The 72,089-nt window shown below is 43.7% G+C and overlaps 2 protein-coding genes across 2 annotated transcripts; both read left to right on the top strand.

Moving 5' to 3' along the window:
• Window positions 1-23,435: 23,435 nt before the first annotated feature.
• LOC134582703 (olfactory receptor 2G3-like) lies at window positions 23,436-24,371 on the top strand. Its single transcript, XM_063439347.1, has one exon. The coding sequence runs from the start codon at window positions 23,436-23,438 to the stop codon at window positions 24,369-24,371; it is 936 nt and encodes a 311-aa protein (XP_063295417.1).
• Window positions 24,372-47,377: 23,006 nt separating this feature from the next.
• LOC134582702 (olfactory receptor 5V1-like) lies at window positions 47,378-48,310 on the top strand. The gene has a single exon (XM_063439346.1). The coding sequence runs from the start codon at window positions 47,378-47,380 to the stop codon at window positions 48,308-48,310; it is 933 nt and encodes a 310-aa protein (XP_063295416.1).
• Window positions 48,311-72,089: the final 23,779 nt, after the last annotated feature.

Genomic DNA, 72,089 nt, shown 5'->3' with positions numbered 1-72,089 from the left:
CCCCCCTATTGTTCGTGCTATCGCTGGAGCCCTTGCTGCAGGCACTCCGGAGGCATCCAGATGTCACGGGTGTGGGGGTGGGGGGACGGGAGTTCCTTGTCTCGGCCTACGCGGATGATGTGCTCTTGACTGTGACCGACCCGGTGCGATCCATGAGGGCCCTACAAGGGCTGCTGGGCACTTACGGGGCCATTTCCGGATATAAGGTGAATATGGCAAAATCGGGCGCCCTCCCCATAGGGGTACCGTCAGAAACCACAGCTAGGATACGGGATACTTACCATATAAATATAGAGCAACAGGCACTCAAATATTTGGGCATCCGCCTAACAGCCAAACCAGACCACCTTTATGACCGTAATTATACGCCACTGCTAAAACAGCTGGTGAGGGAGATGGAAGCGTGGGTAGACAGGCCAATTTCATGGATAGGGCGCATACACGCCGTTAAAATGAACATCCTGCCCAGAATCTTATTTCTATTCCAGGCGCTCCCTATACGCGTTACCAGGGCCTCCCTACAGCCCCTGCAGAGGGCGATCGGAGCTTTTATATGGCAGAACAAACGACCTAGAATATCCAGGTTTATATTATATAGGCCGCGCTCGAGGGGGGGTCTGGGCCTCCCTCACATATACTTCTATTACATGGCGGCACAATTATCACAGGTGGCGATGTGGCACTCCCCACCAGGGGAGCGCAAATGGGCGGACATAGAGTCCCTGATGACGGGCGCGGATATCCCACAGCTTCTCATGTGGGTCCCAAAGGAATTTAGACCAGAGATCAGGGCCACATGCCCATCAATCATTAACTCCCTTCAAATATGGGACACCTCCAAGCTTAAATATCAGCTGACATCAGACCCTTCCCCGCTTATGCCATACTTACGCAATAAAGCCTTCGTCCCAGGGATGTCGGCGAGAGACTTTAAAAACCTCGAAGGCATAGGCTTACAACGCATATGTCACTTATACGAGGGAACAGAGGTCGTCCCCTTCGAGGCCCTACGACAGCAGGGCCATCTCACTCCCGCTGATTTTTTTAGATATTTACAAATCAGGGACTTCGCGAACCAGACGCACATAAAGATGGCAGCGCGGAAACAGATGTCGTTTTATGAACGCATTTGCCTCCAAGAGCTTATACCCAGAGGCATGATAGCGCGCATGTACGCTCACCTCTGTTCGGAAGCAAGGGACTGGGGCAAACTAGCCTATACGGATCAATGGGAGAGGGACCTAGGTGACACGCTGGAAGGCATAGAGTGGCAAGAGATCTGGGAGGCGAACCACACCTCGTCAGTATGTGTTTCCCTTCAAGAACAATCTATCAAAACAATGTTGCGCTGGTATACCACGCCAGTTAAACTATACCAAATGCACAAGACCCCCACGGACGTGTGCTGGAGGGGATGTGGCCAGAGAGGGACGTATGTCCACATGTGGTGGGAATGCCCACTGATGGTCATTTTCTGGAAACAAATACAGGCGCTACTGGCGCAGGTTTTCGGCAGACCCCCAGATCTCGACCCATGGCTCTTCCTCTTAAGTAGGACACTAGAGGGCTGGACTAGGCACGAGCAAAAGCTACTCCACAAGATAACTCTAGCGGCCAGGCGGGCGGTAGCCTCCGACTGGCTTAAACCAGGCACACCTCCCATGGTGGGGGTTATTAACAGAGTAAAAGAGGTCCACTTGATGGATGATCTTACAGCTCGATTCAGGGGCACTTCCAGATCCTTTCAAAAAATTTGGGAACCCTGGGAAAACTTCACCCTGGGACACTGACGCATAGTCAGATCCTGATGACGGCCCGGACGCCCCCCCCCCTCTCCCCCCTCTTGATCTTCTCTCTCGCTTTTTCCTTCTTTATAGTTCTTCTGACTTTTGTCACAAAATAAAAAATAAATGACCAACATTCCGCATACATGGGAACAGTCACAAGAGGCACATTTTATCTAGGGATAGACGACAGCAGCCCAAACAGCCGCTCCACAGGGAGCATCCCATGGCCCGGAAAAACTTTAGACAGTAACTCACTCCGACAATGGGAGGGCAGATACGCTTTAGGATCAGGCACACCAGATTACCCACAGAGAGCCGTAACGTATGCGAGAGTGAACGGGGATGCTGGGAGACAGGGGTAACCCAATAACTAGCCAGGCGATTAATGCATTGCAACCCTGTTACACCTTGTTCAAGCTGTAAACCAATACTATGTGACACTGTATTCTCTGTCAATCTGTTTTGCTATGTCATGACAAATAAAGAATTAAAAAAAAAAAAAGAAGCAACACTCTCCAGAATATCTCCAACCACACACACTTAGAAGCAACACTTAGATGAAGCAACCAAGCTATATTAGCCAAGCTAATGACAACAACCCTTATATACTCCTAAAATCACTACCCACTAGGAATGTTTAACACCTGGGTAAGCCTATGCTTATTTGCAAACAATAGCTAATTTAAACAGCAATCAATAGCAAGTAGCTAACTAATCTAATCAAATGCCTTATAATTACCAACAGGAAATCAAACCTTGTGCAATCAGTAACCTTTTCCTACAGATGAATCTTACCTGTTACAGTAAAAAAGAAAACTCTTAGCACAAATCTTAGACAGTTGAAGCTTCTGTAAAACTTTCCAGAATATCTCCAACCACACACACTTAGAAGCAACACTTAGATAAAGCAACCAAGCTGGTTCGTGGTTCGGTGGTTCGTGCATCTAAAATTAGCCGAACGCTGGTTATACTTACGTTTCATTGGTCCTTTGTGCGGTCGAAACCATCTAAAAGTGGCCTATCACCCTCCCAAATAATAAGAACGTCATCAATATATCTTCTCCAGAGCACCAGGTTCGCACTGTATGGGTTGTTATTCCAAATACTTTTGGATTCCCAATCAGCTGCAAAGATATTCGCGTAGCTGGGTGCGAACCTGGTGCCCGTTGCTGTCTAAAAAATTAATGGTTTAAAAAATTACAATATCCTCTTATATCCTTTTATTTTAAAATTTAGAATATACTTTTTAAATATATGTTTAAATATATGTTTTAAATGTCATTCATTAAAACTTTTTTGTAATGTACCTTTTAAAAAAGTAGTCTAGTGGAAGTATTGCCACTGATATTAAATGAAACCACTGAAATTGTATTAAATTGTTAATTTGTTACATTCAAATATATGCTTTTAGGTGCCTGTACACTATTCCGTAAGACCAGGTGGTCTGATACGGAAGTGTGTCCACCGGCGCAAATTATCAATAAAGTTATTTGCGTTTCAGGCTGGATGTGCGCGCATGCACGGTAACGTATATGGGAACGTTTGCCTAATGCGCATGCGCGCACTAATGAAAGCCACGCGAATTTGAGACTTTTCAATAGCCGGAAAAACAATGGACACACAGTTCTTGATAAAGTCCATAGGACGAAACGCGTCGAGCGGACACAAAGCTGCCAGCATCCCCACAGAGATATTTTGGATCGCAAACAGCTCAATTCTGCCAAATTTGCTGTCTTCAAAGTCCATCTGAGATAAGACTATTTATCATCTGGAGCCTTGCAAGACACATCTACCTGTAAATGGAACTTAGACCAGGAGGTGCTGACAAGCTTTTTAGCACAACTAAGATATATGTCTTTTTTGTGCCACTACATTTGTGAGTGTACCTATTTGTATTTATTATTTTTTTAACTGTGTTATTAAATACTTCACTATATGTTTTACTTTTTTATCTCTTTACATGGTTACACCTGCCTACATGTATGGTAACTATATTCACATGTTTGTGATTGTGGCACCCCCATTGGTATATTTTTTTTTAACTATACTATATATCGATTTAAATCATAGATAGAGCCTCTTACCACCACTCGGCATTAGCAGGGCCTCACTTGTCACTAGTTCACAGTTAAGATTTTCGCTTCGGCACTAGCCTTACAGTCGAGTTCACCTAAGGACCCCCCCTCATTCCCCTCCTCTGTTCCCTCCTTCACCCCTACTAAATCTAACTCACCAATTCATTTCTAGAATGTCTCAAGAATCAGCCCCCACCAACGAGTTGTTTGCCGAAGAGATCCCATCCACTCCCATCAGACCAGAGTCTCCAAGCGAATCTCTCACCCCCTCTATTCCTTAAGAGCATGGACTATTCCCAAAATTACGGCCAAACTTTTATATATATATATATATATATATATATCAAAATTGGCAAAATCCAAATAGATCACATCCACTGCAACACCCTGATCTTTACTTCTACTTACTTCTTTGTAGAATGCAATCAAGTTAGTTTGACATGACCTGTGCTTCATAAAACCATGCTGATTTTTGCTGATAACCATGTTCTTCTCAAGGAATTCATGAATGTTATCCCTTAATAACCTTTCAAATACCTTTCCAGTCACAGAAGTTAAGCTCACAGGTCTATAATTTCCAGGCAAGGATTTTGAACCCTTTTTGAATATAGAAACCACATCTGCCTTCCTCCAATCATCCGGAACACTTCCTGAAAGAAAACTATCTTGGAAGGTTAAAAACAGAGGTTCACTTATTTCTACACTTAGTTTCTTAAGTACTCGTGGATGAATACCATTAGGCCCTGGAGCTTTGTTTATATTAACTTTCTTTAGTTGCTGCAGCACCTAGTCTTGAGTTAACCAATTACAATTATTCTGCAAGTTTTTAGCAGTAATCATTTGCACATCTATTGCCATGGATTCTTCCTTAATATATACGGAGGAGAAATTGTTATTTCAAATTTCTGCCTTTTCTTCGTCTTCATTAACTAACACCCCCGTTTCAGTTTTTAGTGAATGTACAAAAAGATAGGAAAACAGATGATTATCTAAAAATAAAAAGATATGCAAAACACAGTGTAAATCCACATTATAAATTATGTGCGCTGTAATTAGATGCACTCATTGGAAGGTAGTGTAATTAGGCGTTCATAAGGTGCCTCCCCAGATGATGGCGGGCGGCTGTTGTCCACTTTCCTGGACATACACCTCTGGAATACAGGACTTCAGGTGGTCAGTCGAAAAAAGTGGCTTTTTTTTTTAATACAGCATAAATTTTTTTTTTAAATAAATAATAAGAATGTGATCAGTGCTACGCATTTTGTCTTTAGAAACAGGACTTCCTAAAAAGAAGAGATAAGAACTGGGAAAATCACAGTTGGGGAGAAAAACGGAGAAACAACAGGAACAGTTATTGGGAGAATAATTGGAGAAGGAACCATAGATGGGATGAGTATCAGATCAATAGACAAAATTGGGATAATTGGAGGAATAAAGAAGGGAATAGATAATTCTGGGACCTAAAAAGACAAACTGAGAGATTGGAGGCAGATGTGAAAGCGCTTAGGGAACAGATGAGAGAGGAGGGAAAGATTGATAAATTGGGGGGTCCCAGCAATTAATAACTCCTATAATGTTTTTTTGTTGTTCTCTTCATCTGTATGTATGTTTGTTTTTCTTTTGTTTTGTTCTTTCTCTAAGACTTTTAGTCTTCTATATAGCTATACATTTCTAATGATGAGATCTAGTGTTCCCACAGAGCAAGGCAAAGCTGTATTAGGATGATGATGTGTGTCAACAGAAGATTGTGGTGGGACAAATTTGCAGCCCTTCTGGGAGGAGTCGGAACTGGATTGGGAGTATGGAATTCCGCAATATCATTGGACTTAACAGCAGAACAAACTCCCTCATTGATGGCATGGGACTTGCTATGAAAATAGTTGGGGAAGCTGACTTTCGTATAGTGAGAAGACAAGGTGGATACACTATTAACCCCAACCTACATCTGGTGGAGAATATGGCTTCCATTGCTAACAGTATTAAGCAGATTTAAAGGACACTATGAGAAAGGATTATTCTTACAAATGTAGAGACACATCCAGTCCTATGAACTCTGTCGCTAGTACTCATGTTCATTCAAGTAATAACAGTTATAACACTATACTTTTGTGTGGCAATGAAATAGATGAGGAAGAAGCTTGAAAAGGGGTATATATTTTCTCTCTCTCTCTCTCTCTCTCTCATACATTCTTCAATAAAGTTTTACATTGCGCATACATAAACATCACACACACTCATCTAAATTCTCTCAACTAAATACTAATTAATGCTTTCATTTCTGTTTTTTGTGACACTTTGTATATGTGAATTGACAGCCATAGAAAAGTACAGGAGAACTTGTGTCGCTGAGAGAACTATTCCGGAGGGACGGTGGGTTGGATTTCTCCTGTATATCAGGTTTTTGCTCCCACTACTAGAGGAATAACTCGGTAATGGAGCAACTCTTGTACTAGCGGAATAACTAGGTAATGGAGCAACATAGAAGAAGAAAAAGTGGTGGAATGTGGGGTGATGCAACCCCTATTTGACTGTTTTCTTTCACCTTGCTTATCTCACTCACTATAATTCCTGTGCTACCCCTTTCGGGTACAACCCTTTTTCAATGCACCATGAGGGACATGGTGCATTTAAAAAGGGTTGTACCCGAAATGTTTGTTCATTATTTTGTCCTCCAATACATTTTGGTAGCACTTTGTTTGTGCAGATAGCAACATTTTGCGCAGCCTCTATTTGTTTGATTTGTACTGTGGATTGTCACTGTTTGAGCAGCAGTGAAAGGATTTGCTGCATTTGTGAGTACTATTTTTTTCTGATTTTTTTTGCTATATCTGGATTTTATTATCCAGTTCCTCATACCTTGTTTTGTGGGAATAAGACACAGGATTAATCCGGCGAATTATTCTAAAGGGCCCAATAAATCTGGGAGCAAACTTCATGCTAGGAACCTTGAGTTTGATATTGAGCGAGGAAAGCCATACCTGATCACCCACCTGGTAAACAGGGTTGGCACCACGCCACTTCAGCATGCCTTTTGAAACGAGCAGCAGCAATTTCTAAAGCCATGTCGACCTTAGTCCAAGTCTCACGTATACATGTGAGATGGTCATCCAGAGCGGGAATAGCAGTGTCAGAGAACACTGCAGGGAGGACAGTAGGATGATGACCATTGTTAACAAAAAATGGAATATGTCCAGATGAGTCATGGGTTGTATTATTTCTGGCGAATTCGGCCCATGGTAGTAAATCAGACCAGTTTTCCTGAGTGCTATTATTAAAACATCTAAAATATTGTTCCAAGCCACGCCATTGGTTTAGGGAAGGGAAGATGATGATAAAAATTATAATTCTCTATCCAACTGTTTATTAAATGCTCTCCAAAATCATGACACAAATTGGGAACCCCTATCTGACACAATATTAAGCGGAATACCATACAATCTGACTATTTTGCGGATAAATATATGAGCCAGCTCTAGGGTAAAAGGTATCTCTTTGAGCGGAACAAAGTGTGCCATTTTAGAAAAACAGTCAACAACCATTAGGATGGTGTTGTAGCCATTATAAATAGGTAGTTCTACAATAAAGTCCATAGACAAATTAGACCATGGAATACTGGGTATTGGAAGCGGTTGTAATAGTCCACAAGGTAGTTTATGGGGAACCTTAGAAACCACACAAATAGTACATGCCTCCACTTACTCTCTGATGTCATTTCTAAGAGATGGCCACCAAAATGACCTAGAGATAGCGGACACAGTTTTATTAATACGTGGATGACCAGCTGTCACATTATTGTGAAACACTCTAAGTACTTCCTTTCTTTTTAGTAACGGAATAAACAATCTATCTTGAGATTTATTACTAGGTGTCTGAGCTGCCATTACATCACAAAGAAGAGGAGAAGACATGGAAAGAACCGTAGAGGCTATGATACATTTAGGTGGTATGATGGGAGAGGTTTCTTGTTCTTGGTCAAATTGCCTAGATAGGGCATCCGCCTTAACGTTCTTAGGACCAGGCCTGTATGTGATGAGAAAGTTAAAGCATGACAAGTACAATGACCATCTAGCTTGTCTAGAAAACAGCCTTTTAGCATCTCAAATGTTTGCCAAGTTTTTGTGATCAGTTATGATCAGAAGGGGTTCCCGACCCCTGTCTCAGAGGCGTCTACCTCTAGTATAAGGTGTTTGTTAGTGTCAGGGTGTACCAATATGGCAGCAGAAGTGAATCATTTCTTAAGTAGCTCAAAAGCTTCTTCAGCTGCTTTAGACCATATCATACAGTCAACCCCCTTTCACGTCATATTGGTGATGGGTGCTATAACAGTAGAGAAACCTTTCATGAATCTCTTATCGTAATAAACCCAATGAACCTTTGTATGGCCTTTAACTCATTAGGCAATGGACAGTGTAGAACGGCTTCTAGTTTGCGACGGTCCATCTGAAAACCAGAGGCCGAATATTATATCCAAAAAACTGTACCTCTGTCTGGTCAGATATGCATTTCTCAAGTTTGCAATAAAAACCATTTTAAACAAAGTTTGTAATACTTGCTTCACATGCTTATGATGGTTCTGGAGATCAGTGGAATAAATGAGAATATCATCCAGATAAACTAATACAAAGGTATAAATGTAGTCTCTGACAACATCGTTAATGAAATCCTGAAATACGGCCAGAGCATTGCATAGGCCGAAGGCCACAACAAGATACTCATAGTGACTACTTCTCATATTAAATGCTGTTCTCCATTCATGACCCTCTTTAATCCTTACCAAATTGTAAGCACTCCTAAGGTCGAGTTTGGTAAATATCTTAGTGCCTTGGAGTCTGTCAAACAGTTCTGAGATAAGGGGAATGGGATAAGCATTTTTGATGGTCATCTGGTTCAATGCCCCATATTCGATACATGGGCGTAACTCTCCATCTTTTTTAGACACAAAAAAGCACCCCGCACCAGTAGGTGAAGAAGACTTGTGTCATAATCCTACTCTCCTGTGGAGATAAGGCATATACTGCTTCTTAGGGGGCATGGTGCCTGGTAACAGATCTATGGAGCAATCATAAGATCTGTGAGGGTGTAGTGTATCGGTGTGACTTTTAGTAAATGCTTCTCTAACCTCCCACTACTGGACAGGATTTTCGGAAGTCTGAGGTGTAGGAGTAGGCAAAGTAACAATGCCCACTCTTTTAGTACTGGGTAACAATTCTCTGCTAGACCCGCTTCAGTCTGGTTTCCACGCTAATCACTCTGTAGAAACAACACTGACTAAAGTATAGAATGATTTACTCACTGCAAAATCTCGTGGTCACTACTCTATCCTAAATCTCCTTGACCTTTCTGCAGCTTTTGACACTGTTGATCAGCTTCTTCTCATCCTCCGCAGTATCGGTCTACAAGATATTGCTCTCTCCTGGTGCTCCTCCTACCTCTCTCAGCGCTCTTTCAGTGTTTCTTTCTCTGGCTCTACTTCTTCTCCCCAACTCCTCTCTGTTGGTGTCCCCCAAGGTTCAGTCCTTGGTCCCCTGCTGTTCTCCATCTATACTGCCTCCCTTGGTAAACTCATTAGTTCCTTTGGCTTCCAATATCATTTCTATGCGGATGACATGCAAATCTCCTGATCTCTCCCCATCCCTCTTGACTAGTGTTTCTGACTGCCTCTCTGCGATTTCCAACTAGATGGTTGCTCACTTCCTTAAAATCAACTTGAACAAAACTGAAATTCTGGTTTCCTCCCTCAAGTGTTGCTACTCCTGTGTCTCCCTCCCTCCAAGTCAATGGTGCTACCATCAGCTCCACCACGCAGGCTTGCTGCCTTAGTGTTCTCTTTGACTCCGACCTCACCTTCATGCCTCATGTTCGGTCTATCACCAAATCCTGCTTCCATCTCAAAAACATTGCGCGCATCTGACCCTACTTAATGCCAGATGCGACTGAGGTGCTGGTCCATTCCACTGTCCTCTCTCGGTTTGACTACTGTAATCCGCTTCTCAGTGGTCTTACGTGCTCCCAACTTGCACCGTTACAGTCCATAATGAATGCGGCAGCGAGGCTTATCTTCCTGTCCGCCCGCACCACCCATGCCTCACCCTTCTGTTAGTCCCTACATTGGCTACCTGTAAGATATAGGGCTCAATTTAAAATTCTGGTTCTTGCTTTCCAATCTCAAATCTTGCTTTTCAAATACATAATGCTGATCCCACCTATCTTTCCTCCCTAATACACAAGTATGTCCCGTCTAGGCCCTTACGCTCTGCTGAAGACTTACGTCTATCGTCTGTCCATACTCCCACCTCTGATGCTCGCCTTCAAGACTTCTCGAGGGCTGCACCATTCCTGTGGATTGATCAGGAAACCTAAAATATAGTAGGCAATAAACACAGCACAAAACAGAGCTTAAGGAAAGATATAAAGGGCTTAAATCAGTTTTAAATAAACTAAAAATATAAACATTAAGGGGCATACCTGAATTCCTGAACAGGGAGAAGTTGAAGGAATTCTCTCTGATTTGTTCTGAACCATTTTGGGTGACAGTTCTAATGATGCCTTAGTGTTTGAGAGAGTGCTTAGAGCTATCCACCCCTAGATGCCTGATAGCGCCCCTAGGGATATAGTGCTGCCTCTACTCCTTTCCTTTGAAGGAGAGCATAATGCGTTAAGTGCAAATACAACAGAAATGTCTCCTATTACCCTAAAGGTGAGAAGGGCTATGAGGCCCATAATGGTAACCTTGAAAGAATGACACATAACCTACAAAAAGACTTTCCTTTTTGACTTCAGCCCAGACACAACACCGGCTGGGTGTCCCTACATTGGCTGGAAGAGGTACCGGAACTCCTCCACAGAATGGACCTTCATCCGATGCCAATCCCTGACTGGGTACTTATCATGGTCCCCAGCTTGCGGCTGCACGTGGTCACACCCGAACGGTGCGATCACACAGACAGGTTTAAGAGATTAGCTGTGCAGCAGCGAGTCAGGAGCCGACCCACTGGGGCGTCCATCCCCTTCACACCCGGGATCCAAAATGGGTCCAACCACGAGGTCGCGGCCATTTGTAGCTCCGCCTCCAAAGGTCATGCAAATGTGCGTGTGACGTCACAACGTCAACTCACACACACGTTCTGCGGTCAGAGGCCAAGCCCTGACAATCAGAGCCCAAGGTGGGATATTTAAACCCTTGAATTTCCCTGTAGTGGATTCCGTTCCTGGTTCCCGAGAGTGTGTTTTCTTGTTCTTGTTACTGATATTCCCGGTATTCTGACTTTGGCTATTTCTGACTATTCTGATCTCTGGTTTCCCTGACTTGGCTTTCTTATCGATCTTGTGTAATTCTGGCTTCCTTGACCTCGGCTTTCGCTTGACCATTCTCTGTCTGTCAATGTATTAATCCGGTCATTCTAAGGACCAGTTTATGTTCTGTCTATTTTTCTATTTTATGTAGATGTTACATAATTTTGCGTGTTAGATCACATTAGTAGTCGTGACAGTACTAAGGACTTTGGACCAGGGGCCTCAGCCCAGTGCTGCTAGAGAGGAAGAAGTGGTGGGTATTAACTGGGCTCTAGCAGCTCTCGGATCTGGCAGAACCTGTAGAGTGATTCCCCCTGAGATGTCTCTGTGTTATAGCACTAGATGAGTCCACAGCGACAACAAGAAGTCAAGGTTGACAGCCTCTCCAACAGGAAGCATGTGGTTATATGCCATGAAAGCCTAAAGGGGCCTACCCAGTGGGAATACCTCAACCTGCAACCTATCTTCCATTAGGACAGCCCTGTCAGGGTAACACCTAGTTGTTTATTACATATTGCATAGCTAAAAAAGTATACAGTGAGGGCCAGGATAGCTGTAATAGGTTATTCTTTGCTGGGAAAGGTGCTCCCGTATTGTACCCATTGCCTTGTTTTGTATGCAGGGGGAGTTTGGAGCTAGGTGGAGAGGGGAGGAGAGTGGAGATGTTTGCTCTTTTTGAGCTGCCAGGCAACCTATGGAGGTTGTACAGGTAGATGGTCTGACAGGGACCTGACCTATTGAAATGGTAAGGGTGTATGTTGTCCTAGGTTGGGTTGGGGGAGTTGGGTGGCTCTTGGTGTGAACATTGCTCCCAGATGGGACACTTGTTAACCCCTTAAGGACAGAGAGCGTTCTATGCTGTCCTTTTTGGGGCAGTCCTAAACGCCGACGGGCGGCATAGAATGTCCCCGCCGTCCTTACTACTCACCGGGTCCCCACTGGGTCCCTGCCGTTCCCACGTGATCCTGGAGTCTGCCTGGGAGCTCAAGCAGACCCCCTCATGCCTTTAGAAAAAGTTTTCAAAAGTTAGTAAAAGTTATTAAACAGTTTTTAACTTAAATAAAAAGTACTTAAATAATATATATATATGATCTAAGTACTTTTATATACACATACACATACTCACATCATTAATAAAGGTGTATTTTAATATTAATATATATATATTAAAATACACTTAGAATGATGTTAATTATATATATATAATAAAAATAATAAATAAGTAAATAAAAAAATGAAAAAAATTAAATAAAAAACATAATAAAAAAAAAAATGACATACCAGTTTTAGTTTGTTCTAACTGTATTTTGATATTAATATAATACAATTATGTTATAAATACATATTTGTATCTAGTTAAAAGTTATTATTTTTTGAGGGGCGGAGCCTGACAGCCAAGATGGCCGGTCGTGTTTTCTAGGAGCTCCAGCACCGGTGGGCTAATAAACGCCAATCCTGGACAAACTACCGACGATACCGACCCACGGTGACCAGAAAGCGACTAAGGAAACACCGGGGAACAGGATGATACCTGTCCCGGCCCAAAACGAGACGAAATCGCCTGAACCGGCCATGCGGCCTAAGCCCACAAGGAGAACACAAAATGGCTACCGCACACTCAACTCGGCGCGCACAGGGCCAACTCTGGCACAAACTGGCACGCAAGCAGCACAAACCTGCCCAGAACCAGGCGGGTGACCACTCCCGGCACAAATCGACCCCAGCTACAAAGCAAATGACCACAGAAACGACACCCAGCCGAGCCCTAACATGGCGGTGAGGCGGGAGACGTGCCGGGCCGAGAGGCGCACACACCCACCTGGGAGGTGAAAGTCTACCTCGGAGTTACCTTCCACCCGAAACCCAGCGACCACAACTCAAGGGCAGTCTTACCCATGGAGCTCACAAAGCGACCGTGTCGGCCACTCCGTATCTCACCACGACGAGACAAACTTACCTGCAATACCCCGCAGGCCTAACTGGACTAACCACATGCCTCTTCCGCCCACGCACTGCCCGAACTCTGCTCTGGCAGGACGGTCCGACCGGCACACTACATACGGAGAGGCTCGGTGAGAAGACTCTCACAAGGCTTATCGGAGACAACATCCAGCAGGGAAGCTCCCCACTACAATCATTGCGGCTGTCGGGACTCACCCAAACGGGCGTAGGCTGATCCCATGACATATAGCGACCGGACAGCTAAAAGAATTCGGGTCGCCAGAGCACCCCAAACTGGCCTCAACCAGTGGTATTTTGTGACTGTTCCTGTGTCCCATCTCTCACGATTTTGCCAATGTTTTTCCTGATTACACTGTCTCTGGGGTAAAAAGGTGCTACCTCCATATAGATCCAGGGCACGGTCACAACACAGATTAAGGCTGTTACTCATTTCATTTGATGTTTAATATGATGATTAGCTTTAATTTGCTATAATTGCCTCATAGTTGACCTAGCCATACATTTAAATTAGTTATGTATCTGTGGAACAATGAGCCGCGCATGCGCATATCACTTATTGTGATTGGAACGCATTATCGCGCATGCGCGGCATATGTTAGTTTTTTTCCAGTAACCGTAATGGCGATGCGGACATCTTTATTGTGCATGCGCGCTAGGGTGTGCTTTTGTTCTTTATGATTACTAACTGCTATGAAGTTAGGAACTTTTGGCAATATACATTTTTATTGTTTACTTGGGTTATGCACTATCCATGGATAGGTTATATGAGGGGATTGTGACCGAGGACGGAAGTGATGACATCACTTCCGGTTTCGGCTCTCCCCATTATACTGATGGCCATCAGGTGGTTTGTAGCTATTTAAAGGGATTTGTGGTGAGTTCAGAGATAATGCACCCTTGATAAAGGCAATCAGGAGGTGCCGAAACATTGGGGGGTTATTTTCTCCTGATTCTGCCCTATTAGGCTTGTGAGAACCTTTGGTAATTATTATTGATTATTGATTTTTGATGTATAATTTGAGCCTATTTTTTGTCACTTTATTTTGTTTATTATTGTTATATATTTTTTGCTTGCATTTGATATTGGTTCATTGAAAACCAGGCTAGTCATTATTGTGACTTTTGGTGTGCTTTCTCTTTCTTATGATGACAGTCCTTTTTAGTAGCCACTTAGTCACAAACACTGGTCCAAAATTTGTTTTTGTTTTTGCATTTTCCACACAAACAAATATGAATGCTAACTTTGGCCAGTGTTTGTGAACAAGTAACTACTAAAAAGACTGGAAATACCCCATTGGCAATACCTTGGGTTGTCTACTTTTGCAAATGGTATGCCATCATGGGGGTAATTTTCATTCCTGGGCTACCATACGGTCTCAAAGGCAACGTGACCAATCTGGCAAATTTCAATGTGTATAAATTGACAAATGTAATGTGCTATATTTGACCCTGTAAACTTCCCAAAACACCAAAAAACCTGTATATAGGGCATACTGTTTTACACGTGAGACATCGCTTAATACAAATATGTGTATTTTATTGCAGTAACAGAAAACAGTATTATGACATTCACAGTGAAAATGCCATGCAGAACTAAAAAAAAATAACATTTATTGATTTTTTTTTTATATTTTATTCATATTAAATTATGTTTAATATACAAATATTTGATGTGTCATGAAAGCCCTGTGTCTCCTGAACAAAATTATATATAATAAGTGTGGGTGTGTATAAAATGAAAGATGTGAATTACACCTGAACAGGCACGTGCGCAAATTCAAGGTTTTGTTTACGTTTTGTTTTGATCACAACTTGTACAACTGCCTCAGTCCTTAAGGGGTTAATGGGGTTCTTACATATGGCAATGGACCAGCATGCTAGCATTGGGAACTCATGCGACACATGTCCAACAGGAGCCTACCTGATGACCAATGCTTCACCCATGGGATGTATTGGAACACTGTTCACAGAATGTCATCCCCATTTTAATTTTACCACTGTTTATATCTGTTAGGAGGGAGGGGAGGACACAGAGGATAAGGGGGGAAAAGCAAAAACATCTTTTTATTTTGTTGTAGCATGTTATATGGTTAATGTATGGCATGTGTTCGATGCTCAGCTGAAACATATAAAGGGAGTTTGGGAAGATTCCTGTGGAATGTTGAAATTGTACTCTTATGTAGTATATGTATATAGACACATAATCTGTTGGTAGAGCATACTGATAAATGACTGTGGGTGGAGGGGACCACTGGAGATTAGACGCTCAAGCAATCATATTCTGTTGCTCTAGGGTGGCCCTAAAGGGTCTGTGAGTCACTAGGAGCAGGGATGAGAAATACTGATCTTCGGGAGGCTCTTGGGCTGGAGGTTTCAGTCTATATGAAGGGAGGGACTAACAGGAACTGCTGGCCTATTGCTACAAGGGGATTAGAGAAGGTGGGCTTCTTGGCTGTGCCTGCCCATACAGATCGCACTGATTATTAGTTGAGATTACGTTTGCGCTATCTGAGGTGTAGACACCTCTGCAACAATTTGGGAGGTAGAGTAAAGGGCTTCCTTTGGTTATACAAATTTTAATCCAAATTCTTGTACTTCTTTTGTTTTTTCACTGTTCTGCATCTTCCTTTGCGCATACAGGCTCATACAGTCACGTTACCCACAACTCTAAGTAGCGCTCAAGGGTCTTCAGATCTGGTGGCGTGGCGGTGCAGCCATGTTTTTGGTCACACATAGGCTCCCACGGCTCCTTCCCATGTAAGAGGCATTTGGGGGGAGTGGTGGAACCGCATATTTGTATACTCTCTTCATGGGTCTTGAGGTGCTACTGGCGTCCAACATAGTGGTAATGATTGTAGCGGGACCTGGGTAACCTGGCTGGTTATCCCCTTTGGTTAGAGTATATCAGACCCATTTCCCCAGTAACAGAATGAGACACAGTTCCAGGATACAACTGTGGCAAACCTAGCAACTTTAGGTCATATTGCAGAACATTTAAAGGTTGTCTGAAATAGCTGTGTTAGCCTGGTGTAAAAATGTATTCATGGGTTTTAGAATAGAGAGCATGCATGGGCTAACAGCCACGAATAAAATTGTCAGTTGACTCCTGGAGCCGTGAATAAAATTGTCAGTTGACTCCCTGAACTGTGTTTCGTCCGGTTACTGGGGGATTTGGGATATTGCCTTCTTTTCCAGCGCTTTACTTTGGATTACCCTCTATACCAGCGGAGATCTTGGGATTTAATATTGCAGCTCCGCTACAATTGGTGGCAAGCGACGGGATCCAACCTTACAGCCGAAAAGCGGTGTTCGGGTAATTGAAACTGCCGAATGGGAAAGTGAATGGCAATTCGGATACAACAAAGAACCGAACACAGAGGTGAATGGAGACAGACTACACTGCATTGAAACGGCAGACGTTAAATGAACTATTGGAAGCCAGGGGTAAGATAGCCAGCAATAAGCCAAAAGCTGTGCTGATTGCCGAACTGATGGAGGGAGACAGAGCTCGCAGTGTTACACCCCCACCGGCCATGGAAGAGACCCCCTTCCAAAAGGAAATGAGGACCAGGATGGAATTTTTACCCCAGCCAGTACCCCTGGAAATACTGACAGTACTGATGGCGGATGTGCAGGAGTATGTGATGGCACACGGACCGCAGGATCCTCCTCCCAGAGCAGAGTCTATTACTGCTTCAGTCGTCAGCCAGGTAAAGCCTAAGATCCCATACCATGCGTTTAAAATGTTCTGTGAAGAGAAAGACGAGATTGATGGGTATCTACAAGACTTTGAGAGGCTATGTGACTTGCATGATTTGGAACAGGCAGTGTGGGTACCATTACTAGCAGGCAAACTATCAGGTCGGGCAGCCGAAGCCTATTGGGCTGTACCCAGGGAGAACAGTAAAGATTATGCCCGGGTAAAACAGGCTATACTGGAAAGATACGCCATTACCCCAGAGGCATACCAGCGCAAGTTTCGAGGGTTGCGCAAACCAGAGAAAGACTCTCACTCAGAGTGGGCACACAAACTAGACCAAGCCTCCCAGGGGTGGATACAAGCCAGTCAAGCAACCACTATGGAGGAGTTACGGCAATTGCTGCTGTTAGAACAGTTTTTCAATGGCCTGTCCCCAGAGGCACAGGAATGGGTGAGAGATAGAAAACCCCTCACCCTAACAGAAGCTGCAAGACTAGCAGACCAGCACTATGACGCCAGGAGGCATCACGGTAACCTCAACCGAGGGTACCCTCGACCCATCGCTCAACCTCATACAGCTACCCCTACTGCACCAACAGCAACCCCATTCTGACCAACCCTGGGGCAGGCAAACTCCACCATCCAGATATAAGGGCAGAGCCAATATCCAGTGCCATATGTGGAAACAATGGGGCCACATGGCGAGAGAGTGTACCCAGAACCGGAGCCACCAAGCATGGAGTCAGGTACGGCAGAATCTAGGACCACGAGCAGCCGCCCACCACTACCAAGCGGAGCCAGCAACCCAGGGTCTCCATCCAGCACAGCACACACAGGAGGGGGCTGGGAAACTGATAACCATCTCCCGCTCTGGGAGATATTAACAGGACACAGGGACACGCATGAGTACACTGCACATACAAAGGGGGGGGCTTGGTGCCCCAGGATGGGAAGGGGGTACATGGCTACATATGGGGGGATAGCCCTGGGTCCCATCTGGGATCCCTGCAAAAAAGTGGGGTGATCAGATGTACAGAGCCAGAGATATCAGCGTTGGAAGTCTGCGGCTCAAGGCTCTGTACCTCCCTGGAATCAGTTCCATGGTGTTGCTTGGTTTAGTCCGGTGAATTCAAACTTCACGCCTAAACCAAGCAACAACCAATCAGCCGAACTGGCGCGAACCAAATCGCGCCAATCAGCGTTAGGGAAAGGGAGGAGTTTCGCCGCCTAATCCGAAGAGAGGGCGCGAAACTTAGCTGCACCAATCTATGCTTGAGGAGGATGGGGGTTTGGCGGCCTAATCTAAAGATAGGGCGTGAAACCGATGTCACTAATCCATGGAAAGGCGCAAACTTATTCGTGCCAATAAGCGCCCAGGGACGTGAGGGCCTCGCCGCCCAATCAGATAGACGGGCGCGAAACCCTGATTGAATGAGCGCTCATACTTGGATTGGTCGCTCGCTCCGGTGCTTTGTTTGCGCCGGTCAACCAGGAGAGTGGCGCAAACCCAGTTTGAATGGGTCCAGCACAGACTTCCATGTGGCCAGCGGGAGTCCTGCGGTCGCAAGGCTGACTCGCAGCCCCAGGGGTCCGCTGGGCTGGTGCGCGTCTCTCACCTGGGCAGCCACAAGCGTAACCTCGTAGCTCCCATGTGAGGGACAGGGGTGAGGGACTACCGGGATACAAGTCAGCGTACACAGGCCGTTCGGGAGACGAATGCTCCCCCCAGGTGGGCATTCAGTAATACGAACCGGCAGCCACCCAGGGGCGGCACGCACCGCTCATTCCCCTGCGGTCTGTGGTTTTGGTGTGAACATTCTAATTGGAGCATCATGGTGGTCCGGCACTGTTCGGGAGACGAATGCTCCCCCTGGTGGGTCTTCAGTAATATGAACCAGCGGCCACCCAAGGGAAGCACACACCGCTCGTTCCCTTGGGGTTTGTGGTTTTCCTACCACGTTAGCGAAGGTGTGAACATTCTAAGTTAATGTTCTAATTGAGGTGTAGGGGTGGTCAGGCGCACGGGGCTACGTGCGCTGGAGCAACCCCAGTCGTTCAAAAAGGTGTAGTGCAAAATTATAGAAAAGGAATAGGGGGAAACACACATTCTAATAGGCACATGCACTCACAAAAGAAACAAGGCAATTCACAGTTTAGGCAATCCCGCCAGAAGGATACCATTCTAGCTTAACCAAATCAGAGGGTTATAGATTTGCTCCACTCAATGTCTGCACCCTTAACTGTAGGGGTCTGAATATCCCAAGAGGCAGGGTGTGGGGGCAGTGTGTATGAATGTGTAGGGATTTATTAAGTGTGTGGGTAGCCTCAAGCAAATATTTTTTATTTAAATCAGATGCTTTATGTCCCCCCTCGCTTCTTACCTTTGCTCAGGGAGGGGGAACATTTCTCAATCCCTGGTGGTCCGGTGGAGAAGCCTTGGTGGTCCCAGTGGTGAGTGAACGCTAGCCGGCAGATTAGCGATCCAGAGCATTGCCATAGTAACCTCAGCAACGCTTCATGCTCATGAGAGGAGGACCTCAGATCTCCCCTCCAGTCCGTGAAGGCACATAGCAGGGGCAGCACTTGAATAGCACCGGCCCTGCAGGGGAGAGCCATGGACAGCCCTAGTTTTCTCAGGGGGGGGGACAATTTCCTAACTGGAAACAAACACAATTTCTACGTAGAACTTTGACCAAGCTGTCAAGCTTTACAGAGGCCAGACTGATTGTAGGTGGAAACCTTAATGTTCCACTTAATCCTAACTTTAACTCCTTGATGGGACATGTGTTGCGCATATCGGAACTCAGAGCATTTAAGAGAGCAGTGCGTGATTTGCTTCTTGTGGATTGTTGGAGAGTTTTGATTCCTATATGTAAACATTACACCTATTACACTCCATGGCCACTACTCCTGCCTTGTTTATATATTATATATTATATAGCCTCCACCTAGTCAAAAAAAGAAAGAGAAACAGAGACAGCTTAACAAATTCACAGACTAGATTTCCGAGTTGGAGGCACAAAATTTGGACCTCAGCTGATCAGCTGATACCTAATCTCTTAACACGGTTACTGAGGAAGGGTAACTTCCACCTAGAATCACTGGCCAGCACAAACCACTGTACTGCTGCTGTAGGAAGGGAAGGATCCTGAATTATGTGCCAGTTTCCGGCCAATTACGCTTCTTAACATGGACATAAAGCTATTTTTCAAGATCATTGCAATGCAGATGCAGTCATAGTTGGGTACTCTACTTCACTTGAATTAATTTCCTTTTATACCCGGATGGCATTCCAGGGACAACACACTGCAACTTTTTAGCATCCAGCACTTGGCTAGAAAACTGGGTGTTCACATGTTTTTTTCTGTCCACGGACGCCAAGAAATCTTTTGTTCCAGTGGACTGGAAGATTATTTACCTGACTTTGCAGAAAATGGATTTCAGAGACCATATAAAGGCATGGATTTTGTCCTTGTACACAAGCCCCAACATGAGAGTCTCAGTTAATGGAGCACTTATGGAAATTATACAGATCCGAAATGGCACACGGCAGGGGTGCCCCTATCACCTTTACTGCTTACCTTAGCATTAGAGCCCCTCCTCTAAGCTGTCCGGCAATCAGCTGATATCACAGGATTTTTCCAGGGAGATGGGGAGCCCAAGGTGGCCGAGTATGCGAACAACATATTGTTTTTCAGCAGGAATCCTCGTGTGTCCATCCCATGTCTGATGGAGGTTTTTTGGGAAACCTCTCCAACCTGAACAATGCATAGAGTGAGGTTTTGAATGTATCCCTGGCAGTAAGTGAGGTGGATTTGATAAGAACACGGTTCCCCTTCCAGTAGATCTGAGACCAGACAAAGTATTTGGGTGTCTGGGTCCCATCTGACCACTCAAACTGTATTCAAGAAACCATATGCCCATGCTATGGACACTGCAGGATGCTGGAATCTTCCTCACATCTCTTGGCTGGGCAAATATCCTTACTCAGAATTAATATATTCCACGTATTCGTTTCAAACAATCTCTTTACATTTACCTATAGCCTTTTTCGCATCACTCAGATAGACAATGATTACCTATGTGTGGAAAGGGAAGAAATTGCAGATAAGATATGTCACTTTATGTCTTGCATTGTTGACTTTTGGAACTATCACCAGGTGGCAGTACTCCAGCAGATCCTGCAATGGCATGCTCAGACCACTGTTAACCAGTGGGTAGGTGGGATTTTAAAGGGAAGGTTACAGGGAAGCACTGCCCTTGCTGTTCTAGAATTCCGAGACCAAGCTCACAACCCACATCCTGTGGAGAGCACCATTAGGACAGACATTGCGAACTTGGTTTGGGATGTCTAATGTTGCGCATTTATCGCCCATTCCAAATCCACTCCTGCCACTCACATGCAACTGGAGCTAAGCTGGTGGATTGCCAGGGAGGGAGTTAGCTTTTCTGGGAGATGGGGATTCATCCTGCTTCAGTAGGTTTTAAGGGTGAGCAAATTGAAGCCACTGAAAGAGCTGATGGTAGACAGGACCCATATGGGTATGCAGATCTTCTGTTACAAGCAGTTAGAGCATTTTATATATCTATCCCAGACAGGGGCTGGGTACACATGGAGCTTACTTGGTTTTAGGGCCTGTGCTTGGGGACATGGAGCTAAGGAGCTGAAAGAAAAAAAAGTATATGTTACAAATATTGGTTGTAATAATGACCAAAACCTTTATTTAAACAAAAACAGTAATAAAATAGATCATATTGGACCTATTGTATTACTGTTTGTGTTTAAATAAAGGTTTTGGTCATTATTACAACCAATATTTGTACCATATACCTTTTCTTCTTTTGTAACACAATTTTGTTACCAATTTTTATCTTTCCAGTTAGGACCTCACCAAGTATCGCAGGTGGGGATTATACCACCTATGCTGATTACACTGAGCGGGCTATCTGCTCACGTAAATGTGAGTACAACCTATTGATTTTCACTCCTGGTTGAATATATTTTATACAAAGAGTACTATCTTTGCACTTTTTTATTTTCACATATACATTGCTGATAAGACATGCGCTGGTCAATATATATACACCAATATCCCTGAAGTGGGGTATCAAATCCACTGCAGGCACTTTATACTAGAGCTGGTTTTAGCTCTATTTCATGTGAGTAGGCCATTTGGATTTCTCTTTGTTCAAGTTTTTATCTTATTTTATACATATTGCACTATTGGAGTTTTTTCTTCTCTTTTATGTTCCTGGATTCTGAACACTTGGAAGGTATACTAACCTGAAGATACAGGCAAACCCTTACAGACTTATTCATATTTCCTCGACTTTTGGTTTGTTCTTTTTATATACACGATTTTATACTATCATATGAACAGTGTATAATTTATTTTATTATATTTGTTTTACTTAAAGCTATTCTGATTGCAAAACCCCTTGGCACACCCTATTGTTCTGTACTTTCAGTGTTAGGACTTCCCTAGAGTGAGAAACCTTAGTATGGTGGCATCTCATGGTCATTAGTGTCAAGTCCATTTCAAGTCCTACATTATTTAGCTGGAGTCTTTGTTTCCCCTTTGTTCTGTCTCTGCATGCTTACTACATTATGTGTCTCTCAATATCAGTTAATATAAACAAAGGAGAAAACAAACTAAAGAACTAAAGTAAAAGAAAATGTTTCCTTTCCTTTAAATGTAATAGTTACATGTTATACCACAGTCAGATTAGACAAGAAACAAAAACAGTTTCTACAATTACGTTACACTATTATTCATGTGTTAGAGCTATTTGTTTTTTTAAAGTTACACAATTCATCTTGGGAAAATGGTAGCTTATAAAAGGGAATTATAACTCCAAAATAATAAAATATTAATAATATTGAGACCGTGCTAGTCCCAAACTCCCATATCATGCTCCCACTAACACACTTTCACTAACTCTGGGACTAATCAATACACACCGATCACTTATATAAGGACACTGATTATAGAACTAAGGTTTGCTCATGTATAGAGAAATTTACCATCATCTCAAACCTTGTAAAATATATTTAAGTAAAGTAAAATCATTTAAAAAGAGTAAATAATTTATCATTCAAGGATTTGTTATTTTATGTTTTGTTTTTTTCTGAGTATGTTTATATTTACGAAGAACTCCAAGAGTGAAGCTCAAACATGGTGGTGTTAACCTGAATCTACTTGAATTACGGTGAAATATATTTATATCTTTTTGTTTATGTATAATGTATTGTTTTTTCTGCCTTATGTTGATTTGGTGTGTATGTATGTTTTATTTACATGCTAATTTATCATATCATGTTCATCATATCGTCAAATAAACATTGTGTGTCTTTTAGTAGTTAACGGTGACCCCCGTCAAGAAAATGACTCAATATTATTACAGGTGCCAAACAATAAGGCAACAATAGATAAATATATTTATTTTAGATAAGTTACTGTTAGTATTTTAATGTATGGTATGTCATGCTTAAAGACAGTTTTAGATTCCTTCATTTATTAAGATTAGAACAAACTGTCATTGTTGTTGGACAGTCATTGTCACACATTATATTTACGACATAATTTGCTCTTCTCTAGGTGCATTATGATAACTTTTATGGAAGACTCCAACCATACGGCTGAGAATGGATTCATCCTGCTTGGTCTGTCGACCATTCCGTACCTACAAGCTATTTTCTTCTCCCTGTTTCTGTCTATGTATGTAGCCACTCTAGTAGGAAACACTTTGCTTATTGTAGCTGTGAGACTAAATACTCAGCTCCAGACCCCAATGTATTTCTTCCTCAGTAATCTCGCCTTCATTGACATCTGTTTCTCCTCTACTGTAATACCCCAACTTTTGGTAAACACTTTAAATACAGAGGTAAAAATTTCTATGTTGGCATGTGCGACTCAGATGCTCATAGGTTTAGTTCTTGGCTCAATGGAATGTCTACTGCTGACAGTTATGTCCTTCGACCGATATGCAGCTATCTGTAAACCATTACACTACAATGTTATCATGGGCAAGAAACTGTGCATATGTTTAGCAAGTGGATGCTGGACATTCTGTATTATAAATGCCTTTGCTCATGTTACCCTAATTTTTAAATTGCCATTTTGCAGGTCCCACCATGTCAACCACTTTTCTTGTGAGATGCCTTCATTCTTTCGAATAGCTTGTACAGACACCTGGTTGAATGAGATCGCAATGTATGTCGCAACTGTGATTATTGTGATATGTTCCTTCTTGTTGACTTTAATTTCATACATTCATATTATTAAAACAATATTAAAGATCCGGTCTACTGATAGACGGCATAAGGTTTTCTCGACGTGCGCATCTCACCTCATCGTGGTCAGTCTCTATTACACCACCATCATGTCCATGTATCTACGCCCACATTCCGCATACTACCCCGAAACAGACAAAGACATTTCCCTTCTCTACACCACGGTTACACCACTGCTAAATCCCATTGTCTACAGCATCAGAAATAAACCTGTTAAAGGCACCATAAAGAGAATATTTACCAGGAAAATCTTTAGATAATAAAATATTAATAACATATTACCTTTACCCTCCCTTGATCTCTTCTTGAGATTAAGACGTATCATTGATAATGGATGGTTTCTTTTTTTATAATGTAAATGGGAATATAAATGTGTATTGTGTAAAGTAGCACAAATTTAGTGAGCCAAAATAGATGTTTGTGTGTTAAAATGGGTTGCTGCTTGGTGGATTTACTGCTTTAATGGTATTGTGTTTGACTTTAACCCCTTCACTAGCAGCACTTTTTGATTGAAACGATATTAGCATGATGTTTATATTAGGTGAGGATGCATAGCTAGAATATAAACATATCATAACACAGCACATTTGTGCATTGCTTGCTTTGCAGACAAGTCTAAAATGAAAACATTTAAAAAGTTACACGATTTTTATTTTTCACCTATTTGTTTATTCTTTATAAAAAACATGTTTGGTAAATTAAAAGCTTTAGATTGAATACATTGTCCTTTGTGTTGCGATATTTCCCACAGTGTTTGAAATATTAGCATTAAACAAAACTGCTATGTTTTTTACATAGAGTACGTACGACAAAAATATATAAGTAGTCAAAAACCTTGCTTATAGATATTTGTAAGGACCCTGAAGGTGTTATTAACAGTGTGGTTTATTGAAAATGGTAATAGAATGTAAACCTAATGTCTGCATTGAGTATAATGCCCACACACTAAATACAATTAAATCATATATTTCTAAAATAAAAGTGTTTAAAACTGCTATAGCAATCTTTATCAGTCTCTGAAGTGCTAATGTAATGTTGACATTAATATGGTAGAGTCAAGTCACTCTTCGCCCCTCCCAGGCTGTAAGAATGGGATGACCCATTTAAACTTTCTGTACTGTTTTTAAGCAGTGAGCTGATATTTTCAAAAAAATTGCATTCATTAAATCAATAACTAGTGGCTTTTGGCAGAGAAATGTGTTCCTCTACAGGCAGGTAATTCTAACTATAATATAAATGAGGGATAGTGAGGCTTTATGGACTATATCTTATATGGCAAAAGACATTAAAAATAAAAAAACCCAGGTATTGAAGGGGTTAGGAAACACTACACAGCCCACAGCACAAAGTGCACTGCACACACTGGACTAAACACATTACACCAATGTTTTTTTGTTTTATTGCAACGAGGTATAAACGAATACCTACCATACTCAGTGCAGCATTCACTATGTTGCAATGTGTTACAATGTGCAAAGCACAAGTAGTGGCACTAAAGCACACTTTAAATCAAATAATCTGCCTCTCACAAGAAAAATAACATAAACCAGAAAAATAAATCAATCTACACCAGTGAATTAAAATTGGTGTATGTGGCACTTAAAGTGGTTATGGGCTGCAGAAATCTAACTACCTCATTAGTCTCAATGACAAAGGCACTGGAATAGCGGCACTGACTAGGCACCGCAGTAACCTCGCCAGTCTCAAACTCGGATCAATAACAGGCTATCTCCTCATGTATTGTCTACCTCCATAGCCTTCTCTAAAGCCCTACCTGTTTCTAAAGTATTACCTACCTTCCTACCTGCAAACCATAGGAACATGCCTATCCATTCACAATTCAGTAAATGTGGTTAGATTCGGAACAGATTGTAAATTCTCATATTTTTATAATATTTATATATACTGTTGTATACTATTGACCAATTTTTTGTTATTTGTGAAATATACAAAGAAAGAAGAGCCTGGCGGACTAGACGGTGGGGTGGGGAAGTAGGAGAGCCAGCACTATCCTGAGGGAGCATCATCATCAGGCAGCAGGGAGCATCATCATCAGCCAGGAGACTCACTGAACTCTAAAGAGTATTGTGAGGATATTTCTAGGGTAATACATATTAACAATTATATTTTCATAAAAATGATCAAAAATTAATGTAATAACTTTTATTATTTCAAAATTGATATCTTATCACAGTTTCCCCGATTATATTAATTTAAAGCTGAGAATTACCCACTGTAACAGAGCTTCCTGTACCCCGGTTGGGTACCTCTGCCGACGGATGCTCCTTGTGCTTACCGAGGGCTCCAAGCACTTCTCCAGACACCATAATTACTGCAGACCCCACGAACCACCGCAGCTTAGTTGGGGTCTCGCCGTCTCCTACCCACCCTGGACCTCAAAAATGACCCCAAAATACAACATATTCCCACAAAAGCCCCGGTCTTGGTGAACAGCATATCCAAAAATCACCCAGATCAGTTCAGGGGTTCAGGAATTTCCTGTAAGTCTTATTTTTGCAGTACCGTGCACATGGTCCCATGCCCAAAACAGTTCCATACACTCGACGGCAAAACACTGCTGGACAATTTAAGATGGCTGCCGCCACATGTTTGAATCTGTTCTATTTAAAAGTCCAAGGGGCAGAAACAGTACTTTTGAACATGGGTTATCACAGGGCCCATAGTCCCAGGGTAGGAGGCTGGCAAGCAGGCTCCTCCAAAAACTCATGGCAAACTCCCTTAAAAAGGGAAGTTTGTCACACCCACTATTTCAATTCTCATAGATCCTGGAGTTTCATTAGAGGATTTTATTTCACACATTAATCAAAAATTCATTATAAAAATATAATTTATTGTGACAATAATAATAATAATATGTAACATGCGTGATAATAATCAGTGAATATTTAGGTATAACATAAGTATACAATATGGCAGTGATTTGACACAAATTACAGACAGCTAAATAGCAATAGTTATATCGACATGTATGCAGTTTTCAAAAAGATTTACGACAGGACAATTCACTTTGAAATCAGGTTACTAGACATTCCTTAACACAGAACAGCATCTCACAGCAGCACAGCATAAAGCAATAAAAACTTTGTCTGACAGTGAAATCACACTGATGGCTACAATTCTCATAGGCAAGATATCCTATAGAGTTCATTGGTCCACCTGCAGGATAGGAATTACGAATTCTAAAGATTATTAATCATGACTCCTTAATGTTGGAATCACCAGCTTTTATCCAAGTATATTCTGCCTTTTAGTAAAATTAATTAATTTAATTTAATTTAATTTAATTTAATTAAACCAGCATAATTACCAGCTCTGGTAGAAATTCTCTTTTTTAGGCTTGGATATTTATCCCATAAATGGGGAATGCAGGTATGAGTATAGAGATTTGTGGGAGAATAGAACAGTTTTCAGAGTTCTGAATTTTAAAGAATTTAAAAGGTAAGTGTTAGTTGGAAAAGATACAAAGAATTAGGTGTGTCCAGCTTTGGCTCCAGATGTCAGATCTTAGATGTTAGGTGTGAGTCCATCCTCAGAGTGTGAGAGTCTGAGTGTTTGAGTTTGAGTGTGTTCCTCTCTCTCCTTCGTCCTTAATTTTTAAAGGAGAAGTTCTCTAAAGGTCACTAGTTGATATTGACCACTAGAAAAAGGTGGGTGTGTCTTCCCTACAGACTATCATCTAGATTTTGGTCAGTAAATGGTGCAATTACATCACAGAAAATTCTTGTCAGGGGGCCCATTTACCTTTTTGTATAATGGGTTAACTGAATTTCATAATGCATTTGACGTCATCTTGGTTATCTTTTATGACACCTATTCGTTAATGGCATGTCAATCTTCAAAAGTTTTGGTTAATTTAGCCAGACTTGTGTTTGCAATTTTTGCCATTAAATTAGATTTCTGAAACATCCTAAACTCTTCTTCACCTCTCTATACAATGGTACTTTGTAAGATTCCATTAGTTTTTAAAAAGTAAAATTAATAACTTAGTGTTATCTGTTATTGGTAATCCTGTGTCTGGTTTTCTTGTGTGAAACTGTGTGTAGCACATAGTAATATTACACATATTCCACTAACGTTAGTAAATAATCTGACATTTCTTCATTGATATTATATCCATGAATATTCTATATTATTAACATAGTACTATTTAAAAATAATTAATATAATAATAGTAAGTTATATGTGGATATTGTGTGTGTATATATATTTGTCTCTGGGTTGTTGCGTTTAACCCCCCTTGCTGCAGACATCATGTCTTATCTCTGCCAATGTTTACATTAGTCACATTCCTTAGCTCAGGCTTGACTGAATAGAATGCAGAGAGAAAAACAAATGTGTCTGTCTTTGCATTGTGATACAAAATGGAGTCACTTCTGTTCTTACTATACACTTACAGTATACACTCTTAATTTTGGCTTAAAACAAAATCTCTGCCAGTATAAATATACTGACAGCATCAGTCTCAGTTAGAAGGCCCCATTCAACCTAGAGAAGTCTGCACCCAAATAGTATGGAGACAGAAGGTTGGCTAAAAATAACTTCTATGTAGGTGTCAGTGTATATATGTATGTATGTACCCATGTGTGACGAACCCTGCTGCATAGGCCTGTATTGCGGGTTCATCTGTTTTCATTGGATTCGTGGATTTCCTGTCCGTACGCTGTTGTTTTTACGTTTTCTAAAGTACAGAGTAAAACTACCGAACATCGGCCACCCAGGAGAGGAGTGTGCGGCTCATTAACACCTTGACCACAAATTAGAACGCTGTGGTTAACCGCAAACACCTCTCCATTCCATCGTACGGGTGGTCGTCGTTCGTATGCCGACCACGAGGCGGCGGCCATTTTGGACACGAGGCGAATCAGCGGTGTTCGGTGCGAAACCCATGGATCTAAAAACGGACTCTTTATCTACCGAACACCGCTAGAGACGGCCGTCTCCCCTCCTATTCCCTTGGAGGCATACGAACCCTGTTCCGTTCGGGGGTTTCCTTCATCCGTAGGAACTTACCCAGATAGCCGTCCCATGGAGTCATTCGTGTACCGAAGGACTTATGAGAGACTTTGACTCCATGGCGATTGGACTGTGTACTTCGGATCTGAGCGCTATTCGGTAGGAATATCCCCTCAGATTCAGGCTATCTGGGGATACGTGACACGAACACTATGGATTCGGTACTTCGGACTTTATGTATTTTATTGCATTTTTTGTGTTTGTGTTTAAAATGGCGATGGTTCCTATCCTCGGAGTTAATTAGGTTTCTCCCTAATTATCTCCAGGATAGGAAGAGATGTATTATGGGTAAAATGGGGAGGGCTTGTGTTATAGCCACTGCGATTGGCTACTGTTTAATATATATTACAGTCTTCCACCAGGTCCCCTAGGGGAGTGTCTACCTGGTGGAGACCTGCATAAATACTGGGCAGGTAGCCCCCATTAAACACATTCTGCTTGACCTTCAAAACGGAGCTTTGTCTCGTTTGTGGAGGGATTGACTATTGGGACAGCGTTTTCGTTTATGTATAGCTGTGGAAGGATTTCGGATGGATTGCTGATCGGGAGTTACCGTGTTCATATGCTCCGGTCGGGAGTTTTATGATCGGTTATGCTGGAATTGCATTTCTGGAGAAAGGGGAATATCGACTAAACGGCGGCTTCACTCTCCAGGCGGTGAGTGTCGTAACAATTGGTGGCAAGCGACGGGATGAATCCCACCGCCCTGAAGGCCAGCTACACACCCCGGATTGGAAATGCAATATGAGGAGTTAAGGCGTGCTACCCTTAAAGACATTTTGGAGCGCAGAGGACGATCAGCGAGCAATCTCAAGAAAAGAGAGATTATTGCTATATTGGTAGAGATGGATACAGCACAGGGAAGGGAGATAGCTAATGTGCCTGGCCTGCTGGATCTAACACCCGAGGAGATAGCGTTTAACCGGGCAGTTCAGATAAGGCTGGCACACTTTGGCCCCAACCCTGCAGCGGATATTGTGGTGCAAGTACAAGCCGCAGTAGCAGCACAACAGGCGCTCCAGAGAAGCGGAGCTGCAGCAGCAGAGGTACCCCATAATAACAATGGGAAGAAAAAGGTACCATTTGCTGCTTTTAAAAACTTTATTGAGACTGAAGGAGAGATAGACGGGTTCCTGGCGGACTTTGAACGACAGTGTGCTTTACACCAGGTGCCCGCAGAAGAATGGGTTCCTATCCTCTCTGGGAAATTATCCGGCCGGGCCAGTGAAGCTTTTCGGGCCATCCCAGAGGAGGAACTCACTAGCTACCGGACAGTAAAAGATGCCCTTTTGACCCGGTACGCTGTTACCCCTGAGGCGTACCGGAGGCGATTCCGAGACAATAATAAACAGGCTGGTGATTCCTATGTGGAATGGGCATGCCGGGTACACCGCACGGCAGCCCACTGGATGACAGGGTGTCGAGCGGTAACTGGGGAAGAGGTGCTGCAAGTGTTCCTGCTAGAACACTGCTTTGACAAATTACCTGCAGGAGTTCGAGAGTGGGTCAGGGACCGTAAACCCGCTACCTTCCATGAAGCTGCTCGTCTGGCTGACGAATACACTGATGCCCGTAAGCTCGATCAGACAGCAGCCAAGGTCCCTGCCCGAGTGGAATACAAACCGGCAGCACCTCCAACCACCAATCTATATCACCCCCCAGCACAACGTACCCCCGCTATACCGCCAGCAATCAACCATGGGCAGTCAGCCCGATTCAACAAACGGGGTTACTCCAACCAGGTCCAGTGCTTTGGGTGCAAGCAGATGGGACATAAAAGACCAGAATGCCCTTTAAACCACGCCAACCAAGCACCATCCTGGAGAAACCCAGCCGGCGGAGCCCAGCAGCCACCTCAGCCTTCTGCTCACTGCCTTGAGCAGGAGGAGTTTTGGGGTTTCCTTCACGAAGCAGACCCAGTTCACGCAGCTCAGCAGGACAACCGCCAACACCACAGACAGACCGTTAAGTTAAATGGGAAAGAAGTCACTGGTCTAAGAGACACCGGAGCTACTATGACCTTACTCCAAAAGAACCTGGTTTCGGAACACCAACACACCGGGAACACTGTGGCAGTAAGGGTGGCAGGAGGCGCCGTGTTCCGTCTGCCTGTTGCCCGGGTTCATTTGGACTGGGGAGCGGGAGCTGGACATGTGAATGTGGGGGTTATGAAGGACTTGCCTGCCGATGTTTTGCTGGGAAATCATTTGGCCCCTCTGATTTCTGCCTATGCTACTATGGGACCTGGCGAAGCCAACCCAGTGACTACCCGTGCTCAGACCCGTGCTGCTGGAACCGGCCCACCTGCTGCTGAGACCCAGGTAAGAACCGATTCCCCGACTGACACCCCAGGGCAGACGTTAGCTAGTTGGGATTCCCCGGAGGAGTTCGGGAGGGAAACCCAGACAGACCCATCTCTCCAGAGGTATAGAGGCAGAGCAGACACTGGAGAGGAAGGAGCAGAGGGGGAGCGGTATGAGTGGGTGGGGGACAGGTTATATCGGATCCCTAAGCCGTCCCAGAAAAGTGTTGCCCCTCCGCCGAATCGACAGCTGGTAGTGCCCGCGAAATACCGGCGGGAGATTCTGCGGATAGGGCATGATGTCCCGCTAGCCGGACATCTAGGGTCCCGCCGCACAGGCCATAGGATTATGCAGAACTTTTTTTGGCCAGGGATTAACCAGGCTGTGCGGATATATTGTAGCACGTGTGACACTTGTCAACGGGTAGGGAAGCGGGGGGACCACCCAAAAGGTAGGCTTATGTCGATGCCTATTATTGGGGAGCCCTTTGCCCGCATAGCCGTTGATATTGTGGGTCCACTGGCCAGGGCTAGTCCATCTGGTAAGAAATACATTCTCACCGTGGTGGACTATGCCACTCGCTATCCAGAGGCAGTAGCGCTGTCTAACATAGAGGCAGAGACAGTTGCTGATGCCCTGGTTAGGATTTTTACCAGGGTCGGGTTCCCTCAAGAGATTCTCTCTGACCAGGGAACCCAATTTACCGCTGTGCTCACCCAGCAGCTGTGGAGGGTATGCGGCATTAAACCGATACTTAGTTCCCCATACCATCCACAGACTAACGGTCTCTGCGAGCGATTTAATGGCACCCTCAAACAGATGCTGAGGACCTTTTCTGACACTTGCCGAGACTGGGAGCGATTCCTGCCTCATCTGTTGTTTGCCTACAGAGAGGTGCCCCAGGAATCTACTGGGTTCTCCCCCTTTGAGCTGCTTTATGGGAGAAGGGTCCGCGGACCTTTAGATCTCATTAGAGGCCACTGGGAGGGGGAGACAGAGCAGGAAGGTACCCCCATAGTACCGTATGTTCTGGAACTTCGGGACCGCATGGAGAAACTCTCTGATGGTAAGAGAGAACCTCCAGGTGGCCCAGGGGAGACAGAAGGAATGGTACGATCGGGGTGCCCGACAGCGAGTATTCCAGGTTGGGCAGAAGGTACTAGTGCTCAAACCTGTGAAGGCGAACAAGATGCAGGCATCTTGGCAGGGCCCGTATAAAGTATTAGCCCAGGTGTGCGATACTACGTACCTTATAGCCAGCTGTTCAGATGACAGGATCCAGCGATCCTTTCATGTGAACATGCTAAAGGAGTATCAGGAACGACCTGAGGATGTAGCCGCAGTGTGTGCCCCCGCTGCAGACGACACCGAAAGCTTGCCCTTACCCGACCTATTAGCCAGAGGTGCCCAGACGGATCTGACTGAGCTCGTACAGCTAGGGGACAGGTTAAGCCCCGCGGAGAAGGAACAGGCGAAACAGCTTCTGTGGGAGAAGCAGGCGACGTTCTCCCAAGAACCCGGCTACACTACCCTAGCTGTACATAAGGTAGAGACCCCTGGACAGAACCCCTTACGACAGCCCCCTTACCGTATCCCTGAAGCAGTCCGAGAAGGAATGCGGAAGGAGATAGAGGAGATGACCCAGCTTGGGGTCATCGAGCACTCCGATAGCCCTTGGGCCTCCCCTGTAGTCCTGGTGCCTAAGAAAGATGGGACCACCCGGTTCTGTGTGGACTACAGGAGGCTCAACGAGCGGACCACCACTGACGCCTACCCGATGCCACGGGTAGACGAATTATTAGACCGCATTGCCAGGGGACGCTACCTGACCACCATAGACCTGTGTAAGGGCTACTGGCAGATTCCCCTGGCCAAGGACGCCATCCCCAAGTCGGCCTTCGTCACCCCCTTTGGCTTATACCAATTTAAGGTTATGCCATTTGGGATGAAGAACGCCCCAGCTACCTTCCAACGGATGGTGGATAGGCTCCTTGATGGCTTCCAGGAATTTGCTTGTGCATACCTGGATGATATTGCGATCTACAGTGAGTCCTGGGAGGAACACCTAGTACACGTAGGGGTAGTACTGGATAAAATTCGGGCCGCTGGCCTGACGTTGAAGCCAGAAAAGTGTCATCTAGGCATGGCTGAGGTACAATACTTGGGTCACAGGGTGGGGTGTGGGAGCCAGAGACCAGAGCCGGCCAAGATAGAGGCAGTAGCGAACTGGCCCACACCTATCACTAAGACCCAGGTATTGGCCTTCCTAGGGACTGCAGGGTATTACAGACGCTTTGTCCCCGACTATAGCTCGATAGCTAAACCCCTGACAGACCTGACTAAGAAGAACCTCCCTAAGCAGGTCCTGTGGTCTCCAGCTTGTGAAGCTGCGTTTCAAGCACTTAAGCAGGCCCGCGTGAATGCCCCTGTCCTGGCTGCCCCACTTCCTAACAAACGTTTTCTCGTCCATACAGATGCTTCCATGTATGGACTGGGGGCTGTGCTAAGCCAGGTCGGGGAGGATGGAGGAGAACACCCTGTCGCATATCTCAGTCGAAAGCTGTTACCCCGGGAAGTGAGTTATGCGGCAGTGGAGAAAGAATGTTTGGCCCTGGTCTGGGCATTGAAGAAATTGAGTCCCTATTTGTATGGACAGGAATTTTCCCTTATCACGGACCACAATCCCCTTGTTTGGCTTAACCGGGTCTCGGGAGACAATGGTAGACTGCTGCGGTGGAGTTTAGCATTACAACCATATAACTTCACCATCAGCTACCGACCCGGTAAGCAGAATGGGAATGCAGATGGATTATCCCGGCAAACCGACGTCCTTGCTACTTCCTAGTCCGGTCATCCCCACGTTGACCCGCTAAAGGGCCAAGCCGGGTCTGCCGGAGTGTTCCACAAGGGGGGAGCCGTGTGACGAACCCTGCTGCATAGGCCTGTATTGCGGGTTCATCTGTTTTCATTGGATTCGTGGATTTCCTGTCCGTACGCTGTTGTTTTTACGTTTTCTAAAGTACCGAGTAAAACTACCGAACATCGGCCACCCAGGAGAGGAGTGTGCGGCTCATTAACACCTTGACCACAAATTAGAACGCTGTGGTTAACCGCAAACACCTCTCCATTCCATCGTACGGGTGGTCGTCGTTCGTATGCCGACCACGAGGCGGCGGCCATTTTGGACACGAGGCGAATCAGCGGTGTTCGGTGCGAAACCCATGGATCTAAAAACGGACTCTTTATCTACCGAACACCGCTAGAGACGGCCGTCTCCCCTCCTATTCCCTTGGAGGCATACGAACCCTGTTCCGTTCGGGGGTTTCCTTCATCCGTAGGAACTTACCCAGATAGCCGTCCCATGGAGTCATTCGTGTACCGAAGGACTTATGAGAGACTTTGACTCCATGGCGATTGGACTGTGTACTTCGGATCTGAGCGCTATTCGGTAGGAATATGCCCTCAGATTCAGGCTATCTGGGGATACGTGACACGAACACTATGGATTCGGTACTTCGGACTTTATGTATTTTATTGCATTTTTTGTGTTTGTGTTTAAAATGGCGATGGTTCCTATCCTCGGAGTTAATTAGGTTTCTCCCTAATTATCTCCAGGATAGGAAGAGATGTATTATGGGTAAAATGGGGAGGGCTTGTGTTATAGCCACTGCGATTGGCTACTGTTTAATATATATTACAGTCTTCCACCAGGTCCCCTAGGGGAGTGTCTACCTGGTGGAGACCTGCATAAATACTGGGCAGGTAGCCCCCATTAAACACATTCTGCTTGACCTTCAAAACGGAGCTTTGTCTCGTTTGTGGAGGGATTGACTATTGGGACAGCGTTTTCGTTTATGTATAGCTGTGGAAGGATTTCGGATGGATTGCTGATCGGGAGTTACCGTGTTCATATGCTCCGGTCGGGAGTTTTATGATCGGTTATGCTGGAATTGCATTTCTGGAGAAAGGGGAATATCGACTAAACGGCGGCTTCACTCTCCAGGCGGTGAGTGTCGTAACACCATGTTTCAGTGTGTATCTTTATGTGTATATATATTGGTGCACCTGTGTGTGTCAATGTTTGTGTCAGTATGTGTGTGTAGCGGGACCTGGGTAACCTGGCTGGTTATCTCCATTATTAATAATTGGTCAGACCCATTATCCCCAGTAACTCGACTATCCACAGCTCCAGGGTACAACCTTTGACAATCTTTATTAGGGCACACAGCTTTTTATGCATGGACTCCCGCAGGGGGTCTCCATCCAACACAACACAAACCCAGGCAGGAGGGGCTGGGTTACAGATAACCAACAACAGGACACAGGGACGCACATGAAAACACATTACATACAGGGGGGTGGACTTTGGGGCTTGGCACCCTGGGAAGGGGTTACAGGGTCGAAACTTATATTGCTAAATAGCCCCGGGTCCCATATGGGATCCCTGCAAAAAGCGGGGCGATCAGATGTACAGAGCCTGAGATATCAGCATCCAAAGTCTGGGGCCCGAGGCTCTGTACAACCCCGAAATTCTTTCCACGGTGTTGCTTGGTTTAGTATGGCAAAGTCACACTTCGCACCAATCAGCGCTCAGGAGAGGAAGGAGTTCCGCCGCCCAATCCGAAGAAAAGGTGCAAAACTCGGTTGCACCAATCGGTGTAAACATTCTAAATGGAGTATCAGGGTTGTCCGGCGCACGGGGCTCCGTGTGCCGGAGCGCCTTCACGTGATTGAAGCGTGTGGTCTGCGGTTTTCCCAGATGCGAGATGCGAACATTCTAACTAAACATTCTAAATGGGGCATCGGGGTGGCACACGGGGCTCCGTGTGCCGGAGCACCCCCGTGTGGTTGAGAAGTATTTTGCATGATTTAGTGTGAAAATTAAAAAAGGGGGAAATTTGTGGGGTCCTCGCAATAACATGGCCAGAATAGCCGACTTGTGCAGTGCCTGTTTTTTACATCTACATCACTGGACTACTACGGCTACAAATTCTACTTGAACACCATATATATATACGTAATGGCCTACAGTTCCCAGACTCCTTCCTACTACCTTTCTTGTGAATAGGCACAAAATTCGCTAACTTCCAATCTTCTGGGACTACTCCTGTTAACAATGGTTAAATAAATCTGTTATTGGTTTTGCTGGTACACCACTAAGCTCTTTTAACCCCTTAAGGATGGTGGGCGTTCTATGCCATCCTTGGGGACCCGGCTCTAAACGCTGGTGGGCGGCATAGAACACCCAAGCCGTCCTATGTACTTACCCAGTACCACGTCTGCTGTTCGTGTAGTTATCACTATTTCGTTCTTTTCCTACAAAAACAAACTAACGAACAGCCAGACCACCCACAATGGGAGTGTGCAGCTCATTTATCGCCAAGAAGCTGCAGTTAGCAACAGCTATTTGACAAACGGCTGGGTGGTCGCCGTTCGTTTGAACAAACTCGTGGCGGCGGACATTTTAAACTGACAAACACCCTGTGGTGTTTGGTCATCGACCACGTGGAACTATTTTCAGCCACAATTTCACACGAACACCGCTGGGACTATCTAACTTCCACCTCGTTCGTGTTAATAGAAATGTGCCGTTCAGTACAATCAACACACGAATGAGACCGACCCCAGGTAGCTCAATCCACGGAGCTAATTTTTGACATATTTCTAGCGAACAGTCGGTAAACAGAATCTTTAGCTCCATGGCGATTTGACTGTATTCGTTGGATTTGACTGCTGTTCGGCTATATTGAGCGCTCAGACCCAAGCTATCTGGGGATATGTCGAACGTGGGGGTTCCGTTCGGTAAAATATAGGTTATTGATCGTAATGTATTTTTTGGTACAGTGTAAAATGAAAATATTTTCTCTACCTGGAGATAATTGAGTTTGCTTCAGCCACTTAACCCAATTATCTCCAGGATAGAGAGGAGGGATTTCACTGTTTGTGTGGGTGTGTTTGATACTGTATTGTAAAATGATTGGTTACTGTATTTTGTGTTCCAGTCCTCCACAAGGTCCCTGTGTGAGTAACCCTTGCTGGAGGACCTGCATATTTTTTAAAAATAAAGTTAAAAAAAATTATAATAAAAATATATGTGTAAATTCGTTCTGACTGTATTTTAAAATTAATATATATATATACATATATATATTGATATCAAAATACATGGGGAACAAAATAATATATATATATGCAACTATATAAGTATATATCACTATTCTTGATAAAGACCCTGAGGGGTCGAAACGTCGAAACAGATGATTTAATGTAAGAGTTTTTTCGTACTAATAAATTCACGATTGAAAAGTCCTGTTGAGTGCTCCACTTTATCGCTTGATATATATTTGGACGCCGGATGCACCAAAGGCAAGATACACTGGAATAACTTGCAGGGGTGAGTGCCTAAATTATCATTTTTTATATATATATGTGTTGGTTGTAGTGAACTCTCTAGGTCTTAGGAATCCAAAGAAAGCTATGTATATTGCTGCTTTGATGACAGAATTTGTATTGGTGTCAAAAGGTTTTAAATCTAAAAGGTTAGACAATGCTTTGAAGATATGGTTATCTATGGGTAGCCTCTGTGATGTACGTTTGGGTTCAGATTTCTGAATGCCTCTGAGTATGGTCTTAATCTGGTGAGAGGCCATGAAACTAGTGTTGTTTGGTTGTAAGATTAGCATATGGTGTTGAATGCCAGTGAGATAAATTTTGATGGTGTTATATGACATTTTAAGTTTAACGTGGCAAAAAGAAGCAAAACCCCAAAAGATGTCATAACAAATGGTTCCATGATGTTATGTTCCAAAAGGAATCTTTTGAATAGTGTAAAAGCCCTGTCGTATGTTTTGTGTGTATTTTTTGACAGTGCCAATTGGGACAGTGTCCTGCTATGATGCATGATGGTGTCTAGTCCAGTATTAGTTGTTGAAATGTTGGAGTGGTGGTAGCTGTGAGCGCAGCTGACGGGAGTGCTTGATGAAATGCCTGAAATTTAAAACGAGACAAACTGTCAGCAGCTGTGTTAAATATACCTGGAACATGGAAACAATATAGAAAGAAATTATGACAAGCTGCCAACCAAGTGAGTTTCCTCAGAAATCTCATGATCGTAAGGGATTTGGAACGACCTTTGTTGATGATGTGACAGGTTGCCTGGATGTCTGAATAACAACAAGCTGCTATATTTGCCTATAAATGACCCCATGCTACGGCAGCCGCCATGATGGGATAGATCTCAAAGAGAGCTGAGGTAGTGGAAAAACCTTTCAAATCCTGAACTGCTGTAGGCCAGCTGCCCCAAAGCCATTCGTTCCCCAAAATTGCTGCAAAACCGGTGGTAGATGCCGCATCTGACCAAATGGGAGGTGATGAGTCAGTCAATTGAGGGAGGAACATACTTTTACCATTCCAAGTGGTTAAAAATTTCTTCCACATGTGTAAGTCTGCCGTAGATTGGGTATCTAAGGACAACCTGTGTGTGTCGTGTAGGAAGCGTGGAAAAAGATACAAGAGTCGTGATATGAAGGAGCGGCCTTGAGGTATGATACGCATGGCAAAATTTAGTGAACCCAGCAGGGACTGTAGCTCTTTGCGGGTGCAAGTACCGAGCTGAAGGTAGAGGTTGATGTAGGTAAGAATGTTCTCTATCTTGTCATGTGGTAGGCTTGCTTGCATTGTGGTTGAGTCTAATTGAATACCCAGGAAAGTGATAATCGTGTCTTGCCCCTCCGTTTTCTTGGGGTAGATTGGTACACCTAGTTGCTCGAATAGCTTGGTGGTAGCTTTGAGGCTACTAGGAGGGGAAGTATTTTCCTCGACCATTAAGAAATCGTCCAGGTAATGTAATACCGTAGGGCATCTGGCTATGTTCAATAGTAACCAGCACAATGCTTCGGCAAATGTGTCGAAAATAGCTGGGCTACTTTTGGACTCAAAAGTTAAACGGGAGAAAAAAATAGTAGTTCCTGGCCCACTTGATGCCATGCAGGTGCCACAGTGTGGGGTGGATTGGCAACAATTTAAAGGCATTAGTAATATCGGTCTTACTAAGACAGGCTCCGACCCCTGCTTGTATGATAGTTGTATGGATCTATGGTGGATCTATGGTGGTGTATTGCAGGGAGAATTCTTCAGAGGGCATGAGGGAATTAAGACTGGGGTTGGCCGATGAGTGTGGTGCAGACAAGTCAATGATGAGTCTCTGTTTAAGGGAAGATTTCCCTGTGACAATACCAAAGGGGTTAGTGAGCCATTCTTTGAATGGAGGAGCTTTGAAAGGCCCCAATACGAAACCCTCAGCCACTTCTTGGGCTATGAGAGTGTCAACAGCTGTGGGGTTGTGCGGATTGTAGATTAGGGCATTCCATAGTCCCGGATGGTATGTGTAGAATACCCGTGTGGAAGCCTTCTGTTAAACCAGAGATAAGAAAGTCCACCAAGTGTTTAGACGGGTGATGTGACATAAATGCAGTAAATACCGGAATATTAATGGACGTTTGGTAAGGCTTAGAGTACATTTTATTTGGACACATGGTTTTTGCATGTGCCCTAAAACATTTTAAACAGATATGCAATAATCTGCAACCGCTATAAGACCCAACATTGAAATTATTACATATCTGGGACTTGCCCAGAAACTTGATTGGGCGTCCCAGTTTGTCTCTTGTCAATTTCTCTGGAACACCAGAGGAACTAGCTCCTTGCGTGGAGGCATGTTCATCCGCCGTGTTGGGACTGAAATTTGTCGTATGGGCTGTAGAGGAGCAGTATGCACAAGCCAGTGTTCTTAGACCTGCAAAGTGTCTGCAAAATATGATGGTATCAATCCTTTCCCAGTTGGATCTTGTTCCATACTGGGAGAAGGCTCCAGACACTTTTGCAGAAAAAGACCTATGGTAGTCAAAAAAGGCTGAACCACCATATTTGTTTCCCAGGTCTACCAGCTTGTGCATATAAAGATCAAACTCCTCTCTTCTATTAGGATAGACCGCACAGATGACATCCCAGTAAATACCAAAGGCCAGTACAAACTCGGGGATAGTCAGTTTCTTGTTTAGGCGGGCGTCCCTAGATCTAACAACAACAGACACATCATCATAAGCATAAGTCTTATTTTCCACAATATCCTGGGAGGCAATCAGCAGGGAAGCCAGGTTGACGTCTTTACCTTCCAGGATATCCCTTTTTATGTGCTCAGGGATCATATGAGCAGGGCTAACTTCCTGGTCATCCAGGGTGATGGCTGGAGCAACTAATAGCAAGTCGGCTGGTGCTTGTGAAGCAGCAGCGGGTGGCCCTGCTAGAGTAAGGGCCATGGTGACCGACTCAAGTTTCTCCAGCCTGGAGTTGACCTTGCTCATGGATGCCATGAGTGAAGACAACATGGAATGTATGTCTCCTGGGTTGGACTGGCTAGGTCCTTCCCCGGCATCCATGTTGTTTGTTGAGGTACGTAGCAGTTTGAAAAGTTCTGCTTTCCTTGCTGTAGCGAGGTAGGGGATTTGCCGTCTCCTCAATTCCGTAGTTATACGAGGGATCGTCCAGGATCTGATCGATGCTGTACTAGTTACCTCTCCTCCTTGTGTAGGAGTGATAGCTCTAGCCGGAGTGCTAGGCAGGGAGAAATCCTCTACCCCTTCATGAGACATACTACAAACAAAACAATTAATTAGTGTATGAAAACCACCAAAATCGTACTGGCAGGCTAGCTAAGCCTGATGGCAAAACATTACACTTGTTTGGTGACAGGTGAGGCCCTACTAGTTGCCAAGTGGCTTGAGAGGCTCTATCTATGCGTTGGTGCGAGGGGATTTGAGGCCACCCGTCGTAGTGGCAGGAATTTTACGCCTCTCGGTGACTGTAACACATAAAAACAGGGAAAGGGAGTGACAGGTGAGGCCCTCTCTATGCAACATGCGAGGCGACTAGCTAACGTGTGGCCCGATGGGTGTTTGCCTCTGAAATTTTGAGGCGGGGTGTTGGCCTCGCGGGACCACTGACTGATGGCAATTTCCAAGAAGGGGTAAATACCTATTGGGAAGCCTATGACCCTATTGCCAGTACTCTAACCTAGGGGGGAGAAATGAAATGTATGGCAGAATACCATATGAGCAAGTGTAAGTACCTGGTAGTATGAATATCTCACAGGAAAACCGTGTGGTGAAATATATATTTAAACCTGGACAGCCTGAAACGGGTAAAAAGAGAGTAGAATAGTGAGTGTGGACTGTGTGGGAATGAAGTAGACTGTGTAGCCCGATGTTTTTTAAGGGCTTGATGGCGTATTACTTGGTAAATGAAGTGTAGTGATATACCATGAGAATATAAATGTGTTACCAAGGCAAAGTGATGCCGTGTCTTTAATGCACAATTCTGTCTAAAACAGTGGGGAATGTATGATGGGTGTCAAGTAGAAAAAGAGGATGGGGTGAGGGAGGCCGTGGCCTATATTTAACAGCGTTATGTTGTTATATAATAGAATAACACAAAAGGGGCAGGGATAAAAACAATGCTTTAAAGTGATGTAAAGTTATATATTTATTACTGTAATGTAAAAGACGTATGATTGGTTGGATCAGTACGTGTGATTCAACCCGAGAATTCATTACTTGGAAAAGGAAACTGTATCCTTATGTATGTGTCGTAGTTTAAAACACAGAAAAGAGGCCTGTAATGTAGGCTGAAACCAACTTGAATGAAATGGATTAATATGGAAGACCCCTGAAAGCGTGGGAGTCAAAATGACCCATACAGATATGTGAGCTGGTTTTGTATGGACATTAATACAATACTGATACCTTTAAACAGTAATGGAAATAATCTGTCTATTTAACAAGCAAATCGTTACCCGAATGGTATATACATGAAATGATGAATGTAATCCTCGAAAGGATTTATGCGTAATACATAGAAAGAAAACCGAAACCCAATGTGAAGGGAAACAGAAGCTGGAACGAATAGTTTAAACGTATGAATTTTATGCGAACAGCAAGCGTGTTTAAGCATATCATGAATAAGTGCCGAACAGAACAGCAAAACAACCGAAATGATAACTTGTTTCAGTGTAACACAGAACAGTTATATGCGAAATGACCACTTTAACTAATATACCGATTAGCTGAATAACCGTATGAAATGAAAACCGCGAACGGCTTGTTCAATTTGCGACATAACAGGGAAAACCGTAAAGCGAGGACCCGTGCTGTACCATTCGCCATGGGAACCGATCCTGGTGTGACAGGTAGGTCTAACTTACGGTTTAGGAGCCCCTGGGACGCGATCTACGACGATGACCGGGGTCAGAAGAAGCTAGACGGACGGAAAGGCCTGAAACAGGATTCCTGGACACAGCTTGCCTCATGGATACTGAAAACCAAGATGGCGTCTGAAAGACGCTGACCTCGAAAGGTAAGGAGCAAGTGAAGGGGTGTGCCTTAAGTAGGCTAGGAGTGGATACCAAGCACCTTCCACAAATGCAGGCCAAATTGCCTTAATACATATACACACGTATATATATAATAATTCTATGTATATTTATGTCATTTTATTCATTACAATTTGCGGACCTGCCTGACAACCCAGGCCAAAAGTACAGGTAATTTAATTTGCTAGCACTATATTTAACCCTGTAACTTTCCAAGACACCATAAAACCTGTACATGGGGGGTACTGTTTTACTCGGAAGACTTCGCTGAACAAAAATATTAGTGTTTCAAAACAGTAAAATGTATTACGACGATATCGAATTTTTCACACACAAATGGCACTTACACGGACGCTATAATTGTTGTGATACGGTTTACTGTTTTGAAACACTAATATTTGTGTTCAGCAAAGTCTCCCGAGTATAACAGTACCCCTCATGTACAGATTTTATGGTGTTTTCAAAAGTTACAGAGTCAAATATAAGGCTTGCGTTTCAGTTTTTTCACATTGAATTTTGACAGGTTGGTTATGTTGCCTTTGAGACCATACGGTAGCCCAGGAATTAAAATTACCCCCATGCTGGCATACCATTTGCAATAGTAGACAACCCAAGGTATTGCAAATGTTTGTGACCAAGTGGCTACTAAAAAGACTGAACATACCCTGTGAAGAAATGACTCTATTATCCCGTATTTCTGCATATTTCTTGCTTTTTCTGTTTATTTTCATTCGGCAGATGGGACTGCCGAACAAAGACCACCCCTGGCTCACTTAACTTCAAAGCCGGCATCACTTTCACCCTCTACGTGTGCGGTCAGCGTTCGTACTGCCAAACGCCACGTGGCAGTGAAAACCGCGGCCATCTTTTTTTCGTCAAACAAAGGCAGAGGGACTTGGTCGTCGAGTGTCTGGAACTAAAATCGGACACTCGACTGCCTGAACACCGGTCTCAATCATACGAACGCTGGAACTATTGATACCGATTAGCTAGAAGAGCGCTATTCGGTACAAATGTGCACATGAATGAGGGGAACAATCGCTGCTAGGAGCCAGGGGAATCCATTCGGTACTTTTATTCGTTTTCCACATAGTTTTTATATGAATATTGGTCATATTTTTATAATAATATCCTTTTATTGACCCATCATATTTTTATTATTTATTTTTTTAAGATTTTATTCTTATAAATTGAGGTTGAGAAATCATCATATTAACCATTATATGAAGACCCTCTTTTTTGCACAGCTTTTGGGTTGCTTTTTGGTGGGGAAGCTATGGTGATTTTTAGTGTACTTGGTATTTACTAATAATCTGTATCTCTTTATCTATGTCTCTATAATGCTCAAATATGAGCATTTTATCAGAATAAAGGAAGAATATGGACATTAATGTGGACATAATTATGGACAAACTATTGCCAGCATTTTGCCCTCTAACAAAATGGTGAAACTACCCTCTGTGTATGTGGAAACCTGACAACAAATTTATATCACAGGAAGTGATGCCGGACCCCACGTGACCGGGAGGGAGACATCATCGAACAGTGGGACAAATAGAGACTATTCAGATTTCCGGAAGTGACGTCACGCGCTCGAATATACGTGCGTGCGCGATGACGTCACCAATAAGGGATAGAATACTTTCAGCTGCATTTCTTCACACTCCCCCATGGAAACGTCCGTGATTGGTTGGAATGTGGCTCGTTTCCTCCAATCCGGACGGAAAATTGGAGGAAACGAGCCTCCACTGGTGACATGAGATGGCTGTGTATGGGTGTTTGTTCCATGTAACCCTGTGTAAATCCAACTCCCAAAAAATATTCCTATTAATTGCATCCTCCCTTCACCCAGTCATTCTGCAGGTTATCACAGCCAGCCAGATGATAAAAATGCAGTTTAATCTCCTTAACATTCCCTGAACTAACAATACTCTGCATTACAGCTGGCGGATTCTCCATGTGTATGGATATGATTGGGGTAGGATAGGGGGTATGATTCGTGCAGCGTTCCTTGTTATTATGCTCACAGACTATATCGTACTCACTGCAGGCTGTGCCTGTCCCTTTGTGCTCAAAGAGATTAATTTGTAATGTTTTAATGGAAAATCCAACAAACACAAATTCACTGTACTCAAACCTTCTCGTTCAGTTAGTGCCTGGAAACCAAGTGCTCAGATAATATATGTAAGATACATGGGAAAGAACTCTCCCTGGTGTAAATTACAAGCACACCCAATATCCATAAAATGCAAACACAAACTATGGGGAGAATACACAATTACATATACAGTTAATGTAATATAACCTGATACCGATAAGGTGCTCCCAGAATGTCTATAATATAAAAAAATGAAATACACATAGCGTAATACAGTATGTGAAATGTATTAAGGGAAAAGGTAGGTAGAAAAAGTAATCTTAACAGGATATCAATTATAAATGTCTGTCTGGTACCAAACCCCAGAATCTCTTAATAAGATATATCCATAGGAGTTGGAGGTGTGGAGAGGACATGAGTTAAGAACATCATGTGGGATTGTCCACGTATAAACTAATATTGGCGAATGGTCAGAGAAACACTGGCTGATTGATGGGGAATCACACGTTTTTCGATCTTGACAGGGCCCTCCTACATGCCACCCCTCATCCAATTTCCAAGTATGAATAATCAGTTTTGCAGCATTTACTGAATTCAAGTCCCTTGTACCTGCTTTGTGGTGGACCACGAGCACACCATCAAAAGATCAATGGTTTAGCAAAATAGAAGAAATTCATGCAGTGGATGACAGGTGGCCTTTCTGGCAGGGGTGGGATGCAACACCCATAGCAATGGTTACCCTGGCTAGACGACCTGGCTCAGAGAAAATAGGGGCTAGGGGGCCAGGCCTTGGAGTTGTGATCCCATCGTTTCTACTTTACTCTGTCTAACTTCATTCTCTAACTATCTGTTTACATAATACTCAAACTTGCCTACTTCCACATCTGACACACCAAGCATCACTGAAGATTGATTTTGAAACCATTATTATTAGAAAATTCTGGTAAGGGAAAGGGTGGGTAACTTGCAGGGTGCATAGACTGATAGAAGAACGTTACACCAGCGATGCCAAAAAAAAACAATAAAATAACTAAAGTAAAAGAAAATATGTGCTGTCCCTTTAACCCCTTAAGGACCAAACTTCTGGAATAAAAGGGAATCATGACGTGTCACACATGTCATGTGTCCTTAAGGGGTTAAATGTAATAATTACATATTTTATCACAGTCACATCAAACAAGAAACAACAAACTATTTCTACTAATTTTACTTTAATTCCTGTGTTGGAGTTTTGTTTTTTAAGTTTCACAATTTGTCTTAGTAGAACGGTAGCTTATAACTCCAGAAGAATAAAATATTAATAATATTGAGACCGTTGGAGTCCCAAACTCCCATATCACACTCCCACTAACACACTTTTACTAACTCTGGGACTAATCAATACACACCGATCACTTATATAAAGACACTCATTATAGAACTAAGGTTTGCTCATATGTAGAAGTAGTTCGAAGTAGAAGCAGGTAATCTACCATCATCTGATAACTTGGACAAATATATTTAAGAATATTGCATTTATTTAACGAGAGTAAAGAGGGAATAATTTAAAATTCAGGGATTTGTGCGTTGATTATTTTCCGAGTATTTGAGAATATATTTACGAAAAATAAGGTGAAATGTATATATCTGTTTTCTTTTATTATAACGTATTGGTGTTTTCTGCCCTATTTTGATTTGGTGTTTGTATTTTATTTACATTCTTTTTTTCAATTTATGTTTTTATTAGAATTTGGATATTCATAATATAACTTTGTCATAATATGAGAGTAATACCAAGAATTAGGTAACATAAGATTATAACAATAATAAGAGTTAGGTAGCACAGGATTATAGCGATGTCTCAGAGTTCACTATGCTGTAGTGTAACAGGTATCAACATGACTATATCTACACTTAATGTCCGGTTACATTAACAAGTCGTCTGTTGGGGCTGTAATTGGTAGATTTGAAGAGTAGGTGAAGTTTCAGATGGTGATGGTTCTCGCGCTACTTGCGCCACAGCTGGTCAGCTATGCGGGATCCGAGGGTGTGTGTGCCGCCATTTAGTGGTGAGGCTTGTGAGTGTCTCTTGGGCATTTTCGCTATATACATGTTTTTCTTCGGACCCAGATTGCTTTTGGGCGTACTCTGCGCTGCGGTGTCATCTTCTTTGGATTCTGGCCCCCCGGGCTCCGGAAGGTGCTCAATATTATTACAGGTGCCAAACAATAAAGAAACAATGGATGAATATCTTTCTTGTGAATAAATTACTGTCAGTATTTTAATTTATGGTATGTCATGCTCAAAGTTTAAGACTAGTATATTTATTAAGATTTTTTTAAAAATCCATTGTTGTTGGACAGTCAATGTCACCCATTATATTTAAGACATAATTTGTTTTCCTTTAGGTGTATTTTAACAGCATTAATGGAAGACTCCAACCAGACGGCTGTGAATGATTTCATCCTCCTTGGTCTGTCGACCATCCCGAACCTTCAAGCTATTTTCTTCTCCCTGTTTCTGTCTATGTATGTAGCCACTCTAGTAGGAAACACTTTACTTATTGTAGCTGTGAAACTAAATACTCAGCTTCAGACCCCAATGTATTTCTTCCTCAGTAATCTCGCCTTCATTGACATCTGTTTCTCCACCACAATATTGCCCCAAATTTTGGTAAACACTTTAGTTGAGGATAAAAAAATTTCCAAGTTGGGTTGTGCAACTCAGATGTTCATTTCTTTAGTTCTTGGTTCAACAGAATGTTTACTGCTGGCAGTCATGTCCTTCGACCGATACGCAGCTATCTGTAAACCATTACACTACAATGTTATCATGAGCAAGAAACTGTGCATTACACTAGCGACCGGATGCTGGACAGTAAGTGTTATAAATAAGTTTGCCCATGTTGTCCTAACTTTTAAATTGCCATTTTGCAGATCCCACACCAATCACTACTTTTGTGAGATGCCTCTTTTTTTTCGATTGTCCTGTGCTGACACCTCTTTTAACAAGATTGCAATGTATGTCTCTGCTGTTATTATTGTGACATGTTCCTTCTTGTTAACACTAGTGTCCTATATTCACATTATTTCCACAATATTAAAGATCCGTTCTTCTGAGGGACGGCATAAAGTTTTCTCGACCTGCGCATCTCATCTTATCGTGGTCAGTCTCTATTACACCAGCATCATGTCCATGTATCTACGCCCACATTCCGCATCCTCTGCTGAAACAGACAAACATATCTCCCTTATCTACACCACGGTTACACCAATGCTGAATCCCATTGTCTACAGCATCAGAAATAAACCTGTTAAAGGCACCATACAGAGAATGTTTACCAGGCAAAGAAACAACTAATAATTAATAACTGACTATTGTCAATAAAATCACTCACATGTCGAAGAAATAAAAAAAATACACTGTATCCCAAGCTTTAGATAAACTCTGATTCATGGACTTTTTTCCTCTCCTGTACTACTGTAGGAGGACTGAAAATAAGCTTTATCTCTACAGTGTCCATAACTGCCAGAAAGGCTCTAGACTGACGTTGGAACCATCCAACACTACCATCCCACATCGAACTTCACAATATACTGACAGAGATTAGAGAAATGGAACAGCTAACAACCAACAGGACTCTCCCCATCATTATCACACTACACGGCCCCCATGGTTAGAACATCCTCTCCTCCCATATGGTGTTTGCTGCCTCGTGAATTTCTCCTTAATTTTGTCTTTCATCTCTTTTCCTCCATTATTTCTCTCTTCTCTTGAGTTATCTCGAGTAGCAGAATACTATGCTATAATGTTTAAATGTGTACTTTATTCATAAGAAATGTATTGTTTCTTAACATGAGTCTGACTCTCCTAGTGGTACTTCACTTAGGGACCGAATAGTTACTAAACCTTCATTGGAATGTATTGAAAAGTAAAACAAAGTATACACTGTTATTACGGACATCGTACTTTGAACGGCCTTGCTCTGACCAGAGATAATGGAGTCCATTACATTGTTTGCAGCTACGACAATAATATTATATATTATATACAATTTATTATGTTATTATATGATAATATTACCCCAATACTGTGCTATTTCCAGTGATTATTTGGCTGTGTAATGCTTTGATTTGGTTTGTAACAGTGTTAGCATCTTACATTGATTCTAACATCACAAAGCCTGGTTTCCACGTTTAAATTTTATTAAAATCTCTTGTTCATTGACCCAAACCAGAGCTGTATTGTAATTTATTTTAACTCTCACTACATGTCCAATAATACCAATACGAGCCCCTGGCTTATAGCTACGGTGCACTGGCTGGGGTTTCTTAGCAGATAATCTGGTTTATGACACTGGATTAGCTGTACTGATTGCAAGTATTTTGATATCAATGTTTCTTCCATTTAAATTATTCATATTTTATGTTCTTGTACCTTGTTTTATTGCAGCAATTTAGTTACAAGTTTACGAATTGTAATCATGATGCTTGTATTGTATGTTAGTGTTTGTTTTATGTTAGTGTTTGTTTTATGTTAGTGTTTGATTTATGTTAGTGTTTGTTTTATGTTAGTGGATATTTTGTGTTAGTGTTTGTTTTATGTTAGTGGATATTTTGTGTTAGTGGATGTTTTGTGTTAGTGGATATTTTGTGTAAGTGGATGTTTTATGTTAGTGGATATTTTGTTTTAGTGGATGTTTTATTTTAGTGAATAGTAAGACTCTAAGCCAGGACACAACAATGTATTGTGACTAAAACATAGCTTTTATTAGAATCCATAAAAATAAAACCCACAAACCAAAGGAAAAAAATGAGGATAAAAATATATAAATGTGTATAACAGTTTACATACCGCTCAAATAAGTTATTAATAGTGATTCATTCTACATCTCTCCAGTTTAGATGTCTGACTGTTGTATTTGTATATCTATTTATTCTCATGTTTATGTAGATTTATATATGTGTGTGTGTGTGTGTGTGTATTTTAATGGATTGTAATAAAAGCTCAGTCTTAGTCGCAATACATTGTTGTGTCCTCATCCAGAGTCTTTTAACATTTATTATCACAAATTTAGGGGTACCCCTTTATATTTCTAGAGACTTCAGGATACTTTTCACTTTGTATGTTAGGAGGTACAATTTTTCTATTTTGTTTGTATGTTAGTGGATGGATGTGGACGTTTGTATGTTAGTGGATGGATGTTAGTGGATGTGTGTTTGTTGGTGAAAATGTTATGTTTGTATGTTAGTGGATATTTGTATATTACTGTATATATGTATGTTGTGGATGGATGGATGCACACTGACCGCAGTCCACTCTTTCAAATACTTGGGTATATTGGTAGACTCCAATCTATCTTTTGGCCTCCACATAGAAGAACTTGCATCTAAACTTTATCCAAAACTAGGTGCCCTGTACAGAAACAAATCCTGCCTAAACCCTACAGTAAAGGAAAAGATTGTACAGCAAATGCAAATGTTGGCTAATTCAGCTGAAGACGGCAACTTCTTTAAGGGAATAAAGTGTGCCATCTGAGAGAAACGATCAACTATAACCAAAATAACAGTAAAACCTTTCGATGGTGGTAGTTCTACAATAAAATCCATAGATAATTGTGACCATGGAACAGACGGCAGAGGAAGAGGATGCAGAAGACCACATGGTACTTGATGAGAAGGTTTGGACTGAGAACATACATCACAGGACGATACATAGGCTATTACGTCCTTCCTGAGGGAGGGCCACCAATACTGCCGGGTGATTAAATCAATAGTCTTGGACACCCCCATGTGTCCAGCCATTTTACTGTCATGGTAGTGGCAAAATACTTCTCCTCTTAAATTAAGAGGAACAAAATATTTCTCAACTGGTTTGTCAACTGGCGCCCTATGTTGAGCCTTTTGAATTTTGTGCTGAGGAGAGAGGAAACTCTGGTTCTAGTTACTGCAATAATTCTCTCAGGGGGTATAACGGGTTCAGTTATTTCCTCCTCCTTATCGAGAGTAGCAAATTGTCTGGACAGTGAATCGGCCTTGATATTACGATTCCCTGGTCGATATAAGATTAGATAGTTAAAACGGGAAAGAAAAAGAGCCCAGCGTGCCTGTCTGGAAGAAAGTCTTTTGGCGTCACTCAAATGTGATAAATTCTTATGATCAGTAAGAATCATGAGAGGTAGTGAAGAACCTTCAAGTAAGTGACGCCATTCTTTAAGAGCTAAGATTATAGCTAATAATTCTCTATTACCTATATTGTAATTCTTTTCTGCAGGTGTTAATTTATGAGAAAAGAACCCACAAGGATGCAACAGAGCGGTTGGAGACTCTGGTGTCGCACACCAGATTCAGGGGCATCTACTTCAAGGATGAAGGATCTAGAAGGATTTGGGTGTACCAGGACAGGAGCAGATGCAAAAGCTTTCTTTAAGCGAGCGAAGGAGGCCCAATAGACCAATAGACATGATCCGCTCCCTTTTTTGTCATAGCGGTAATGGAGCTATTATCTGAGAAAGCACACGTGTGAAGGAAACTGACTGCTATTATATTACAGTCAAAAAAGTTTTTTTGAGGTGCCGTCCTTACAGCAGAGATCAGATGAGTCCTTCAGGACTGTAGTGGACACTGAATACACTAGCCTAGCTATCAATTTCCTTTTTAAATCATCAGCAGCACACTGTCCCTCCTCTCACTAAGAATGCAGCTTCAGAATGAATCTAAAATGGATGCTGTCCAGGAGGTGGGAGGATCTGGGAGGGAGGGTCTGCTGCTGATTGGCTGGAATGTGTCTGGTGACTGTGAGGTACAGGGTCAAAGTACAGGGGGCGGACCGAACATCGCATATGTTCGCCATCCATGGCGAACGCGAACAAGCTATGTTCGCCAGGAACTATTCGCCTGCGAACCGTTCGGGACATCACTACTCAGGATCATTTAACGATATGAACATATATATCTGAATATATCTGTATATCACTATTTTTATATACAATCACTATTCTTGCAGTGCGCTGTTCACTTCTTTGTGTGTTTTTATTTCTATTTGTGAAATATATGTGATTGATTTCCTGGTGATAACAAACTGCACATTTTCAGTATATATTTGCACTTTAAATTTAGCGCCAGTTGAATATTACCCAGACTTTGTACTTTGATTTGTGTATGTTTTATATGTGTAGATGTGTGTGTGAGAAAACCATAATTTTCTAACTTTGTTTGTACAATATTTCGGATATTTTTCCAATTTTGTTTATTTGTTCAGTAGTTTTCAAACCTCTGGCTCATTATTACTAAAGGAAAACCTTAAATTAAGCGCTCTCTATGTGTGGCCGCTGTTATTATAGCCGCACGGCACGTGGAAGAGAAAATGGTGGTAATCTTGTTTGCACAAAAGGAGGCAGCAGGACTTGGTCGTCGAGTGTCTGGAACTAATATCATATACTCGACTTTGCTGAACAGCTAGGAGAGTGTTGTTCGGTAGTTTGGTTCCCACGAACCAGGGGAACAATCGCTACTATGAGCCAAAAGGGATCCATTCATGCATTTGTTTGGTTTTGTGACTTGACAAACTAGACCAACCGCACAGCCTAAACACATGGAACTGTTTCTGGGCAGGAGCCTCGTGTGCAGACGGTCAAATGAGGCTTCCATGAAATTCGAAAACCCCTGAATCGATCTGGATGATTTTTGGACATACAAATGGGCGCCCACGGAAGATAAATTATGCATCCTTTAAAGCTTTTGTTGTTGGGGAAACAGACATTGACAATTACCTGCAGGATTTTGAACGGCAGTGTACTTTGGAAAAACTGGAAACAGATAACTGGGCTGCGGATCTCAGCAGCAAGCTCTCAGGGCGAGCTTACCGGGCCGTACCTGATGAGGACATTCAAAATTATGGAAATATTAAGGAAATTTTACTGGCCAGATCTGCAGTCACACCAGAGGCATACTGGAGGAAATTTCAGGTGCTCAGGAAAAGATGGCAAGATTCTTTTACCAATAGGCAATAGGGGTTGGCTGGCTTCAGCATTGTGGTGCTGGAGTAGGATGAAAGGGAGGTGCAGTATGAAGGGTGGGTCTGTAGCTGGAATATTGGGGTCTCCGAGCATCCAGATACTTGTCAGTCTGCTGAGCTGCTTCAGTTAGGGTTAGGGGTTGTCTGTCTCTTACCCATTCTTGCATTTCTAAGGAGAGGCCATTATAAAACTGCTTCGGCAGGAATATTTGCAAAATCTCATCCTGTGTTTTTGCTTGTTGAGCTTGCATCCATATGTGGGCTGCTCTGGTTAAACGGCAAGCCCATTCAGCATGCAAATCCTTTTCACTCTTTTTTGATTTGTGGAATTTCCTGCGATATGTTTCCGGTGCAATTGCATATCTGGCCAGTAGGACTTGCTTAACTAGAGCATAGTTCCGCAGTTCTGTGTCTGGCATGGCTCTGTAAGCGTCCGCAGCTTTTCCAGTTAACTTCCCAGCTAGGAGGGGGACCCAATCATAGAAATATTATGTAACAGGCATAGACTCTCAAAATCCTGCAGGAATTTGTCTATGTCCTCATCTGATTCTACAAAGGTCTTGAAGGCATTATAGGTAATCTTGGGCTTGTGTTTGGGAACTACCGAACCGACTAGGGATACTTCCAATGCCCAACATTCGGTAAGTTGCAGTTGGTTTGCCCAATCCCTTTTCGCCAACAGATTCGTTTGCACCTCTGAAGTGGTTCAGGCTGTGATTTCTTCCGATGGATTCCCTCCATAATAGGCAAGGCGAATCCGCATCTCTTTTTGTAGATCTGTCTCATGGCAGTGGCGGATCCTGTGGCTGCTCAGTGTTGTAAAAAAAAGAAAGGGGGGCGGGGGCTTTTTTCCTCCTCCCCAACTCCCACCCCTGAGCGCCGGGTGGGGGCCCTAAATGAGTATGGGGGGACCTATTGTCCTCCCCCCGGTGCCCACCCCTGAGCGGCAGGTGGGGGCCATAAAAACAATAAGGGGGGGACCTATTGTCCAACTCGGCCCCCACCCCTGAGCAGCGGGTGAGGGCCCTAAATAGCAATGGGGGGACCTATTGTCCTCCCCAAGGCCCCCACCCCTGAGCGGCGGATGGGGGCCCTAAATGAGTGTAGGGACGGGGACCTATTGTCCTTCCCCTTGGCCCCCACCCCTGAGCGGCTAGTGGGGGCCATAAAAAAATAAGGGGGGACATATTGTCCTCCCCCTGGCCCCATCCCTGAGCAGCAGATGGGGGCCCTAAATAACAATGAGGGGGGACCTATCATCCTCCCTCAAGTTCCCACCCCTGAGTGGCGGGTGGGGGCTCTAAATGAGTATGGGGGACCTATTGTCCTCCCCCGGCCCCCACGCCTGAGCGGCGGGTGGGGGCCATAAAAGCAATGAGGGGGTGCCTATTGTGCTACCCCCTGGCCCCCACCCCTAAGTGGTGGGTGGGGGGCCATAAAAACAATGGGGGGACCTATTGTCCTCCCCACTACCTCCCACCCCTGAGCGGTGGGTGGGGACCCTAAATAGCAATGGAGGGGACCTATTGTCCCCCATCACTGAGCGGTGGGTGGGAGGCCATAAAAACAATGGGGGGACCTATTGTCCTCCCCCCGGCCCCCACCCCTGAGCAGCGGGTGGGGGCCCTAAATGAAAATGTTGTCGTTCCCTCAAAGTGACGAGGGGTCCCTAAGCCTCTAGTCAACTCCCCCACACAAAAAAAATGATTAAACCCTAAAAATAGTGATGGCGACTAAAATAAGTATCTGTGAAAACAAATAAAACTTACCATTTGATGTCTTCTTTTTTTCTAAAATCTTTTTTCAATTTTCAGCCCCAAAAAAGGCCAAATAAAAACCATAATACCTGTCGAACTTGTAAAAAATAAAAAAAAAACAAGCTCACAAAAAAATCAGACGAAAAAGAAAAAACCTGACGCAAAAAAATTAATCTATCTTCACCCGGCGAGGGCACGGCGCAGACTGAGCTCAGCAGGGTGGGGAAAGGCTTATAAAGCCTTCCCACGCTGTGCAATTTGACTCAGAACTCTCTGATTGGTTGGCTTGCAAGTCAACCAATAAGAGCGCTAGTCATTTTACACAGCGTGGGTAACTTCTTATTGGTTGGATTTCAAGCCAACCAATCTGTAATACTTCCTATGGATTTGGAGTGGAACTCAACTGCAGAATTATAATTAGGAGAACCCTTAGGTTTTAATAGAATAATTAGGAGAGATAGAATAATTCTTAATTACGGTTTATTTAATAGTGGATTGATGAGAACAGTCACAGTAATGTGAAGAACACAAAATGAAGATAATTTGAGTTCGATGAGAAGGGTTCCTGTAGTCTTAAGGAACACGATATATAGAAAGTTTGATGAGAAGAGTTCCTGTAGCTTTAAGGAATGAGATATGCAGATGTAGGAATGCGAAGAGTTCCTGTAGCTTTAAGGAACTAGACATGCAGATGTAGGAATGCAATAAGTTCCTGTAGCTTTAAGGAATCCAATATAGATGTAGTTTGACTAGAGAGTTCATGTAGCTTTAAGGAACACAATATGAAGATTGTTTGATGAGAAAGTTCCTGTAGCTTTAAGGAATACAATATAGATGTAGTTTGATGAGAAGAGTTCTTGTAGCTTTAAGAAACAAAACATGCAGAAGTAGGAATGTGATGAGTTCCTGTAGCTTTATGGAATACAATATAGATGTAGTTTGATGAGAGAGTTTCTGTAGCTTTAAGGAACACAATATGAAGATTTTTTGATGAGAAAGTTCCTGTAGCTTTAAGGAACACAATATGAAGACTGTTTGATGAGAGAGTTCCTGTAGCTTTAAGGAACACAATATGAAGATAGTTTGATGAGAGAGTTTCTGTAGCTTTAAGGAACACAATATGGAGATAGTTTGATGAGAGAGTTCCTGTGGCTTTAAGGAACACAATATGAAGATAGTTTGATGAGAAAGTTCCTGTAGCTTTAAGGAACACCATATGGAGATAGTTTGATGAGAGAGTTCCTGTAGCTTTAAGGAACACAATATGAAGATAGTTTGATGAGAGAGTTCCTGTAGCTTTAAGGAACACCATATGGAGATAGTTTGATGAGAAGTTTCCTGTAGCTTTAAGGAACACAATATGGAGATAGTTTGATGAGAAAGTTCCTGTAGCTTTATGGAACACCATATGGAGATTGTAGCGGAATGCAGTGAGCCTGTCCTGCAAAATGCCTGTGTGACTGTGTTTGTATATGTTTTCCCTATGTTGAAATTGCTATTCGTGTGTGTATTATGTGAATTGTATGGTATTCGGTAGTTTCCATCCGTACTATATACTTATGGAAACTACCGAACGGAGGGACCACCCCAGAGAGAAGTGTGCCGGCTATTAAAGTTCACATTCCTTCCAACCGCAAGTTAACCGGCTCATTAGCAGTGTATCTGGGTGGCCGCCATTCGGCATGCGTACACGTGGCGGCGGCCATCTTACGCATGAAAATCCCAGCGGTGTTTGGTCGTCGAGTGCCTGGAACTCAAATCGGACACTCAAACAACCAAACACCGCTGAGACCTCCAGAGCTCCGTAACTGCCGAACGGAGAAACATAACGAATCCCCATTCGGTAGTAATAAAGTACCGAATGAGGGAATCACTATCTAGGTGAATGTAAATGTGGATGGCAATTATAAATGCCTGTTTTAACTGCCGAACGGAGACCGACCGCAGGGCCCATTCTCGTGGAACCCTTTTCGGATACCAACTCGTGTGCGGTCGGTCAAACTTCCCCTGCCTGTAACTACCGAACCCCTGGTCCGATCTGGGTGAATTTTGGATATTATATTCACCCAGATCAGGGCTACCTAGCGGTACCCTGATATTAAGGATACGTGATGGTTTAGGGGTACATCCAAGTTTGGGGTAAAGTACTGTACAACTTAAGGGGATTATGACTCACTCTGAGGGGAGGAGATGTGTGGGAGGTAACAAGAATGGTATTGGTTACTGTCATAATTACTGTAGTTCCCTCCCTTGCATGGGAGCAGGCTTTATAAGAAACCTTGGAATAAACGATTGTCAGTTCTACTCCTGAAACTGTGTGTCGTCCAGTTATTGGGAGTGCTGTGGGGATTTCGCTGAACCTTTTTACCTGCTGGAAACTCTGCTGTGGATTTACTAATGACTTGTTCCTGAGCCTCCCTTGGATCTAAAGTGGAGAATAGCTGCGAGAAATCAGCTCTCCGCTACATTGGTTGGCAGCGCTGGGATCCAGACTCACAGAGGAACAAGGATTAATGGAGATTGACCTTTCTACGCTAAAAAGAACCACATTGAAAGACCTTCTGGAAGCGAAAGGTGTTTCTGCCAGCAGCAAATCCAAAGCAACGCTTATCACCGAAGTAATGGCAGAATACAGAGCAGAGGAGGTCCAGGCCACGGAACAAAGACCTGAAACAGAACAGGAGGAGTTCCAAAGGCAGTTACAATACAGACTGGCCTTTTATGGGGAAAACCCACCCACATAGATCATCTCTAAAACCATGACAGAGGTGCAGGAGTTTGTGAAGAGAAATAGGAGACCACAAACACCAGAAAGAAGTACAGCAGGAGCTGTGGCACAAGAGGGTAAGCCCAAAATTCCCTATCAAGCTTTTAAAACGTATGTGGAAGCAGAGGAGGATATAGATGCCTTCCTCCAGGACTTTGAGAGACTGTGTACACTGCATAACATACCAAGGGAAGAGTGGGTACCCATATTAGCAGGACGGCTGTCAGGAAGGGCAGCGGAAGCCTACCGCACTGTACCAGATGTGGAAATTAGGAACTATAACCGGGTGAAAGAGATTATCCTGGCCCGGTATGCAATAACAGCAGAGGCATACCGGAGACGTTTCAGGGAATTGAAAAAGGTGGACAAAGATTCACATGCAGAGTGGGCTTGCCGACTAGAAAGGGCAGCTCTTGGGTGGATGCAGTCGAGTAAAGCGAGGTCCATGGAGGACTTGTTACAAATGCTGCTGTTGGAGCAGTTTTATGAGGGTATATCCTCAGAACTACAGGAATGGGTGAGGGATCGTAACCCCACCACCCTCACCGAGGCTGCCAAAAAGGCAGATGACTTTATGGATGCTCGCAGACAAACCAAGGCAGTGGGTACCAAACCGGCCATGCGGCCACTAGGGGTAAATTCATTTTCTCCTAACCCTCAACCCCCACCAAGACCCCTTCCTCCACCAGCACCAGCAGCAGCGCAGCAGAGATACCGCACACCTGCTTCTGTGCAATGCCACCGATGCCAGAGGTGGGGACATTACCAGCGAGATTGTCCGCAGTCCAGGGAACGCAACACCTGGATCCGACCAGGGCCTCCACCACCACCACCAAGAGCAGCAGCACATCATTACCAGGACGAGGTACCACTTCCCTACAGCTCTGCCGTTCCAGTTACGACTGTGGAACAGTGGGAAGTGCTGCATGAGGCCAACCCCTTACAGGCACATGCGGATAACCGCCAGCACCATAGGCAGACCGTATATCTGGAAGGGAAGCCTATGCAGGGGCTCCGAGACTCGGGAGCCACTATCACCCTGGTGCAAAGCCATTTGGTTTCGGACAAGGCCAAGCTGAATAAGACTGTGGCTGTCAGGGTTGCAGGGGGAGCCGTGTATCGGCTAGACACAGCCAGGGTACATTTGCATTGGGGTGCGGGGTTCGGGAATGTGGAAGTGGGACTAATGCCGCAATTACCTGCTGAGGTGGTCCTGGGGAATGATCTGGGCAAACTCACCTCCGCATTTGAACCACAAACTACTGAAGAAGCACACCCAGTAGTCACCAGGCAACAGGCCCGCACCCAACAAAACAACGCACTGCCGGAGGTCCAGGTAAGAAATTCCTCCCCTTCCCTAGACTGTATCCCTTGGGCCCCTCCTGACGAGTTTGTAGCCGAGATAATCACTGACCCTACCTTACAGGTATACCGAGACAAGGTCACCTCTATCCAACCGGGGGCAGAGGGGGAAAGATTTGTATGGGACAGACAGCTATTGTACCGGGAAACAAGTAAACAGATAGATGGGTCAGACCCCATTGCTACAAGGCAGCTGGTGGTACCTCAGAGGTACCGAACCGAATTACTCCGGATAGCGCACGATATTCCGCTATCCGGACATTTGGGGGTCAGCCGTACCAGATATCGATTGACCCAAAGTTTCTTCTGGCCAGGGATTAGCCAGGAGGTGCGCAGGTACTGTAATACCTGCGACACGTGCCAGAGGGTGGGAAAGAGGGGGGATAAGCGTAAGGCGAGGCTGCACCCCCTACCCATAATTGAAGAACCCTTTCATAGGGTTGCCGTAGATATTGTAGGCCCCTTCCGGAAACCTAGCCCCTCGGGCAAACGGTACATCCTGACCGTAGTGGACTATGCCACTCGCTACCCCGAGGCGGTAGCTTTAACGAATATACATGCAGAAACGGTGGCTGAGGCGCTGATGCAGATTTTCTCCCGGATGGGGTTACCCCGGGAGATCATCTCGGATCAGGGCACTCAGTTCACGGCAGAGGTTACCCAACAACTCTGGAAGTTCTGCAAAATTAAGCCTATAATTAGTGCTCCGTACCACCCCCAGACTAATGGGCTCTGCGAACAGTTCAATGGCACCTTAAAACAGATGCTCCGAACCTTCGCCGAGACTCACCGAGACTGGGAAAAATTCCTGCCGCACTTACTGTTTGCTTACAGGGAGGTGCCGCAGGAATCTACAGGATTTTCCCCCTTTGAACTGCTGTTTGGGAGGAGGGTAAGGGGACCCCTAGACTTGATTAGAGAGCACTGGGAGGGAGACCGTAGCGTGGACGGTACCCCTATTGTACCATATGTGTTGGCCCTCCGAGATCGCCTGGAAGCACTCACCAAGACGGTAAAGGAAAACCTACAGGCAGCTCAGACGCGTCAGCGCACCTGGTACGATAGGGGCGCCAGGGACCGCAGCTTTCAGGTCGGACAGAAAGTTTTAATTTTAAAACCTGTCCGACACGATAAGCTACAGGCCGCCTGGCAAGGCCCTTATAAAGTGGTAGAACAACGATGTGACACCACGTATATAATTGGCCACTGCGCAGGGAATGGGGGGCGACGCATGATCCATGTGAACATGCTGAAACCTTACCAGGAGCGTTCAGAGGAGGTGACAGCTATCTGCGCCCCCACCTCTGAAGAGAGCGACAGCCTACCCCTCCCCGATCTGTTAGAAGATGGACAGCTGGCTGGGGATTTAGGAGCAGTTGTATTGGGGGATCGGTTGAGCCCACAGGAGCGTATCGAGGTACAACAACTCCTGCAGGAAAAGCAGGAGACCTTTTCTAATGTACCTGGATACACCCCTCTGGCCACCCACCGAGTAGACACCCCCGGTCAACTTCCCATGCGCCAGACCCCATACCGCATCCCTGAAGCGGTCCGGGAGAATATGCGCAAAGAGATTGAGGAGATGATACAGTTAGGAGTGATTGAGCCCTCAGATAGTCCCTGGGCATCTCCAGTGGTCCTCGTACCAAAGCGGGACGGCACGACCCGCTTTTGCGTGGACTACAGGAGACTGAATGAGAAGACCGTATCCGACGCATACCCGATGCCTAGGATCGATGAATTACTAGACCGGATGGCCAGGGGACAATACCTTACCACGATTGATCTGTGCAAAGGGTATTGGCAGATTCCCTTAGCCCCGGAAGCCATCCCTAAGTCCGCCTTTGTCACCCCATTCGGCCTGTACCAATTTAAGGTCATGCCGTTTGGGATGAAAAACGCGCCGGCTACCTTCCAGCGGATGGTGGACCGCCTCCTAGATGGGTTCCAAGACTATACCTGCGCATATCTCGATGATATTGCCATATTTAGCGATACCTGGCAGGAACACTTGGCCCATATCGGAGCGGTTCTAGACAGGATCCGGGAGGCTGGTTTGACCCTAAAACCAGCTAAATGTAGTATTGGGATGGCCGAGGTACAGTACCTGGGCCACAGAGTGGGCTGTGGTAAGCAGAAGCCGGAACCCGCCAAAGTAGAGGCAGTATCACAGTGGCCTACCCCGACAACTAAAACCCAGGTGTTAGCCTTCCTAGGGACAGCAGGGTATTACCGGAAATTTGTCCCCAATTATAGTGCCCTGGCCAAACCCCTCACGGACCTGACACGTAAAAACCTTCCCCGCCAAGTAACCTGGACCCCGGAGTGTGAGCAGGCATTCCGACACTTGAAAGATGCACTTGTTAATGCCCCTGTCTTGGCCGCTCCCAATCCAACTAAACGTTTTCTTGTTCACACAGACGCTTCTATGTTTGGATTGGGGGCAGTATTGAGCCAAGTCGGGGCCGATGGCGGAGAACATCCCGTGGCTTACATCAGTCGCAAACTTTTACCCCGGGAAGTAAGCTACGCCGCCATCGAGAAGGAATGCCTTGCTGTGGTGTGGGCCTTGAAGAAATTGCAACCCTACTTGTACGGACAGGCTTTTTCGCTGCTCACGGATCACAACCCGTTAGTCTGGCTGAACCGGGTGGCTGGGGACAATGCCAGGCTGCTGCGCTGGAGTTTGGCGCTGCAGCCTTTTGACTTTAACATTCAATACCGCCCGGGTAAGCAAAATGGAAACGCCGACGGGTTGTCGCGACAAACTGATCTGGAGAAATGATCCGTGAGCACCCCGGTCATCCCCAAGCCGATCCGTGTGGGATCAGACTGTGTATGCCGGCTTGTGGGCAAGGGGGAGCAGTGTAGCGGAATGCAGTGAGCCTGTCCTGCAAAATGCCTGTGTGACTGTGTTTGTATATGTTTTCCCTATGTTGAAATTGCTATTCGTGTGTGTATTATGTGAATTGTATGGTATTCGGTAGTTTCCATCCGTACTATATACTTATGGAAACTACCGAACGGAGGGACCACCCCAGAGACAAGTGTGCCGGCTATTAAAGTTCACATTCCTTCCAACCGCAAGTTAACCGGCTCATTAGCAGTGTATCTGGGTGGCCGCCATTCGGCATGCGTACACGTGGCGGCGGCCATCTTACGCATGAAAATCCCAGCGGTGTTTGGTCGTCGAGTGCCTGGAACTCAAATCGGACACTCAAACAACCAAACACCGCTGAGACCTCCAGAGCTCCGTAACTGCCGAACGGAGAAACATAACGAATCCCCATTCGGTAGTAATAAAGTACCGAATGAGGGAATCACTATCTAGGTGAATGTAAATGTGGATGGCAATTATAAATGCCTATTTTAACTGCCGAACGGAGACCGACCGCAGGGCCCATTCTCGTGGAACCCTTTTCGGATACCAACTCGTGTGCGGTCGGTCAAACTTCCCCTGCCTGTAACTACCGAACCCCTGGTCCGATCTGGGTGAATTTTGGATATTATATTCACCCAGATCAGGGCTACCTAGCGGTACCCTGATATTAAGGATACGTGATGGTTTAGGGGTACATCCAAGTTTGGGGTAAAGTACTGTACAACTTAAGGGGATTATGACTCACTCTGAGGGGAGGAGATGTGTGGGAGGTAACAAGAATGGTATTGGTTACTGTCATAATTACTGTAGTTCCCTCCCTTGCATGGGAGCAGGCTTTATAAGAAACCTTGGAATAAACGATTGTCAGTTCTACTCCTGAAACTGTGTGTCGTCCAGTTATTGGGAGTGCTGTGGGGATTTCGCTGAACCTTTTTACCTGCTGGAAACTCTGCTGTGGATTTACTAATGACTTGTTCCTGAGCCTCCCTTGGATCTAAAGTGGAGAATAGCTGCGAGAAATCAGCTCTCCGCTACAGAGATAGTTTGATGAGAACGTTCCTATAGCTTTAAGGAACACAAGTATAAATTTAGTGACTTATTTTATAAGGAAAGTTCATAAGACGAATCCATATGAATAAGTTCATGTAGTAAATACAATTATAACTTCCAATTAATCTCAGTAGGAGGACACGTAGTGAAAACTGAAGTGCCAATCGAAAGGTAATCATCCAACAATATAACTTGCGTTTATGATGTTGAGCTTTACGAAGCAGAGAGAATCCAAAGGTAATCCGAGTCAATTGGAAGGAGAATGGAGATCAGCGGTTACAACAATCCAGGTTCGGTACACGTAATTTGTAGAAAGAGAGAGCTTGTTAGTAGCCGGTCTGATTGATCAGGAAGCTTAAAAATAATCAAGCACTTTGAATCTGGTGCGGTTCCTCTAAGTAGCTTGAGGAAGCCGCCTCAGAGGAGGCGTGTCAATAGTCCGTGAACCCGGAAATGTCGGATCGCGGTGAAGCCGCTAGTAAAGTTCTGCCAATCAGAGTGCTCTATGTCATTTTACACAGCATGGGAAAATTTCAAAGAACTTTCCCACGCTGTGTAAAATGACACAGAGCTCTCTGATTGGTTGGATTTCAAGTCAACCATTCAGAGCGCTCTGTGTCATTTTACACAGCATGGGAAAATTCCAAAGAACTTTCCCACGCTGTGTAAAATGACACAGAGCTCTCTGATTGGTTGGATTTCAAGTTAACCAATCAGAGTGCTCTGTTTCATTTTACACAGCGTGGGAAAATTCCACGCTGTGTAAAATGACTAGCACACTGATTGGTTGAATTCCAATCCAACCAATCAGAGTGTTCTGAGTCAAATTGCAGGGCGTGGGAAGGCTTTATAAGCCTTTCCCCGCCCCCTGCAGAGCTCAGTCTGCGTCGTGCTCTCGCAGGGTGAAGATGGATTAATTTTTTAGCATCTGGTTTCTTTTCGGATGATTTTTTTTGCTCTTGAGTTTTTTAAGTTCGACAGATATTATGGTTTTTATTTGGCTTTTTAGGTGCTGAAAAGTGAAGATTTTAGAAAAAATAAGACATCAAATGGGAAGTGTTTTTTTTTTTTTTTACAGGCACTTACCGCTCAGGGGTGGGGGCCGCGGAGGAGGACAGTAGGTTCCCCCCATCATTGCTATTTAGGGCCCCCACCTGATGCTCAGGGGTGGGGCCGGGGCTAGGACAATAGGCCCCACTCCCTCATTCTCAATTAGGTCCTTTACCCGCCACTCAGGGGTGAGGGCCGAGGGGGAGGACTATAGGTTCCCCCCCTCATTTTTATTTAGGGCCCCCACCTGCCCTAAATAAAAATGGGTTCCCCCCCACCATTTTTATTTAGGGCCCCCAGGGGTGGGGGCCGGGGGGACCACAGGATGCTCACTGTTTAAAAGCCATGACACCACTCGCGGTATAGCGAGTAGGGGCAGAATTTACTAATACTAAGTAATCTTTACTTAGTATTAGTATATTTGGCTGAAACACCAATTTAGGTCTTTCAGCCATTTGGTAGATAGCTCCCTAATACCGTGGGAATTAGGGAGTTATCTACTAAGCGGCTGCATTTGAATGAAATTCTGATCTGAACAAAGTTCCGCATTGCGTCCTAACACTAATGGAGAAACTGTTCTCATTCTGTTAGGACGCAATTCGGCAGTTTTGCCGGCGTTCTGTCTAAATGACAGGACGTTCGGGAAAAGTGAAAGGAAGCATTGCGGGAACACGGAGGAAAGGTAAGAATTATGGGAAAATTGCTCTGACCACTGGAAATGAAGCACACCTTGCTCCTACGCTGGTCAGAGATGGTCAGGCGTAGGAAACCTCCATAAGACAAGTAGTCCCTACTTTGTCTTATGCTTTAAAGAGAACTAGAGCAGACAGGAAGAAATGAAGAACAGATCATGAGAGAGGGAGAGAAGAGGAATTGATTAAAGAATGGTAAGTTCGGGTTGACAGTGCCGCTTTAATGTAGAAAAATGCAAAGTTGAAAAGCATCTGACACGCTCGTCGTCTTGGCGGCCGGCTAACGCACCTGAGGTGGGGGAGACGGCCGATCCTCTACCCAGGCTTTACTCACGCTTGTACCAAGGTCCTGTTCCCCCCCCCTTTGGGCCGGCGGGGGATATCCCGGCCCCCACTGGTGGAATCTAGCGACCTTGTCAACGTGGCATTACTCTTATACAGAGGATGGAGGGTTGAGGCCTACCTATTAAAATGGCTGCCAAGCCAGGACCCGCGTTGGCGGCTTTTGACCGTCTGTGTGCTCAGTTCTAGGCAAAATTCTGTGACCACGAGCCACACACCATCCACACAACAAACTCAACCAAGCATGCTCACCGCCGCCACTGCAACGCTGAGGGGACTTCCCCGAATCTTGTCCGCAAACCATCACTCAAATGGAGGCGTAGGAGGAACCCACGACCAGCCCAGGAGCCCCGGCAAGCAGGCATTCCAGCCGGCTGCAATCCACCTAAACCACGAACCTTCAAGGGACCTCTCCCCAGGCAAAACCTGCACAGCCGTCAAGCTCCCACTTCACACCACCGGCTGCCTAAAACAGGAAGTACCCCATCGATCTACCCAGCAAGCAGACGTGGCCGGACTCCAGGGAACACAGCAACTGATTATGAGGAGGCACGGAGCCGGCGGGACGGCCTGCTACTCTTCACTAGATTCCAGCTTTTCAAGGACAGTGTCTCTCCCTCTGCAGGCATCGGCTGATTAGGCTGTGGACTATTATAAAGCAAAGCTCATGAGTATTTTTTTTTTTGTTCCTTCACACAGTTAAACATGTTTCTACTATTTAGTTCCTGCAGTAATCGTATATGCTATGCTGTAGCCTAATTCATACAATCCAGTGGTAAATGAACCTAGTTATTCTAGCTATGTAAACAACATTTAATCTACTTTATTAACCCTGATTACATCAACAAAGATATTTATCTATTAACTAAGCCTGTACCAGACTCGTGTACCTGAGAAATGCATGTCTAAATCATTTCAGCTCAACACAAATGTACTGCTATGCTTTTCAAGATTATAAGGTTTACACTCTTATCTTTTCTACTACTACTTAAAAAAAAAGTGCAGAATATCTTGTAATTTACAAGTACACCAACTGTTATGTTATTCACCAACTTTGCCTTATGTCATTTACCCTGCACTTTGAAAATAAAGAATAAAAAAAAAAAAATGCAAAGTTATGCACTTCAGCGTCAGGAATGTACAAGCAACTTATACCCTTAATGGAAGTGACTTAGTCATAACAACACACGTGAAGGACTTGGGAATTGTTATAGACAACAAACTATGCAACAATGTGCAATGTCAATCAGCAGTGGCCAAGGCCAGTAGGGTATTGTCATGCATGAAAAAGGGCATTCATTCTCGGGACGAGAATATAATTTTGCCTCTTTATAAATCGCTGGTAAAACCACACCTTGAATATGCTGTGCAATTATGGGCACCTGTTCTAAAGAAGGATATTATGGCACTAGAAAAAGTGCAGAGGCGGGCTACAAAATTAATAAAAGGAATGGAACATATCAGCTATGAAGAAATAAACAAATTTATATCTCTTTAGTTTAGAAAAACGTCATCTGAGAGGGGATATGATAACATTATACAAATATATTCGGGGCCAATACAAACCTTTCTGTGGAAAACTATTCACAAACTGGACTTTAAATAGGACACGAGAACATGCGTTTAGACTGGAAGAAAGAAGATTTAGTCTAAGGCAAAGGAAAGGTTGTTTTTTTTTTACAGTAAGAACAATTAGGATGTGGAATTATCTGCCTGAAGAAGTGGTTTTATCAGAGTCCGTGCAGATGTTTAAACAGCAACTAGATGCATACTAGCAAAAACAGAATATCCAATGCTATAATTTTTCAGTGTAGGGTAATAGCTTTGTGACGAGACCAATCTCGCCACTGTGCATTGGAGGAGCCTGGTTGCCCGCCTGCTGCCTTTAGACTATGGCCCCATGTTGAAACGCTTGATTTTCCCCTGCAAAGACATGAAAGCCGGGTCATTCGGTGCTTGCCCTGTTTGAGCGGTGATACCCCAGATAGCTATGCCATGGAGCCCATTCGTATAATGAAAGACTATGTGAAAGACTTTGGCTCCATGGCAATTGAACTGTATGTGTGTGGTCTGAGCGCCATTCAGTAATAATGTGTGCTCAGACCTAAGCTAATGTGAATGCATGTCACACTGTATGTTTTATAAAGGAATGTGTGTGAATGCGTGTCACACTGTATATTTTGTAAAGGAATGTGTGTGAATGCGTGTCACACTGTATATTTTATAAAGGAATGTGTGTGAATGCATGTCACACAGTATATGTTATAAAGGAATGTGTGTGAATGAGTGTCACACTGTATATTTTATAAAGAAATATGTGTGAATGCGTGTCACACAGTATATTTTTTAAAGGAATGTGCGTGAATGCGCGTCACACTATATGTTTTATAAAGGAATGTGTGTGAATGCATGTCACACAGTATATTTTATAAAGGAATGTGCGTGAATGCATGTCACACTGTATATATTATAAAGGAATGTGTGTGAATGCGTGTCACACAGTATATTTTATAAAGGAATGTGTGTGAATGCATGTCACACTGTATGTTTTATATAGGAATGTGTGTGAATGCGTGTCACACTGTATATTTTATAAAGGAATGTGTGTGAATGCGTGTCACACAGTATATTTTTAAAAGAATGTTTGAATGCGTGTCACACAGTATATTTTTTAAAGGAATGTGTGTGAATGCATGTCACACTGTATATTTTATAAAGGAATGTGTGTGAATGCGTGTCACACTGTATATTTTATAAAGAAATATGTGTGAATGCATGTCACACAGTATATTTTTTTAAAGGAATGTGCGTGAATGCGTGTCACACTGTATGTTTTATAAAGGAATGTGTGTGAATGCATGTCTCACAGTATATTTTATAAAGGAATGTGCGTGAATGCATGTCACACTGTATATATTATAAAAGAATGTGTGTGAATGCGTGTCACACTGTATATTTTATAAAGGAATGTGTGTGAACACGTGTCACACAGTATATTTTATAAAGGAATGTGTGTGAATGCATGTCACACTGTATATTTTATGAAGGAATGTGCGTGAATCCATGTCACACTGTATATTTGATAAAGGAATGTGTGTAAACGCATGTCACACTGTATATATTATGAAGGAATGTGTGTGAATGCGTGTCACACTGTATATTTTATAAAGGAATGTGTGTGAAAGCATGTCACACAGTATATTTTATGAAGGAATGTGTGTGAATGCGTGTCACACTGTATATTTTATAAAGGAATGTGTGTGAACGCATGTCACACTGTATATATTATAAAGGAATGTGTGTGAAGGCGTGTCACACTGTATGTTTTATAAAGGAATGTGTGTGAATGCATGTCACACAGTATATTTTATAAAGGAATGTACGTAAATGCATGTCACACTGTATATATTATAAAGGAATGTGTGTGAATGCGTGTCACACAGTATATTTTATGAAGGAATGTGTGTGAATGCATGTCACACTGTATATTTTATAAAGGAATGTGTGTGAATGCCTGTCACACTGTATATATTATAAAGAAATGTGTGTGAATGCATGTCACACTGTATATATTATAAAGGAATGTGTGTGAATGCGTGTCACACTGTATATATTCTAAAGGAATGTGTGTGAATGCGTGTCACACTGTATATTTTATAAAGGAATGTGTGTGAATGCATGTCACACAGTATATTTTATGAAGGAATATGTGTGTTAAAATGAGTGTCCCACTGTATATTTTATAAAGGAATGTGTGTGAATGCATGTCACACAGTATATTTGTGTGTAATGTGCAGAAATTTATTGTCTGGGTGTATGCATCAAGGGGAGTGTAATGAGGGCAGTTTTTCATGTAGCAAATCCTTCCTTTACACCCCCACACAATCTACTTCACTGCCCTCACAATAACTAAATATCACTATCTGATTTTGTATACTATATATTGGTCCCTGTGTAGCGTGGCTGAGAGTCCCATCTCCACGTTGGTCCAACTCCACCTGCCATTTGTGGGTCTCCCCAGCACCAGTCTATGAGGTCTCTTATCTCTGGGGCTGGTTGGGAGTTAGGTGGTACAGTACCCAGGTCTCCTGATGACAGGCTTAGTTGCTGGGGAGGAGGAACGAAACTCAACGCTCCTGTTGGTGTACAATCCATAAGCCCCGTAATGTCAGAGACAGGCAGTGTTATTCGGTTAAATAGGCGAGCATAGTCCTGCTCGAGCTCCCACTCTTGGTTAACCAAAAAAGTCAGATCTGGTTGCATTTTCGCTATCTCAATAAGGCCCAAGCTGTCTTCCCACTCATCTCATATGCACCAGAAGCGGGAACTGTCTGGGTCTCCTAACGCTATACCACCTTCAAAAACCTCCCACAAAAGACCAGGGCCATCGTAATCCTCTCCCTTGATGCATTGGAGATTGACCCGCCCCGGGTAGCTAATGAATGCATGCCACTGCAATGCCCGGTATAATTCATCCAACCATACTTCAGTCATGACAAGCTTCTCCCATTCTCTTACCCATTCCTCTGAGGGCTGGTTTCCCAGGAACGGCATCCGCAGCTCTAGCTGTTCCTCTTGGCGCTGGTAGGTGTTCAGGATTTCCTCACACTGGAAGGGTCGAATTTCGTCGAGGTCCTCGTTCCAGTGATCGGTTCAAAGCGCCACCCTCCACTCTGTCTCTCTTTCCTCCGGGATGGGGTGCTCTATACTCTGCAGCACATCCCGAAGTCGCTGCTGGAGCCTGGCATCGAACCCGGATACTGCTCGGCAGTACTTGTCTTCCATACTGCAGTAGGGCTGGTTTTCCCAAGGCTAGGAAGACATCCCACTTCTGCCACCAATGTAACAGACCACCTGGCACCCCGACCTGGTACATCTGTCTATCACTGCTTTCTAGTACTTGCGAGTACCATAAACACTGCACTGGAACACCATAACCACCATAGACCTCACGAACCGCCGCAGCTTGGTTGGGGTCTCGCACTTTACACAAAGAGGCATGCAAATTTCAAACACGCAAGCGCTCTGACTGAAAAAATGCAATTGCAGAGTCTAGATCTGGTATTAGACCTAATCTGTGCTGTGGTATGTTCTTGAGATCATTTAAAAAGGATTCAAGATTACATTTTTTTGAAAGACCTGGTGATTATAATCTTGGGAGGGGCTTTAGTGGCCTTTATTTTGTGTATCAGTACACTAGACAGTGGTCACTGAAACTGTTAGGGAGAACGCCCGCCTCCTGGATTCTGTCAGGACAACTGGAGAGAATCCAATCGAGCAAGTTATGGTTCTGGCTTTTAATAATAATGCGAGTTGGGGAGGAAATTAATTGTGTTGGCTGCAAAGTCTTAAACAGCGAACATGATTTATTATTTTTAGGATTCAGACAATAAATATTAAAAATCTCCAAAAACCAACAGTTAATTTTTTTGATTTTGAGCTATGGTTTTGCTTAGAGTGCTTTGAGAATTGGGCTGGAAGCTGCTGGTCTCGGGAATATTAATAATATTGGGACCGTGGGAGTCTCAAATCCCATATCAAGCTTCCAATCATATGGTTTCAGTAGGCTCTACCTCTGAGATTAATCAGGACACGACAATCACTTATATAAGGCTAATCATTACAGCACTAAGTTTTGCTCATGAGAAGAAATATATCCAATTTTATAACATGACAGGAGGCTTCGTATTTGCTTAAGTCTCTCTTTACTAGAACTCCACAGCAGCACAGAAAAAACAACCAATCAGAAAAAAGTTAGGTACTATAAAACTCCCCTCCCCATGCATCATTTCCTCTTTCTTTGCTGCTCTGCAGTCAGTACAGGTCAGAGTACCACTGCCTCCTGCTTATAGTGGGTGGCTTTGGGTTTTTATTGCTTATATTCAGTCTTTTAGCCTTATAAATGCAGTATTGTTGTAATCCTTAGGGGATTTTATTCTTATATGCAGTATGTTATATCCTTGTGGGATTCTATTCTTATTATGCAGTATGTTCTATCCACGTGGGATTGTATTCATGTAAATGCAATATTTTTATCCTTATGGCATTCTATGTTTATAATGCAGTATGTTTTATCCTTATGGCATTTTATTTTATAATGCAGTATGTTTTATCCTTATGGCATTTTATTTTATAATGCAGTATGTTTTATCCTTCTGGTATTTTATTTTTATATACAGTAGGTTTTATCCTTATGGCATTTTATTTTTATATACAGTAGGTTTTATCCTTATGGCATTTTATTTTTATAATGCAGTATGTTTTATCCTTATGGCATTTTATTTTTATATACAGTGTTTTATCCTTGTGGCATTTTATTTTTTATAATGCAGTGTGTTTTGTGCTTATGGGATTTTTTCCTGTAAATGCAGTAGGTTATAGGCCTTGTGGCATTTTATTTTTTATAATGCAGTGTGTTTTGTGCTTATGGGATTTTTTCCTGTAAATGCAGTAGGTTATAGGCCTTGTGGCATTTTATTTTTATAATGCAGTGTGTTTTGTGCTTATAGGATTTTTCCTGTAAATGCAGTAGGTTATAGGCCTTGTGGCATTTTATTTTTTATAATGCAGTGTGTTTTGTGCTTATGGGATTTTTTTCCTGTAAATGCAGTAGGTTATAGGCTTTGTGGCATTTTACTTTTTATAATGCAGTGTGTTTTGTGCTTATGGGATTTTTTCCTGTAAATGCAGTAGGTTATAGGCCTTGTGGCATTTTATTTTTTATAATGCAGTGTGTTTTGTGCTTATGGGATTTTTTCCTGTAAATGCAGTAGGTTATAGGCCTTGTGGCATTTTATTTTTTATAATGCAGTGTGTTTTGTGCTTATGGGATTTTTTTTTTTCCCTAGGTTATAGGCCTTGTGGGATTTTTCTTCGGTGTCTGTACTTCGGATCATCGCTGCTTCTACCTCCAAAGCATTTGCCTCCTCTGTCCCCCGAGATCTGGGACCGCGGAGTTAATCTCCGCCAGCCCAGTGTGTTTTTTCCAGCTGCCGGTATGCTCGCGAGTGAGCACGACCACCCGGCGGCCGGATCTTCTTTCCCACGTGGCTGCTTCGCTGCAGCCGTCTCCCCCCCCCCCCCCCCCCCCCCGTGGGTCCCGTGTGTTTTACCCGGTCGCAGGGGTACTCGCGAGTGAGCGCGAGTACCCGGTGGTCGGATCGTTTCCTCCACGTAGAGGCTTCACTGCGGCCGCCTCCGCCCGCGGACCGCGTGTGTGCGG

This window comes from Pelobates fuscus, chromosome 13, assembly GCF_036172605.1.
Source record: "Pelobates fuscus isolate aPelFus1 chromosome 13, aPelFus1.pri, whole genome shotgun sequence".
In the NCBI taxonomy this organism is placed as follows: domain Eukaryota; kingdom Metazoa; phylum Chordata; class Amphibia; order Anura; family Pelobatidae; genus Pelobates; species Pelobates fuscus.
Note: the sequence above shows the minus strand (reverse complement) of the source record. Positions and strands in the feature narration are given on the sequence as shown.

What these genes read in the sequence shown, in the direction of transcription:
- LOC134582703 (XM_063439347.1), top strand. Translation starts at nt 23,436, where the DNA reads ATGGAAGACTCCAACCATACGGCTGAGAATGGATTCATCCTGCTTGGT.
- LOC134582702 (XM_063439346.1), top strand. Translation starts at nt 47,378, where the DNA reads ATGGAAGACTCCAACCAGACGGCTGTGAATGATTTCATCCTCCTTGGT.